Here is a 72,089-nt window from a genome sequence, read left to right as displayed (position 1 = left end):
TGCATGCGCTACTTGTTACTTTTCCGGAGTTCAAACCGGCATATAAGATAGCTAAAAATAAGCATAACAAATTAATATCAGATAAAAAAAAATCATATTTTCAAAATATGATTTCTACGTCTAATAATACTATGAAATGTTCTTGGAATATTGTGTCACGACTTACAAATAGTAATAAAAGCGATTTGGGTAATATTGAGATAATGCAGGGCAATGAAGTGGTTAGTGAGCCGAGTAGAATAGCAAACTTATTTAACAGTTTCTTTATTCAAGCGGCAGAGGATGTAGTTGGTCAGATTTCGGAAAAAAATAATTGTGAACATAATTTTATAAAAGATGCAAGTTTTAATGATTATAGAGAGTTTCATCTTTATCCATATGGAGAAGATGAACTATATGAACTGTTAAATGTTAAATTGAAAAATAAGCATTCTAGTGGATTTGACGATGTTCCAGTATTTCTCATTAAACAAATATTACCATATATCATACCTCAGTTTACATATCTATTAAATTTATCTTTTTGTAATGGCACTTTCCCAACTTACCTAAAAACTGGTAAAGTGATACCCTTACATAAAAAAAAAGAACCTATGATGATTCAAAATTATAGACCAGTAACCATACCTAGTGTATTTTCAAAAATTTTTGAATATGTTTTTTTAAATAGATTAACCTTGTTTTTGGACAATTATAAGGTCATTTCTAATGCTCAGCATGGTTTTATACAGGGAAAGTCAACAACCTCTGCCACTAATTCATTTTATTCTACAATAACTAACATGATTGATGCAGGTGAGTGCCCTGTTGGGATATTTTGTGATCTCAGCAGGGCGTTCGACTGTGTCAATCATAAAAAACTTTTATACAAATTGCAAAGATGTGGAATTCAGGGAAAGGCTCTCAAATGGGTAGAAACATTTTTGACAAATAGGAGAGTTTTTACAACGATTTCAAGCAACATTGGGAATGAAAAAATTATTTCAAATTCTGCCATTGCTCAAGTAAATATGGGTGTACCCCAAGGATCTATTTTGGGTCCTATTCTTTTTTTAGTTTATATAAATGCTGTGGAGCAAATTTCACCCGAAGTACATTTTACATTATACGCCGATGATACATCTTTAATTGTATCTCACAAATCCGACGCCATACTCGAAAATACATGTAACGAAGTACTCAAGAAGTTGACAGCGTGGTTTAATCAAAACTCATTGTTTCTTAATATTGAAAAAACTTTTTATTTGAGATTCCACAGTCCACAAAAAAGTTGTTCTAATTTGAATATACATATAAATAATCATGCTTTATCTCTACCTAAAGGTGTTATCAATTTCTTGGGTTTACGTATAGATGAACATGTTTCTTGGAAATCACATTGCGACTGGGTTGTTTCAAGATTAAATTCACTTAATTATATGATTAGAANACGATTAAATCTGTGTTTCAATTAAATAAAATGTCTCAAATTAAATGGTACCTTCCTCTTTAAACGGGTTTATCTCAAAAAATATCTATTTTATGGATATTAAACAAGTATACCTTTTTTATGTAAAATACCATAAATTTTTATAAAATGATGGAAAATTTGGGGTATAGTGGTACAACAATTTTTTTTCTAGAAATTTTGGTGGGGTGGGCTTTGCCCCCGGGCCCCCTTAATTATTATCGAGGATTTCATATTATCATCCAAAGCAGCTTCAAAAATTATAGATCCAGCCAAAAAATTTTCAAAATTTATGGAAAAATACAAAAGTTACAACAAAAAACCATTTTTAATTCTCAACTTCAAGAGCTAATAACTCTACAGGGTGAGCCCGGAGGAAAAAATTTTATATGAACTGGTGACATTATTTTCTCATTATCTATCCATATCCGAGAGATTGCCCACCATTTCCGGGACACCCTGTACAAATAAAAAGTAAATATTGGCACGCTAGGTACATGCTATTTAAAAATAATATACCGCTAGATTCTTGTATTTACGTTATTGTCATAGCGTTTTACGTCCTTATATTTTTAGCCTTGTACAAATACAAAATGAAATATCAAAGTTTTAGAACATTTTTTTTTTGATTTCACAGAAATATATTAGAAACCAACTGAATTATACGTCGAAGATATAATCCAAAATTGCATTTTTCTTTTGGGTAGAACACCATTATAATTTTTTGAAACCCTTTTCTCGTAGATTTGCTTTAACAATTTGGACAATATTTAGATTTATTTGCTGACCTTCCACAACGGATAAAGTCAAGATTGTCACTGAACCAATGCATATTATGCATATTTATGCAACGTTCTATTTATTTTTTATGTATGTATTTCTTTAAAATCGCAAGAAAGTTTCTTAAATCCTTGCTCTATACATTTTTTACATTTTTTTTAGATAGAAATAAAAAGGTAAGGGAGGTAGAATGTTATGTGAATAACCCTGTAAAAAGCAAATTCTTCTATGATAAACTGCAGCGGCAAACTCAAATGCTAAGAGGTAAAAAACCGGCAAGCGCAGAAAAAACGGTACTTACCACCTTTTAACTTCGTGTAGAAGTTTTTCTCAAGTATGAAATATGAAGCATAAAAGCAATAACTGATATATTTTTTTTGTAAGTAAATAAATTTATATTTAATTTTCCTGAAAAATATTTTGAATAGCAATCTTTTGTATCTATACTAAAATTTAATTGATATAAAATCTATGCAGTCTAAGTCGCTAAAGTTTTGTGCATTTTTCTTAGTAACTGTATTTTGTCACTTACCGCCTTTTTACTAAGGAACGGAATTTTACCAGACTTATTATAGAGTTGCAAATTAATACACCACAACGTACTTCCAAATGAAATAATCTACATAAATAAATAAATTTAAGATCTCCTATTAAAAATTGAAGAATTCAACATATAATACGATTTACAAATAAGTCTAGGTAATTGATAAAGTAGGTTCAAGAAGCAATTTGAAATTGCTCTGGAAAATAAACAAATGGAAAAAAATATTTATTTACAAATGACAATAGTAGTATACAGTCAAAGATATACCCACAAATCAATATATCCGGTGCTAGAAAACATAATTTTTAAATCTGAACGTTTCCCGCAAAGAAAATTTTGTTGCTCCTATCAATTATTATTATTATTACTATTATTGTTATTATCAAATTTCCCAGTTTTTCAGCCAGGCATTGTTTTTAAGTATTTTGTCTTTATAGGAATTATTTTCCATTTTCCATAAGATTTTTGTTATTCATCAAATTCCAACATCTTTTCTCGAGACATTTGTGACAACGAAAAGAACATAATTGTATAACCAACTGCATGTATAAAAAAAACTTCAACTGGTGCTACACTACAAGCGCAAATTGGCGCGATGTCGTCGAGTATTCATTCGGGTACCTCAGCGGTATACCGGAGAGATATGTCTCTGTACTATTGCTGTACATCATTCTATTAAAAACAGCACCATTTAATTTTAATTTTATAATTCGGTAAAGGTAGGATTTTTAAGCGTCCGGCAATACTACGTGCGACCCTGACGCAGCAACTCGGCATTGAAATATTTGAAAAACTTGTTCCAATATTTATTTAGTCATACCTATATACAGATCTAGTCGAACTAAAAGTTGAGGTGGTAGAAATGTATACGCCCAGTTGAAGAATGCGCGCGCTGGCAAACGAAATACAAACACAGCTGCATTGGACGACTAGGCAATAAATCTCAGTTGTTGACAAGTAGTTGACAAATTGCTTAGCAGTGCAGAGCAGCAATGCGGAATTTGGTGTGATTTAGGTAATTTTAATTTATTATAGGCACTTTCTATTAATCATTCATATTACAATTTCGAAAGGGATAAATAAAAGGGATATTTTGTTTACTAATACTCCTACAACATGGAATTTTGGAGACTCTTTGAAACGGAGCAAAACGAAATTTACCAGCAATATAATATAATTGTTTGAGGACTTACATAATTAAAATATGTAGTTGGCCAAATGAACATATAATAGAAATTTTCTACACGTTATATACAAATATAATTTTTTACCTTTAGCAGAAAACTTTTTTAGGGACACCTATAAAACTCATTAAATTTTATTGCTAGGCGTTTTTATACATGTTCAACTGACTTCGGAAAGACTATACAATATAATCCCGGTGTTCATTCGACATGGACGTGACTACACGTAATTCTGTCGGGGTGAGTCTTTTACTTGAGGATAGGCAATAGTTTCGCTCGTGACTGTCAGATTATAAGCTGAAATTTTTTGAATTCAAAATTATAACCGATTTTCAAATTTACCCACTCAGCTGCTTTCATTTCAGATAATAGCCTGAAAAGAAAGAGCTAAAGAACTTAGCTTAGATAATGAGGAAGAGGAAGACTTGGCTGCATTTAGGTAGATGGTTCAAATATATACAACAGACAAGTAGATGAGAGAATTTTTGGTATTTGCATTGAACGCCGTTTAAGAGATTTATAAAGCTAAGGTACACGGTGTTTCAAAAAATTTTATATTTATCGGCCGGCGGCGAATGCCGACTTGCTCCTTTCTAGTCAAAACATTTAAATTGGGAAAACATAACCTTTTCTTTTCTGTCAATAATTGCAATATTGATAAAACTGACTTATATTTACATCTTTAACTTTCATATTCTAGAGAGATATAAAGATTAAAAATATTCAGATTAATAAAATCTAAAAATATTTTTGTGTAACGGTCAATACGTCTCCTTTATTTAAAGGAAAAAAATAATAAATAAATTGCTTGGCTAAGAGAAGCCCTTTTGTTCTAGGTTCTCCAAGTTATTTTGGCCAACTACATTTTTGCAAAGCTCTAGCAAAGGTGCAATTAAGGAGATTCTTCACAGCATTGACTGGATTTAAAAGTTTCGCTACAAAATATGGATTTCGTACTCCTACAGAGGAATTTATTTTTAGCCACAAAACACCCTTTGATAAGCTAATATTTAATTTTGACCATATTCACACCTTGTTTAGACCACTTTTAAGGTATTTTGACAAGTGTTACCTTTGTACGAGCTTGTTCACCGATGCATTCCATCCCTTCCTGTAAGACCAACTGACTAACCATTAGTTGCTCCAGCGTTGCGCTAATAAAATAACATCACGCTGTTGTACTATCTAGCACTTTCCGTGCACCTAACCCCCTATGCTATAGGTCCCATAATGACTCGCACTTGTGATAGAAAATAGTATGTGCAACTCGTTCGGAAAAGTTGCCATAGCGCGTGGCGCTATTGACAACTTTTCCCCACTCGTTACACAATGTACTATAGTTGCTCTTCTAGGCAGCCAGTGACTACCAGACAATCATATATTTAGTATGTACACCTGTCCACCTTTTTCATTGTCGTTTATTTTTAATATTTTTTTCGATGTGCGTTGCTGTTAACTGCTACATTGCATAACATAGCTTCTCATTGTTATCATTTACACTTGTTATTATTATTATTATTATTATTGTTGTAATTATTATGATTATTACGATTATTATCATTGTTATCATTATTATCAATTCCAAGATCTTTTATTGAGACATTTATGTCAACGAAAAATATTAAACTAATTGGATAGCTAACTGTACATATAAAAAAAGACTATTGCTCTGCGTCGTTGTATTTAAAAAAAGCATCATTTAATTTTAATTTTATAAGGGGAGCTTTCTGAAATGAGAAACTGAAATAAGGTCTCAAATTGGTTGTAAATTGTTAGAGTACTTTACATGTATTTAAATTGTTTGTATGCAAATATGTATTGAATTTCTATCAAAAAAATTCTTATTCTCCAAGAATTTTTCTAAAAAAAAGTATGCCTGGTAAATGTCGTTTTGAACAACGGTTTTATGGATGTCCGGATTTGAAGATTTCGTTTCATTTACCCGTCATTGCCTTTCTTCCCATTATATCCAGGCTTAGGACTGGTCCAAACTAGTTCTAAAGTTTTGGAGCGTGTGTAGAGGCCAACAACATAACAACCATACCTATATCTTCATCATCAAGATCCTATACCTAGATTAATAAATTATTATTAGGGCTGTCAGAACTGAGCCGCGGGACATAGGCGTACCCATTATTTATTAAAAAGTAACAAATCAAATTTTCTACAATACATCACCATAAACACCAACGGATAGGAATTAATTACGCAACATCCGCACGATAACAAAGCAACAGTATACTAACTTGAAACGTGAAAAGAATTCTGAGGCAGTCTCACGCAAGTCTCAGTTGACTCGCTTGGCATGATATTGAATTGCTGCTCTCTCTGACAGCCATACTTATTATTCTAGAATAACGTTGCACTAGGTATATAGGTATAAGTTACACATCTTATATTTTAAAATTTAAACTTTAGAAATTAGAAATAGTTCGTAGGTGTCTCAAGTTTCCTGCGATTGGAATATTTGTAAAATATATTGCCTTGACAATTTATCAATTTATAGAATTTCTGAAATTCTTTGTTTACAGTGAAAATAGAGACGATATAAAAAAACTGAATGGCATTTGATGTACATACGATGTCTGTTCAGAAAATGACCGACCTCTATTTTTTTAAACTCTATTATTAATTTTATACATTATTGGTCCTTGTTTCCTATAAAGCACTCTCCTCCCCAGTTCACACACTTTTCCCATTTCGCGAAGTAGTTCTGGATAGCTTCATTTGAAATGGCATTTAAAGTCTGTGACGAACCTGCTTTGTCATCAATAGTCAAAAAACGGCATCCCTTATTTTCGGAAATAAGAAAATAATCGCAAGGAACCAAGTCTGGCGAGTAAGGAAAGTGGGGGAGGATAGTAATCTGATTTTTGGTACAAAACTGACGAATATGCGCATTGTTATGGTACAAGAACTATGAGTTGTCTCGCCACAACTTTTAAAGGCGAAAGAAATAGTGAGTATCACTTTGACATTGATTAGGGACTTCGGGACTAACGTACTTTCTTGGAGCGTGGAGACCCCTTTGCTAATCCATTGTATTGATTGAACTTTTGTCTTAATGTCGTAGCCATAAACCCAGCTTATGTCTTTCGTTATGATCCTTTGAATGAATGTTTCATCGTCATTGGATTGCTTAAGGAGTTGCCGACAAACGTCCTCACGATTTGCTGTCTATTGTTCGGTCATCAAGCGGGAAACAAATTTTACTGCAACTCGATGTATATACAACTTTTCATTCAAAATTTCCAAGCATGACTTGCTCTTCTACAGTTTCTCTTACAGACAATCCGCTATTTGCACACACCAGAACTTCTTCTTTAATTGACTGAAGACTACTTTTTAATCATGAAAACCATTCGTAACATTGCGTACGACCCAGAGTATCATTTCTGTTAGCTTGTTTCATGATTTTCATTAAAATTAACCAATTAGAACAATATTCGCAAATAGCAAATTCACGATTATGTGAATCCCTCTTTATCCTAATTTATTCATGATTATTATTATTAAAAGTTCCATATGATCTGACACTCTCTCTATTTATTTGATTTTGAGTAATTCGATTGTTAACAGAAAATACATATTTCTTTTCTATTTCATACCCAATATTAGGATTAGAGTTGGATTAACTTAATACAATTTAAAGTAAAGTACAAGAGCCAATATTAATAATGTACCTATAACTAGAAAATGTATATATTTTAATTGTATAGAAGCTATCAACAGCACAATTAACGAGAAAATGCCATTCATTAAATTAGTCATTGTTAACAAGTATGTTCGGTATTTTAACATTTTGTTGAGGAACGCATACGATTAAATACTTAATGTGCATATCACGAGGCATATTGCGTAATATTAGCAACCTATAATCAGGAATTGCGCTATTCAAGGTTAGCAGTAGTGACATTAAAAAACAACAGAAATATTATTTCTGAATAGGAATATTACGATACTATTTATCTGCATCTGCAATAACTGTTTATTATTTAGTAAAAATAAAATCCCTTGCGCCAAACTAACAACTCACGTGTTTATGCAGTATTTTTTTACCTACAAAGATTTGTTCGGTTATTTTTAATGCAAAAGTAATGAAGTTAATAATTGAACAATTCAACAATGCCAAAAAAATAAATTATTCAAATCCTATTACATTATATTCTTTACTTGTTTAGATTAATATTTGAAATGTAGTTGTAGCCTTTTATTAGAAATGAATAATAGAAAAAATTACAATAAGTTGTACTGTCAATTTGTTCCTAAATACCTATCTTGTAACAGTATCTGAAGTAAATTATTAAACTTATTTATTTTTTGCATGTCTTTACATCAAAAGAGGTCATATTGATTTATCTTTTAACCTTAATAAGACCATTTAAGCCTGAATTAAATGTTATAGGAGACAAATTTATTAAAATATTCGTTTTCATTAAATGTTTACGGCAGCATGTGACATAACTGATACAATTGTCTATAAAAGAGTAAATAACTTTAATAGTTTTGAATTTTATAGATATATAAATAATATCCAAGCTATACATCTATTGATTAAGTTAATGGAAATTAGAAGGACCAGTTTCAAATTTATTAATATTGTTGTTTTATGTACGAGTAGCAATTTGAGGGAAGTTTTTAATTTTATTTGAAATAACAACTCTTCTAAGATACCTATTTTGATTTATGGTGTAAATATGGAAACAATTGACCTACCTACAGGAAGTTCTTATCAATTATATGAGATATACTCGTTCAAATTAGACAACACATGTAGGTAGTCACACCATCGCTTTGTCCAGCACATTTTAAATCATCACAGCCACCAAAAACTGATTTCATAAGTACTTATATATTATCTCTAGCCAGACTTGTTACGAACAGTGACACTACACTGTTGAAGCTAAGCGCAAAATTTTTTCTTTTTTTTTTGGGGGGGGAGCCTTCCAGAGTGGGATTTATAACCTATCTCATAATTAGGAACGAATTTACTGCACGTAATTCGTCTGTTTGTTTGTTTCTATAATTAGTTTCGTTCAATTAGAGTTGTTTAAAGTTAACAATCAATTTTCGATATATTGTTATCAATAACTTTATAGTTTTATAAAGCCATCTGTACTTATTTTATCAATTAGTTTGCCTGATTTAATAATAATTCTTATGTGGTACTAGTCAACAGTCTCAATAGTGTTTCATTAATTCCTAATTTACGATTAATATTTTCCTATTTATTATTGTCATCTTATCGTTATTAACAATTATCTCCACAGGACTAGATTCACCCAGCTGAATTTTTAATCGCTGTTTATTCCATTAAAGTACGGATAGACCGGCGAGATGCTTGCGATAAATTTAGCGCAAGTCACACTATAGCAATAATTGTCGCAATTATCTTTCGGGCAAGTCCAGTGAGTTATATCTAACGCAAGTTCTCACATTGTTATTTACAATGTCGGCAACACCAGTCGCGCCAGCTTTGTCTGGTGAGTGCCTCATAGAATTTTTTAGCATCCCATATAATATAGGGCCAATAAGACGTATTAACTATTCGTATGGAAGCAGCTCTGTTGGTCTTATGCGATAGTTATACTCCTTTACTGGTAGGACAAAATGATAATGTCTGGGGGTGTAGGGATCTGGATTAAAAAAGAAATCAATTCAAAGCGCATAGATTTGGATAAATTTTGTATAGATAAGGTCTTTGAAATATGTCTGTAGATCTAAATAATTTAACTAAATGTATAATATTGTGTTGTTATCGATCCCCGTCCGGTATTTTGGATATATTTTTAAATAGGTTTGAAGATGTTTTAAATTATATTTATAAGCCGAATATAAAAATCATTATATGTGGTGATTTTAATATTAATTGTAGTAGAGAGGAAAACAATGAATTTTGTAAACTTAATAATTTATTTCTAGCTTATAATTTGTTCAGTTTAGTCAAATGGCCAACTCGTGTAACAAATTCAAATGTATCCACAATTGATTATGTATTGACAAATTTTCGTAATGGCGGAACTATTTGTGTCTTTGATAATATAGTATCGGATCATAGATCAATATTGTGTGAGTTGGATCTAGAAGTACGAAAAACAGGAAAACATTTTTCTTACCACAAAAGAGTATTTGACGACGTCGCAATAATGAACTTTATAAATAGTTTGAGGTGTCAAGACTGGAGTGAACTCTACAGCATTTATGACACTGATATGGCTTATTCTTTTTTTTACAATAATTTTAAATTCCATTTTGATGTACATTTTCCATTAATGAGACGATATCATAAATCTTACATTAAAGATAAAAAATGGATTGACGCGGATGTTCGACAATCAAGCAAAAAATTAAAGGAATTGCATGCGCTACTTGTTACTTTTCCGGAGTTCAAACCGGCATATAAGATAGCTAAAAATAAGCATAACAAATTAATATCAGATAAAAAAAAATCATATTTTCAAAATATGATTTCTACGTCTAATAATACTATGAAATGTTCTTGGAATATTGTGTCACGACTTACAAATAGTAATAAAAGCGATTTGGGTAATATTGAGATAATGCAGGGCAATGAAGTGGTTAGTGAGCCGAGTAGAATAGCAAACTTATTTAACAGTTTCTTTATTCAAGCGGCAGAGGATGTAGTTGGTCAGATTTCGGAAAAAAATAATTGTGAACATAATTTTATAAAAGATGCAAGTTTTAATGATTATAGAGAGTTTCATCTTTATCCATATGGAGAAGATGAACTATATGAACTGTTAAATGTTAAATTGAAAAATAAGCATTCTAGTGGATTTGACGATGTTCCAGTATTTCTCATTAAACAAATATTACCATATATCATACCTCAGTTTACATATCTATTAAATTTATCTTTTTGTAATGGCACTTTCCCAACTTACCTAAAAACTGGTAAAGTGATACCCTTACATAAAAAAAAAGATCCTACGATGATTCAAAATTATAGACCAGTAACCATACCTAGTGTATTTTCAAAAATTTTTGAATATGGTTTTTTAAATAGATTAGCCTTGTTTTTGGACAATTATAAGGTCATTTCTAATGCTCAGCATGGTTTTATACAGGGAAAGTCAACAACCTCTGCCACTAATTCATTTTATTCTACAATAACTAACATGATTGATGCAGGTGAGTGCCCTGTTGGGATATTTTGTGATCTCAGCAGGGCGTTCGACTGTGTCAATCATAAAAAACTTTTATACAAATTGCAAAGATGTGGAATTCAGGGAAAGGCTCTCAAATGGGTAGAAACATTTTTGACAAATAGGAGAGTTTTTACAACGATTTCAAGCATCATTGGGAATGAAAAAATTATTTCAAATTCTGCCATTGCTCAAGTAAATATGGGTGTACCCCAAGGATCTATTTTGGGTCCTATTCTTTTTTTAGTTTATATAAATGCTGTGGAGCAAATTTCACCCGAAGTTCATTTTACATTATATGCCGATGATACATCTTTAATTGTATCTCACAAATCCGACGCCATACTCGAAAATACATGTAACGAAGTACTCAAGAAGTTGACAGCTTGGTTTAATCAAAACTCATTGTTTCTTAATATTGAAAAAACTTTTTATTTGAGATTCCACAGTCCACAAAAAAGTTGTTCTAATTTGAATATACATATAAATAATCATGCTTTATCTCTACCTAAAGGTGTTATCAATTTCTTGGGTTTACGTATAGATGAACATGTTTCTTGGAAATCACATTGCGACTGGGTTGTTTCAAGATTAAATTCACTTAATTATATGATTAGAAATCTCCGAGTGGTTTTGGCGAAGACACAGCTAGTTATGCTATACTATGCTCATGTTGAGAGCTGCCTAAGATATGGCTTAATCTTCTGGGGTCTGTCCAGTAACACCCACAATGTTTTTATTGCGCAAAAGCGCATATTACGAGGAATAAAAGGTATATCAAACACTGTTAGTTGTAAGAATCTATTTAAACAACTTAAAATTTTGACTTTTCCATCTTTGTTTTTATTTGAAGTGAGTGTATACATTTTTAATAATAGGGACAGCTTTTTAAGGCATGATCATATACATAACATAAACACAAGAAATAAGGACAAATTCTATTTACCTCGTTGTAGGGTATTGGCTGCGTATAAGTCCCCTTCAGTTTATGGTTTGAAGGTTTATAATCGTCTTCCGGAACATATTAAAAATGTTTTAACAATTAAATCTTTTAAAAGTAGATTAAAGGAATATTTAGTAAATCAATGTTTTTATAGTGTAAACGAGTTTTTTGTCAATTAATTGTTATTTAGTGAATTTATGTGCATATTTGTATTTTGTATTTTGGTTATATACTAGTTACCTCAGTTTATTGACTGTATTTGACTGAGTACCACTATTTATAGGTGCTTACTATTTATCTACTTGTATATTTTGTTTGGACATTTTCTATATGGTTGTTAACTGTCGTCAGAAATAAATATTATTATTATTATTATTATTATTATTATTATTATTATTAAGAAAGGAGGAGAAACCGAATCTGTTGGAGAGACTGGATACTTAGGAGTGCAACACATGGTGCTCGCAATAATTTGCTTAAATATCTTAAAATTGAGGATGCATAACAGTTCAGTAATTTTATTCGAACAACAGCGGTGGATACTGAAGAACTTTTCTCAAAAGTGGGAAAGGTTATCCCAATCACCATGGCAGGAACACCCAAAAAGGGCGTGACATTGACAAAGAATGTTATGTGTTGGGAACATGTTAACGAGCAGCATACAAATTAAGCATAACCTTGAAATGCCGTGAGTTTTAAGAAAATGATATACCAAAGTTTGCTAGATTCTACGGGGTATCACAACTTATGTTACACAAATAAGTAGAGTTGAATCTTAGAAAAACATTTTTTAAGACAAAGTATTAATGTTATAAATTTAAGGCGTTTTTCAATCATAGTATTTTGTTAGAGAGGAAAAGTAATTTCCATTACGTGCATTACATCAACTTATGAACTTTTATTGCAGTTTAAGAAATTTAACATTTAATTTCACTTAACAACTTTATTTGTATATATCAAGTTCACTCAAATTATACCTAAACATATATAACGCACTTCACTTTATATGGATAAAATTTAATTATCATATGTTGTTGTTGGATGATACTCTCTAAATGTCAAAGGCAGACCCACTGTAGATTGAAGAATAAAACTTTTTGGTTCAAATTTAACAGGCACTGGTGTGTCTGGTGATCTCTCTAGTACAAATTCGGACAAAATATGTGACAATCCTATCTTGACACCTAGCATACCAAATCGTTCTCCTGAAATGAAAATAATACCTTTGATAATTTTGAATAATAAATTGTTATAAATTTAATATTAATAGAATCTCATTAAAGGGCTGTTATAAAATAAAAGTAGTAAACATACAATCAAATTACATACTACCACACTAAATTTGTATTTATAATATACTACATGTATAACACTAAAATATGACGATATCAGATGCCTTTTCAACTTACATATTTAAAACTGATGAATACGGATACCGATTACACAAATATTGTATTGAATACCACTCATGAATACATTGTATGCGAGTAATACTTAGTTCTGGCTACTAAACAGCTGATTGTAAGATATAACACACTTTTTAGGCAATATATCACCCACATTTATTACTACTTCATGTTTGAATATCAGCGGTGCTAGATTCTTGGTTACTTAAAATTTAAGGTAATCCAAGAGACAACCTCTCGAATTTATGATATGAATTTATATTAAATTCTTTATACAAATATTTCTAATCTTGGAATCACAACGCATAGTATTCTATCAAAAAATTTACCTATGCAAGCACGAGGACCTTCTCCGAACGGCATGTAATACAATCCATTGACGTTGTGTGAGTTTTTTTCAACGAACCTCTCGGGATCATATTTTTCCGGTTCTGGGAAATATTTTTCATCATAATGTAGTGCCATCATCGGAATGTATACCGGCATTCCTTCTTGTATGATTAAATCTGTTCCCGGAATTCTATAGTCTTCATTACATCTTCTGTCAAGGAATGGCAACACTGGGTATTTCCTTAGAGTTTCTGAAATATATGGCAGGTAAGCAAAATCACGCAATCAGGAATGGAATTAATTTTTCCGTCGAGTAGGAATCCATATAAAATATTAACGTAATATTTTAAAGTAATATTTAAAAAAAAATATAGAACTCAGCAACCTATTACCCCCCAACCAATTATCAGAAACTACCATGATCTCATAAGACCAATAACGCTAAAACCTCATGAATCTGGGAATGAAGTGAACACACATGATCACGATATTTATGATTGACTAACCATGGAACCAAGCCTCAAGTGACCGTAACCTTTTAACCATAATCTCATAAGTTCAAAACCCCATAGACCCATAAACCTATGAGGCTGAGAATACAATGAATAGATTTGGATCTCTTCGTCTTCTTCATTGCATTCCAAATCTCATAGGGTTATGGGGTTATAGGGTTCTTTGGTTTATGAAAGTATGGTGATTTCTGATAAAGGATTACTTAAGTAGTGGCTTCAAGTTTAGTTCCCAATTCTAAAATCTTGGAACCCACCAGGATCATCATTAGATATGAGGCTCCTCGTATTTTCGGGCTTATAATATTTTGTTGTAGTCGAGTGATTTGGTGTTGAATGGGTATGTAACCTTGGAATTCACAATTGAGGACTTTTCAAGATATACGTAAAGATTAATGATTCACAAAAGATCCTGACAGGTAGGGTCAAAACAGGGGTCATATTCAGATTCGGTAGCGAAAATTATGTAAGAATAACATTGTCTACTTTATGGCGCAGACAAGTTTTTTATGGTCTCGTGCAATATTTTAGTGTAAAATTTTCAAACGATTTCTTTAACGGAGAAAAAATGAATCATAGAAGACTTGGGGCTATTTTGAAAAAGTTGGTATCGGAACATATTCTGCAACTGATTATTTGAACAAAAATACAAAAATATGTAAATGTATAGGTTCGTAAATCTCGTCTTTTATTTACGGGGTGACAAATGTTTTTGGATTATTTTTATTTATTTTACATGTTTTTTCGTAGATGGATTAGTACCCGGTGTCTCGTAAAAATGGAGCAAACTATAACCTCGCCATTTTTAATCCAATTTTGTAAAACAAAAAATTAGTGTTAATGGCTCTGAAAATATTACAGACTGTTCTTTTAGAGCCTGATTTTTTTTTGGAAATGGAAATTTGTATATTTTACTTTATCATAGAGAATTTTCCTTTGAATCTATTGAATTTTTGTTGTGATTTCTATCAAAATTTACGAGGAAAACCTTCAAATTTTCAAAAAAAAAAAAACAATTAAATAAATATCACTAAAGTAAGAAATATTAACACATACTTTATATTTTTGATACCAACGAAATTAACAAAAAGATAGTGTTATCCAGTGAATTGGAAAATTGAAAATGATAAAAGTGAGTGTCATTAGTATTTTTGGACTCATTAACGCCAATCTTTTGTTTGTTTTTGAAAATCGAACCGAAAATGGAGGAGTTATAGCTTGGGGCGGTTTTTACGAGACATCCGAAACCAACGGTCCTATTCGCTGGTTGGTTACACTGTCAAAAAAGATAATTGTACTTTAAGATACATTATAATAAATGCATGTCTTCATATAATTAAAGAAACAAAAAAAATTAAATATTTAAAATATTTGAAAGTTAATAGAAAATTTATCTTTTCTCAAAAGAGGAATTAGGGTCGTCACAATAAAAAGAATGGAAAATACTAAAGTATCTCTGTTCCAAAAAAGGTACCCACGGCAGTCCATACATTTCACCAACCTCAATGAAATGTTCAGTGTTTCACTGTATTTAATTTAAATATATTATTTTAAGAAACGTTTTAAAATAAATTAATACAAAATAAAAATAAAAATAAAACTGGGAACTTTTTTTTATCTTTATTCAGAAAATTACCCTGAATGATAGCGCTCTGTGAATCTCATGGTCACAGATATATAAAAGGCCTTTAATCATTAACATATTTTAACAATATCTTTATAGTCCAGGAAAATAAACTGGGAAATGACCATTTCGCCACTTTTTGTTTCGGCAAGCTGAATTTGTCAATATAGATTATTATTACAATAACATATTAGTTTCCACAGTCATAAAAATGTCATGACTGTTTTCAGGGTGGTTAATAATTGTATAATTTTTAAGTTAATTCAAGTTTTTTGCTTATAATTTTTTCCGTTCATTTCCACGAGAAAACAGTAAGGTACTTTTTTTCGTGTTCAAAAGACCTACAAAACTAGCCCTCGAGCGTCAAAAAATATTGATTAGATCAAAAGTTATAAACCGAAGAGTTTTATTTATGACTTTTGAATTAAACATTTATAATCTGCGCTATTATTACCAGAACGTTTTGGCATCGCATCCTCTCATTCCTTATCACTGTCTAATAACTCACACGAAATCTGGAATCGGTAAGTTGAATAGTTTACAAGTTATGATCTTATAAACAAATTAACTAATTATTAGTCCGAACGATCCCGAGGATCTTCCACAATCGCACTGATTTTTTTCATTTTATTCATTTCATTTTTTTTTTTAATTTTAAATTTGCAACCTGGATTTTTTTTTTATTTTTTAGCCTTAGTTGCAAAATGAAATATACGACGCACGAGCTTGATATAGTTATATATTATTACATATTCGGAAAGCTTATGAAAAGAGCTTTAAGTTAAAAAAAATCGTCAAGATTCGCTGACGGCCGATTGTTAAACAAATTAGGTTGGTAGCGGCAAACAAAAATACTGTCATAACAGGCAACCCGAGTAATTTCCCAGGTAAAAATATTTTATTTGCGGAAGTATATTACGTGCATAAGAAATATTGTCAAAAGTCAGTGGGTCGCCTGATTTTCGGCGAGCCGTGGCGCGGCAGAAGGGTGGGGGAAGCGAACGACAGAACAAATAAGGGAAATTCGCTTGAAAATAATATATTTGACAGTCTGTAACTCCGTTGTTTTTCAACGAATCTTGACGAATGTTTTTTAACTTAAAGCTCTTCTCATAAGCTTTCCAATATATACAGTGTAGGAAAGTAGCGATGGTCTATCAGAAGTTACGTGAGAGCGATAAAGTAAGCCATAGAAACCCATGTGATAGACAAGGATGGCTATAATGAAGGCGTCTAATAGTCAACGCCCATTTCGCCCTTCCACAAATAAGAAGTGGATATGTATTTATATCAAGCTCGTGCGTCGTATATTTCATTTTGCAATTAACGCTAAAAAATTAAAAAAAATCCAGGTTGCAAATTTGAAATTAAAAAAAAAATGATAGATTTCAATGTATTATTATGAAACCTACCATGAAAAAAATCAGTGCGATTGTGGAAGATCCTCGGAATCGTTCAGACTAATAATTAGTTAATTTGTTTATGAGGCCATAACTTGTAAACTATTCGACTTACCGATTCCAGATTTCGTGTGAGTTATTAGACAATGATAAGGAATGAGAGGATGCGATGCCAAAACTTTTTGGTAATAATATCGCTGTTTATAAATGTTTAATTCAAAAGTCATAAATAAACTTCTTCTGTTTATAACTTTTGATCTAATCAATATTTTTTACGCTTGAGGGCTAGTTTTGTAGGTCTTTTAAAGACGAAAAAAAGGACTGTACTGTTTTCTCGTGGAAATGAACGGAAAAAAGTTATAAGCGAAAAACGTGAATTTACCAAAAAATTATACAATTAACCACCCTGTAAACAATCTTCCCCCCCATTTTTATGACTGTGGAAACTAATATGTTATTGTACATAATATTTGACAACTATAGTGATAAATTCAGCTTGCCGAAACAAAAAGTCGCGTCCAACTCTATAGTTCCTGGACTGTTAGACTTTCTTCTAATATTAGTTATCTTACCATAGATACACATATCCATATATTTCATTTGCTTCAGTCCCTCGTAGGTAATTCCATTATATTGTTTGATATTGTTTAATATTTCTTCTCTTAATTTTGTCTGGATTTTGGGTTGGAGACTAAGCTCGTATAACGTAAAAGATAAAGTAGAGCTACTAGTTTCATATCCGGCTACAAAAAACTGCACTGCCTGAGCCACTACTTTATCTCCATCTAAAAAATAGGTTCATATGAGAAACCTATGGATTTAATTAAAATAATTATTAAATTTTTATAAATAAATTAAAAGTTTTTGGGAAGTTTAAATCAAACCACATTTATATTTTGTATATTTTAGTTTACCATTACTGTCTTTGTTTATGTTAAGTAAGAAGAAATTATCAAATTTCAAAAAAGGTTCTTTTATACCAAATAATCTAGATATGTAAGATATCTAACCTCATATTGCGAAACAATTACTCTACGTGCCCCATCTATTGAATTACACCATCAATATCTAGTAAATAACTAATAATTTATAATTATATAAAATATGTCCAAACATTATTAATACAAAAACACATATCCGACATATTGAAATTGTCCCCATCTTTAATTTAATTTGAAAATGGAATCATAAAAACAGTTCAGTAAAGAACAATGTTAAAAAATGTGCATTTTCTGCCCATCCGGGGGAAAGTGTGCAATGCTTCTTTTTTTACTAATTTTGGGGTGCTGAACACCAATTCGTCATTCTTATCGACCAAAAATGTCGAGAACACAGTGAAAACTCCCCTTTTTTTTTGAGGGGTGTATTGGAGTTGACATTGTAACTTGCAACTACAAGTGGTTCTAGGAGAGGTTAATTTTTGTGCGACTTTATACTTTAAAAACACTGTACTTTGATAGCTAAGCAGAAAAATTACCTGAATGAAAATCACCCCCAAAAAGGGGAGTTTTTACTGTGTTCCCGGCAGTTTTACGCAATAAGGGCGACGGATTCGTACTCAGCACACAAAAACTAATCAATAACCCAAAAAATAACTGCATAGCAATTATATTGAAATAATTCCTTCTTAGGGGTTATGCAAATATATCCCTTCTTAGGAAGAGGTGAGAGGGTGGATTGGCGTTTTTGTGTCATTTTTCTGCTTAGCTATCAAAGTACGGTGTTCTTAAAGTATAAAGTCGTACAAAAATTTACCGTTCCTAGAACCACTTGTAGTTGCAAGTTACAATGTCAACTCCAATACACCCCCAAAAAAGGGAAGTTTTCACTGTGTTCCCGACATTTTTGTCCTATAAGAATGAAGGATTCGTATGCAACACCCCAAAATTAGAAAAAAGAAGCATTTCCCCTGGATGGACAGAAAATGCCCATTTTTTAACATTATTCTTTGGCGGTATTATCAAACTCGTCGTGACGTCCAAATGAGGTCTGCAAACTATTTTGATCAGATAAATTTAACTATAAAGACTGTAGTGCTTTCTAGTCATACACTAATTAAACAAAATTTATTAGGTTTATAACTTACAATAACTATAGCTTTTTAGAAAGTATCAAAATAAACTTACCAAAATTTAACTCATCACACAAGTCCTTGTTGTTTCGCATTTCCACTATTATGTCAATAAGGTCGTTCCTTTTAACATTAGTCTGCTGTCTGTTTTCTATTGCTTTCCAAAATATGCCTCTCAGAAAAGTAAAAGCCGATTTCTCGAAAAATTCCAAGCGTAATGTGGTCGCCCAATTCTGTTTAAAAAAGTAGAGGCTCTGTACAAAACTGTTCCTCCATGTGAACTCAAAAAAAACTTTACCAACTTTTCGAAATTCATTCATATCATTCCTAAATGAATGCGGATCTATTGCAAACGCGCATTTAGATATCACATCTGTAGAATATTTTGCCGTAACCTCTTTCGTCTCTAATTTACCTAAATTTTGACGTATATATTGATTTAACTCCACCGCAACATCGTTTATAATAGGAAGCATGCCTTTAAGTTTCCCAGAGGAGAACACTGGAGTCATCTTGGCCCTAACCTTTTTCCAGTCTGGACTTTTTTGCCAGAACATCATATTGGATAACATTTCATTATGTTTAGGAGCCAATACAGTTCGATCTGCAAATTTGTTGGAATCTTTTACTAAAATAAGTTTGATTATCTCAGGAGACTTTATAATTATATAGGGTTCATCGAATACAAATATCCCAAAATATGGTGCTTCAAACGAATCATACAGCTGACGTAACCATTCCCCTATGGTGGCTCTCATACTTAAAATAGGTAATATGCTTCCAAATAAAGGAACGGGCTTCTCATATTGCATGTTCCTTTTCTTAAAGTAGTCATATTTTCTGGTAGAATATATGAGCGCAAATAATATGCTGACTCCAAATAAAATCAAGAGGTCCAACACCCATATTGAAGTTAATAACATCTGCAAAATCATAAGAAATATTATAACTAACTTCTTGATTGTAAATTTACCGTTTTATAATTCATCTACTTTGACGTTTATAGAAAATATCAGAATACTCGAAATACGTTATTGAAAGCCAAAAAAATTCGAAGTAAAACTGTTTAAAGAGTATTTTATCAAAATATGATCTGTATTCTCGTGTACTGTACAAGTTTCTAATTCAAAATTTAGAATCGGATCCTGAGAAACTTTTATTTTCATAAAAAAATTATAGAATATGTGTACATTGTTTCTTTCCGTTTCAGCTTTTTGAGATTGTTCTGTCCAGATAAACGCGTGACTATTTTCCTTTAGTCGATGTGGACATTTGGTAAAATATATCAAGGCTAAATTCTTCACAAACATCCGATAGTAAGTACAAAGTTCCAGAATACTCCTCAATTCAGGTTTTTTATTTCTGTCCATTTTGAGGTAGTTTCTGTTTTCTCTACTTCATCAGACGAAATAATGCGAACTAAGTATTATTTAAAGACGTCTTTAACATTCTTTAAATAATCTTCAAAGTTCTACCAGGTACTATGATATCGTCGAGATAGTACAAGACAAGTCATACATGGAGGACTGTTTCCATAAGTCTTTTGAAAGTGGCCAGCGTGTTACAAAGATCAAATTGTACAACGTTGAACTGCCACAATGTCGTCTTTTTGTTGTTGTCTGAATGGTGTGGGATTTGCCAATAGCCACTATTCAGACCTAGCGTGCAAACCCATTGAAGTTAGACAATGTATCTAGTGCGCCATCTATTCTTGGCAACGGATAGTTTTCCTTTTCGACACCCATTCTTCCTTTTCCAAGAGATTTATTGAAGGAGTCCATTTAATGAGAACGGCTTCGCAGGTATTTACGCGTTGTTGTACAAGATCAGTTCTTTCTCTAAGTAAGAATGCATCTTGAACTTATACATATTCTATGTTACAGGTTTCTTCAGATTGCAGCGGTGAGTTGAATCGATTAACAAGAATCTAAAGGACGTTGGTGGTCCTATAATACTAAAAACTATCTATCATTTGACAAATTCCCAAGGGTTCACCTCTCTTGACATGTGGGTCGTCCTTCAGATTTAACATTTTGTTTACCACTGATTTATTCCTTCTTTGTCAATATCATTCCGCTTAATACACCTTTTCTACAGTGATTGGTTAGACAATAATTATGGTTGGATGACTGCTATAATAGCCTCCATCATTACCTCTGAGCACGCTAAACTATGTCTCATGACGGTTAAGTAGCTCTAATTTCCAATTAGGTTTCTCAGTTCAGCAAATTTCTTCACTGAATAATAAAGATGAAGGAACGCTGTGAGGAACGTTCTACACAAAGACGTCCTTAAAGTTACGTTTTACCTCATTAAAGAATAATTGCCTAATTTTGAACGGAAAAGTAACGTACATATCCGAAAATTTATTTGGATTAATTGGCTACATTCTCGGTAGCTACGAAAGTATCGATTTTCCGATGATTGTATATAAAGTCTAGCCATTCAGAAGGTTCCTGCTGTTGAAATTTTAGTCCTTCCTAATAAATAGACGGGTCCCAGATTTCACGGTGCATAACGCTACGTAAAAGTAATATCACTTTAATAGCAAGTGTCGCTATGAATCTTAATAAGCTTTTGTATTCCAGCTACACTGTTGCTGGAAATTTTGTAAACCCCTAAACCTTCATTAATTTTCACTAGTTTCAGTTCTTGGAAGTCAGTCTTTACATTTGATTTGATTTCATTGAACTGTGAATAAATTTTGTAAACCCCTATTCATTCATTCATTCATTTCATTTCATTCATTTTCACTAATTTTATTTCTTGGAAGTCTATTTTTCTCTCATAAATGCTTTTCTTGCTGCTACATTTTATACAAATATTTTTATAATTTTTTTTACTACAAATTTTGCTTGCATATTATTTTGAATTTATAGTTGTCAAAAAACCAAATAAGTAATTTTGCTATTCTAATCGAATTAAGGTCTAATCTGTGTATTCTAAAATAATGTAGAGTGATACAATTCACCCCTGGACAAGTGTCTCAAAACAATATAATTTTTTTACATATCAAAAAAATTTTTATTTTAATGTTTTTAGAAAAGAAACTTAGTTTTATATTTATTTTATATTTGCATGAAATATTTTATATATATTTTCTGTAAATATTTTCACTTACCACGCCAACTTTTTTCCAGCACACTATTAAATAGTTAAAATACGTCTCTACAGAATAATTGTAAACTATTATATCAATTACTTGTGAGTTTGTTACTGAATAGGTAACATTCTAATTAACTTCTAAAACTATTTTAGATTCATAATATTTATTGATACAACAATTAATATCAAACACTCCGGATAACATGAACTTCTGAACTTTTATTTTAGATAAATAACAGGGTGGCGTTCCGATTTTTTTTTAAATAAACTGTTTATACCTATAGCTGTTGTTTCTGTTCATATTTATAGTCAGATTATAAATTATCATAGCTACAAAGCAGGAACTCTAGGTCATACTATTAGGTTCATATCAGAATTACCTATAATGAAAGAGTAGCAACAACTTCAAAATGCAAACCACTAATTTTGTTTATAGTATCATGTCAACTTTTAAATAAATTACAACAGATATATTTTATGTCTATCAAATGTCGAAATTTATGCTTTGACAACAAATATCACATATCATTTTGACCTTAAAGTTATAAGCATAATATCTGATCGCTGAGTGTCGTTACCATCCTGCCTAGAATCAAGGTAAGTATCATTAAAGTCCAGATGCATCGAACACGGCAGCCAGAACACTTAGAAGAGGAACTACATCACCTACGCAGTTCTTTTAAGAAATGGATATATGATTAATGGAAATATTAAACAAGTCATCAGTAGGAAATCAAGTAAAAGGAGGAATATCTTGCAACCACATATTTATCTTACATACAACGATGCACTAATAGAATAGGCTACCTTTTAAGAAAACACAGTATTAGTACCATCTGCAATGGTATGGTTTGCTTGTGCAATAGATACGTGTGCCTGATCAGCCTATAGTACAAAGCTTACATCTCTGGTGCTCTTTTTTAGTTTGATGATGTGACTACTCGTGGTATTCCCAATTGTAAATAAAAGGGTATGTCTTTGTCGCATAATTAGTAAAAATGTGTCTAAAGTTAGTGTTTCTGTTTCTTTGAAGTTGAAACTGCAATTTTGTACACGTAGATTTTGCTTTCGATGCCTCTCCATCTCCCTACGACGATGTTATTAATTATTCTACTAAAATTTTATTTAAAATATCAGAGCAGAGCATAGACCTAAACTATGAACCGGCCCTAGAAAGAGAGGTCAATCGCGCTGATGTGTGCAAGGCAGATGAAGCAAATACCGGTAAAACAAATAATGGCACACGGGTATACCGCTACAAAATACTGTAAACAAACTTTAGAGTAAGTCATGTAAAAGATTTCTTAAATTTTTGGTGAAATATTTATGAAAACTAAATATGTTGCAATCGTGTTCAGCGATCAATTTCGTAAACGGACGTTTAAGTGGAGAAAAAATAAAATTTCATAGGTAGAAAAAAGGTTATGATGGTACTAACCTGTTTATACTTTTTGCATCTTTCTGAAGGTAATGGCCAAGTAGAGTTGTCTCTGATGATAACAATCATATTTGACTATATTATTTCCCCCACCCACAAAATATAATGTCATTTTAACGTCAAAATTTTGCCCCTTTAAATATGTCACTGTTCAAATTATTTTTTAACATCAAACTAAATACATATAAATAAATAGTTTCAACTGAATTGTACTTATAATATGCTTCAGCAAAACTTCTCTTTAAATAATATGTTGAAAAGGAAGACATCCATATAGTTTTGCAAAGTAAGATAATATGAACTAGGTATTTAAAACAACTACTTCAGTAGTTTTAACGGATCGAATTTACGATATGAGGAAAATAAATGAGATACACATAAAGAAAACATTATAAAAACTATTTGGAAAATTGTAACTATGAATATTTTTTAAATATGTATAATATTCATTTTAAATTTGTAATTATTACATTTTGTACAGAAATTCCAGATAAACAAATAGTGCTTATGCTCTTATTCATTAATAATAATTAAAAGTTACTGGTATATGTATTGTTAAAAGAAGATAAATCTTAACTTAACCATACTTTTAGTGTAGCCACCACACATAAATGTAGTTAAAATCATTTTAATTTCAAACGGGAATACGACCCAGCAAAAAAAAATGGTAAGGAATCGAGTATAGCTAGCTCATTGATTGAATTAAATGTAGCGCGCTACAGTCGAAGTTCTGTGAACGAAGCTTAAGCCCGCACTAGCTCTCTCTCTCGCACACGCCTGTGCGATTGCCGTTTATATAGGCAAAATACCACCTCAACAGAGATAAGGGCAGCTTTCCAAAGGCAAGTTACAGGAGTTTTGTACTCCAAAGCCACGGTATATACAGCATCTTAGAACTGGTGGCTGGTCACCATTACAGGAAAATGGAAAGAGCGAATAGGACACCAAGTGGGGATTATTTTGGGAACATGATAAAATTTTGTTTCCCAATTCTACACATATTTTCTAGATCATATTAAAATTTTTCTCTTTTGTTAAAATATAAGTGTTTCGATATGCCTCAAAAAATATAAAACGATATGTGTAGAGAAAGACAACGATTCCATCAAGTCTGTCTTTGATTTTGCCAGCGTTGTAATGTAAAGCAAGATACTTTCTATGTTATTATTGATATACACGTGTTTCTAGAGCCGTGGGTACTGCTAACTTCGAATTAGTTGCCTCCCGCAATATCATCAGTTAAAAATCGGTCGTCTAGTCCATTGACGATGGGAACAAAATTAATGATCGCTCTCTGACAAATTGCCTAAATAAAACTAGTAATTTCTATTAAATTTTATTTGTCTTTTAAAATACCTACCCATATGTGTACATATCTCGCAGTCTACACCTTATTCTAACAAAAGTTAATTATTATTTTATGCTGCTGTTGGTTGGAACTCTCTATATCTCAAAGGCAGTCCTACAGTAGACTGAAGAAGAAAACTTTTTGGTTCAAATTTAACAGGTACTGGTGTTTCCGGTGACCTTTCCAATACAAATTCGGACAAAATATGTGATAGTCCTACCTTGACCCCTAGCATGCCAAACCGTTCTCCTAAAACGAAAATTTTCATTACGAAATGATATATAAAAGAAAATAATAGCAAAATACAGAAATCAAATATTACGAAATAGAAATAACAATTATTCACACTCTGATATAGCTTATAATGCTACGGATCTGTTATTATAAAAATCAGTCAAATTGAATGAACTATACGTTGAATATACAGGGTGTCCGGAAAAGTCATGTCAAAAATGAAGATACAGGGTAGGTCAAAATAGTTGTAGTACCTCATCAAAATTTTTTTCTATCGGGTTAGTTGTGGAGTTATTCGCCTTCAAAGAAAGAAGTATGAAAAACAAATTCAAGCAAAGTGAGAGAGGAATCGAACTATGAAAGAAAAATGCCAAATTTGGCAACGCTGTCAAAGATGTATAAATTTAAATGGATGGTCTGCTGCTGTATAATCCAAGCATATTGAATATCAATTTAAACTTGGAAATGAACATTACCATGAGTTACTTTAATTGTCCAAATTTCATTGTTGTCATGGTAACGACTTCGAGGTTATAATAGGATTTTTTTTTTCAAACTTCATTCTTTGAAGGCGAATAACTCCACAACGAAGCCCGATATGAAACATTTTTATATGAAGTACCTACCAACTGTTTTGACCTCCCCTATATATCCCTCCATTTTTGACATGACATTTCCGGACGCCCTGTGTACAAAAAAATATGATTTGGTGATATACGTTGATAGTACTTTCAGTACCTGAATTAAATTAGTATTTGAATTATAGAAATGAATAAATGAACAATGGACTAGGTTTATTTTAGGGACCGAAAAGGGGTATCTAAATTTCAATGCAATTATTGTGAAGAAAATGTAGTACGGTGTAAATGAAAGTGTAGTAAAATGTTTGTATGAGTATACGGAAAAAATTTAAAAATAAAGATTATGCTCAATGATAGGAACAACATACAATAAACTTACCACAAAAAATATATGGTTTTAATATTATGACAGTTTTCAAAACCAGTAACGGACGGTAATAAATGGGTTTCAAACCATTCTATAAATCTAAGTAATTGTTGATTGAATATTTTCAACCTGCAAGGTAAGTCGTCCTGTCAGATTTAACTTGATTCTAGTCATTTTGATCAGTTTTGAAAACGAAAACAGGGAAGATTTTCGAAACGTTGACTGTGTCATGTTTAGAGTGTTTATAAGGTAACTACTTTCTCAGTGTTACGTATTTCTGGTTAGACAAAACTACATTTATAAAATCATCCACTTGACTGATTTTTTTATGCAAGGAGTATAAATAATAAATGTTTTCTCTTCAGTGCGAAAATTGATTTAAATAAAAAAGTCATAAAAGATGCCACAAATAAATAACTACAGAATGAATCATATTGATTGTTACAATTGCAGTAATATTTTATGTTTTAAAATAAATGTATACTATAGTTAGTAAATTTTGTTTATCAAAATGAGATGTACAAAAGTCGAAATTTTCGAAAATATACGAAAAATAAAAGATGAATTATCTCAGATACTTATGTACTTATTTTATATTTACGTAATTAACATATTTAATAAAAAACAAAAATCAGTATAAGACTTGATTTGATGTTCTCATGAGCAATTTGTCTATTTTGAATTTATTTAACTGTGTTCCTGATTTGGAGTGAGTTGTAAACTATATTTTTTTATAATATTATACGTGGTACTTGAATTTGTGAATTTTTAAGGGAAATTTTAATACATTTCTGTAGACTATTGATTCATTAAGACCTGATACTGAGCCTTTATAAATGTGTACAAGCCACGTGACCGCCGAATTTAGGCAACCCAACAATGCACTATTGGTACTGGTAACGAAAATTCTCTAAATTTTGGAGTCACCAATATAACTGATTCGTTTACAGTGAACAATGACAAACCGGTACCTCTACACTCGAGATAATGCGGTCGCTGACTGGCTGAATAGAATCTCGTGAAAAGTTACACCAATCACAGCCGGTGAAACAAAACGTAGTGTTTTAATGTAATCTTGATCTTATTATTTTAATTTTACCGAAAGGTAAATACCTTTACTAGGTATTCCAAACACGTGGTTTGCAATCACTTTTGAAGTCTATGTATTATTCAAGAATAAACCATGTGAGTTATGGTATGCTCTTGGAAAAACCTCGTATGTTCAAGGATTGCATAACATAGTACCTACAGTATTAAAATATTTACCTATACAAATTCGTGGACCTTCTCCAAATGGCATATAATATAGTCCGTTCACGTTATGCTTGTTACTTTCAGAGAATCGTTCCGGATCGTATTTTTCTGGCTCTGGGAAATAATGTTCATCATAATGAAGTGCCATCAACGGAATGTACACGGGCATTCCCTTTTCAATAGTTAGATCTGTTCCAGGAACTTTATAGTCTTCATTACATCTTCTGTCCAGAAATGGCAATACTGGATATTTCCTTAGAGCTTCTAAAATATTTCAAACACCAGTAAAGTAATGTGTAAATTCGAGAAAAGTTAAGTAAGTTCTTCCTTTTGTGGGAAGACGCTGCACCCATAATGGTTTTATATTCATATACAGGGTGTCCCTGAAAAGTACGNCCCGAGAAAAAAAGTAGGCCGAGAAATCAGCAACCCTACTACTGAGGTATAGCCCTCTCAATGTGGTACCGTGACGGTACTACTGTCAAATAACGTTTATATATGCCTATAACGACTTGAGCTACAGACTTCTTACTTGATACTACACTTCTTTATTTATTCAAGTGTAATCTCTCAGAATAGTTTAGGTACAGGAAAAAACATTTATGTATAATATATGGTGATGCACTATATACAGGGTATTTATTAAGACTTACAAACTTTAAAGGGTGAATTTTAAGATAAAAAATTCACATGAACATGGGTCCGCAACGGGTTGGTTCTTGAGATACAGGGCGTCCAAAAAAATTCTTGTTTGGTGTTTTGATTATTTTGCCTTTTACAAAATTTTGATATCGTTTATGGATTTAGAGTAAAACTGACATTTTTTATAAATTAAATATAAAATCAGTTTATGGATAGTAATCAGATTAATCTAGTACGTAGGTGTCACATAACAAAGAAAAAAATTCATAATAATAATTAAAAGGTTCAGTGTCAAGCTAGGTGTCATTCAATTTTTATTTACTTTGTCTTTTAAAATCCTCTTTACTATGGCTGTGATTTACACTTTTTCCGACGGATATGACAGTTTTGGGTTATTGTGAAAGAAATTGCCGTGTTCGAACGTATGCTGAAAGATTTCCTAATCGAAGAATTCCAGATCACAAAACCTTTGCTAATGTGGAGAGACGCCTTCAGGAAACAGGATGTTTTTTTACCAGGAACTTTAGAAGAACTATTCAGCTGGAGGAATAAATTTTGGAAATGGTCGAGGAAACTCCGCAAGTACAAGGCGTTTAGCGGCAGAGGTTGGCGTTTCAAAAAATCTCCGTTAATAGAGTATTAAAAGACCAATTACTACATCCATTCCACCTTCAATCAGTTCAAGAACTTTTACCAATAGATCCTCCGTCACGTCTTGCTTTCTGTCAAAGTATTCAGGAACTCAGAAATAGAAACGATAATATCCACAAGAAAATCCTATTTACAGACGAAACCGCTTTTACTAGAAAGGGTATTTTTAATTCGCATAATGAACATATTTATTATGATGAAAATCCACATAGAATCAGTAAACGACGGTTCCAACATGAATTTAAGATTAATATTTGGGCAAGTATTATTGGTAGTTTTGTAATTGGTCCTGCTATATTACCTGCTACCTTGAACGCAGAAAATTATTTAGAATTTTTCCAAACGAGATTACCCTATCTGCTTGAAGAGTTACCGATAGCAGTACGGATGAATATGATTTTCATGCATGATGGGGCTCCTGCCCATTTTGCCTTATCGCTAAGGCAGTACTTGGATGAGCACTATCTAACAGGTGGATAGGTAGAGGAAATAATGCCCCATTAAAATGGCCACCTCGATCCCCGGACCTAAACCAATGTGATTATTTCCTTTGGGGAGCGTTGAAGGCCAAAGTTTATAGCTCTCCAGTAAATACAGAAAACGATTTATGGGGAAGAATACAAAATGAAATTAATGTTATGAGAGGTAATGCACAATTATTGGATAAAATTCATTTTAATTTGGGCCACTTTGAGCATTTACTATAATATTATTTTTTAGTAATCGGAGTTTTTGCCTGTATTTAATGTATAAGAAATGCTAATTTTACTCCAAATTCATAAACTATATCAAAATATTGTAAGAAGTAAAAAATCTTCTAAAATAGTGCTTATTTTTAAAAATATAAATTCTGGCGTCACTGGCGTACACACAAAAAAGTTACCGGATAGCAAGTGTCGCACAGGCACTAGAAAGAGAAGATCCTGTAAATGTATTATCACCAAATTGTTTATCTACATTGTCCTTACATAAAAAAATATGGGTACCAAATTTGAAGTTTCTAAAAAAACTAGTTTTCAAATTATTTGAAAAAAAAACCTAGGTTATGTATTCCATATTCAGAAGGCTGTATCTCAGTAGGCGTGTACTTTTGTATATAGCTAAGTTAGGCTAAATGGTCTTATTTTCATGCAAGGAACGTGGTAAAGCGTCCGTCCTTTTCAGGGACACCCGTATAAAGTACATATTAAAATCAATAAAAATACTGAATTTGTTAATTTTTAAGCATAAAAACTTCAAACGTTCTGAAGGAAAGCACAGTTTAGTGAGAAGCCGTTTAAGGAAGCCAAAAATTTTTAATAGGACAAGCAAAAAATTTGCTTTTAAGAAATAATGTCTACTAATATCTACACAAGATAAAAAATGAGAACCGAAACGATTTCTTTTATCATGCAGGAATATAACGAGCGTTCAAATAAAAACGTGGTCAAATGAACTTAAACGTCATCTGTCAAAGCGCTATATCGCCGCTATCAATTTGAATATTTTCGTTTTAAAAAGCGTTTAAAATGGTGTTTTCTCAAGAACAAAAAGTGTTTAAAGCGTTTTCCTACTTTAGAAATGGACGCAAGATTGATGGAATATGGAAGTATTCTATTGAGGAATGTTTCATAGAATTTCAAAATCAATTTCCCGGCGTTGTTGAGTACAAAATTTTTCAAAGTGCAGTTCAGCGTTGTGTTAATGTTTTTCGTGAAACGGGCAGTGTAACAAGAAAAGAAGGAAGCGGCCGACCTAAAAAGCGGACTGAAGAATTAAAAGAAAATGTCCAACAAATAATGGAAAATGCGCCAAGAACTTCTGTACGTGTTTTATCACAAATGGTGGGAGTATCAGTCGGTACCTGCCACACAGTGTTAAAAAAAGATTTGCGTTTGTTCTCCTATCGTTTAACTTGTCAGCAAGAACTTCATGAAGTTGATTTTCCGCGACGGGCTGTATTTTGTGAATGGTTTTTAAACAACTACGGTGAACTTCATAATATCACCTTTTTTTCTGATGAAGCCTGGTTTCATTTAAGTGGTTACGTAAACTCACAGAATATGAGAATGTGGTCTTCTGAAAAACCAGATAACTTTTTTGTCGAGGGCCCTCTACACGCTCAAAAAATTGGAGTTTGGTGTGCTCTCAATCGAAGGAGGATTTATGGACCTATTTTTTTTAATGGTACTCTTACTGCGCAAAGGTATAGAGAAGAAATTATCGCTCCTTTTGTTAACCAGCTGGAAGAAAACGAAATTACAAACTTTTACTTTCAACAAGATGGCGCAAGGGCACATACGGCAGGCGAGACGATGAATATGTTGAGGGAAGTTTTCCAAAATCGACTAATAAGTCTCAATGCTGAACATGAATTTCCACCGAGGTCATGTGATATTACGCCGTGTGATTTCTTTTTGTGGCCTTACCTTAAAAACACTATTTTTGAACTGCCTATTCCTGATTTAAACCATCTGCAGGCTCGACTTATAGACAAGATTCGTGAAATTAACAATACCCCGAGCATCTTAGAAAATGTCTTTAATTCTTTGAGGAACAGGTGTGAAAAGTGCTTGGAACAAGGAGGGGGACACTTTCAGCAGCTGCTTTAATTTATTGTTATAACAAGGAGGGGGACACTTTCCGCAGCTCCTTTAATTGTTTGTTATTGTTATCACGATTATTCTTTAAAATAAAGTTATATAGTCATTAACGTTATTGAAACTGACAGCTGCTATACAGCTCGTTGAGAAATGAGGTTAAGTTGGTCGCTATAAGCTACTCCCTACGTCCAATGTGTCAGAGCCAACTTCGACCACGTTTTTATTTGAACGCTCGTTATATTTAATTTCTTCTAATTGTTATTGTTTATTAAATAATTATTAAATGCTACTTACCAAATATACACATATCCATATATTTCATTTGTTTCAGTCCCTCGTAGGTAATTCCATCATGTTTTTTGATATTACTTATTATCTCATTTCTTAGTTTTGTCTGAAGCGTGGGTTGGAGAGAAAGCTCGTATAACGTATAAGATAAGGTAGAACTTGTAGTTTCAAATCCGGCTGCGAAAAACTGCACTGCTTGGGCCACTACTTTATCTCCATCTAAAACCGGTGTTATTATTTATTTTTATTTGTTTTATTAATTTTATTAGTTCCTGTTTTTTAACCGCAATATTAAAAGTAAGTTTCAGAAATAAAACAACGTTTATTTTGATAAATATGTTTGTTATTCACTCTTTCTTTTAATTGTATACGATGAATTATTAATTGGCCAATCAATAGAGGATTTATTTGCGACAAAAATACTAGAGTAAATGGACTGTGCCATCATGTAAAAGACAGTCTGTAGATATAGGCTCCGTGAAGTTAGCCGCGCCTAACGTTCAATTTGTATATTTTATTTCGCCAGTAATTAGTAAGTAATTTGTAAGTAATTGTAAGCCATAAACCAGAATTTGTAAGTAGCTCATTAAGATGATATATATATGTTCAGAAGTAGAGGCTAACTTCCCGGGAGCCTCACTTCTGTTGAATTTGCGAATTTTCTTATCATCAATAATTAGTAAGTAATTTGTAAGTATTTGTAAGCCATAAACCAGAATTTGTAAGTAGCTCGTTGATGTTATATATATGTTAAGAAATCGAGGCTAACTTCTCGGGAGATATATGCTTATATGTTTCCTACTCCAATTTACCATTAATCAATTTTTTAAGCAAAAAAACGCTTTTTTTCGTTTTTTTGCTTATAAAACCAAAACTAACGAAGCAATCTGAATGCAATAAACAGACAATTTGTAGAAAATCGAAATACGAATAAAATGAGAGGTCGATCGATAGGATCAGATAATTAGAAATCCCGGAAAAAATCAGAAAATTTAGCGTTTCTTTAAAAATTCATTACTCCTCCATTTTTTAAGTTGTAGAGCACAAAAGTAGTGTGCACAAACATAGTGTGCACAAAAATAGTGTGCATAAAAATAGTGTGCACAAAGCAGGCGCTGTCGGATCATTAGTTTTGGCACAATTGCAATTTGAATTTTTTTGTGCACTAAGTTTCTGGATGCATTGGAGGTGGTCCGATTTTAATTTTTCAGACGGATTTTAAAAGTAGAAGTATAATACTACAAAACGTATATTCTAATTTTCCTATAAAATGATCCAAATGATCCATGGTCCAAACCTATACAGGGTGTTTCAGTTTGAGTGAATCAAACTTTAACCACAAATAGAACTCAATAAATANTATAAGCTACTCCCTACGTCCAATGTGTCAGAGCCAACTTCGACCACGTTTTTATTTGAACGCTCGTTATATTTAATTTCTTCTAATTGTTATTGTTTATTAAATAATTATTAAATGCTACTTACCAAATATACACATATCCATATATTTCATTTGTTTCAGTCCCTCGTAGGTAATTCCATCATGTTTTTTGATATTACTTATTATCTCATTTCTTAGTTTTGTCTGAAGCGTGGGTTGGAGAGAAAGCTCGTATAACGTATAAGATAAGGTAGAACTTGTAGTTTCAAATCCGGCTGCAAAAAACTGCACTGCTTGGGCCACTACTTTATCTCCATCTAAAACAGATGTTATTATTTATTTTTATTTGTTTTATTAATTTTATTAGTTCCTGTTTTTTAAACGCAATATTAAAAGTAAGTTTAAGAAATAAAACAAAGTTTATTTTGATAAATATGTTTGTTATTCACTCTTTCTTTTAATTGTATACGATGAATTTTTAATTGGCCAATCAATAGAGGATTTATTTGCGACAAAAATACTAGAGCAAACGGACTGTGCCATCATGTAAAAGACAGTCTGTAGATATATGCTTATATGTTTCCTACTCCAATTCACCATTAATTAATTTTTTATGCAAAAAAACGCTTTTTTTAGTTTTTTGCTTATAAAACCTAAACTAACGAAGCAATCTGAATGCAATAAAGAGACAATTTGTAGAAAATCGAAATACGAATAAAATGAGAGGTCGATCGATCGGATCAGATAACTAGAAATCCCGGAAAAATCAGAAAATTTAGCGTTTCTTTAAAAATTCATTACTCCTCCATTTTTTAAGTTGTAGAGCACAAAAGTAGTGTGCACAAACATAGTGTGCACAAAAATAGTGTGCATAAAAATAGTGTGCACAAAGCAGGCGCTGTCGGATCATTAGTTTTGGCACAATTGCAATTTGAATTTTTTTGTGCACTAAGTTTCTGGATGCATTGGAGGTGGTCCGATTTTAATTTTTCAGACGGATTTTAAAAGTAGAAGTATAATACTACAAAACGTATATTCTAATTTTCCTATAAAATGATCCAAATGATCCATGGTCCAAACCTATACAGGGTGTTTCAGTTTGAGTGAATCAAACTTTAACCACAAATAGAACTCAATAAATAATTCAGAATTGCCTTATAAAGCAAGGGTCTAAGTCTCACCGTTTTCACTGTAATAATAAATTGATTCAAATTTGGTGTGGTGTTAACATTTACACATAATTTACAGTAAAATTTACAAATTTTTGGTGGCGTAGAAATGGGTAGTAAAGCGGAATTTTTTACCCCAACTTCTACGCCAATGACCTACTAATAATTTGGGATTCATTTTTAGATTCCGTGGATAATTTTACATAAAATAGGTTTACTTGTTGAAAATCGGTATAGGGTATCGTTTTACTGAAAATCTCAGTAATCCAGAAAATCCAGAAATTTTACAAAATAGTGCACCAAAAATTTCAAAATTTGCTTAATTCGAATTTAAACACTTCAACCAGTGGCAGAGATTTCACTGTCACTATGAATCCCAATAATTTGACGGCATTGATTATTCCGGAAATTCTATCATTGCTTTTAATTCCAAGCGGTTTAAAAATAAAATAATTTTAATAGAAAAATTGTACATTTGTGACTAATTTTTTTAAAGTCACATTACCGTTATCAGGTCCCTCAAAGATTATTATAACTGATTGCACAAAAAAAATGTTTTGAAACAGTAGATGTGACTATAGTTTTTGGGGAACCTAGGAAGGGTTCGAAATTCGTAGTACGGCTTTATAGAAATGTCCCTGGCTATGGAAACAGGCAAACAAACAAACTTAAACTGTCAAAACTAATTTTAAAACAAAGTGGCGTTATAGGTTTTGATAACGAAAACACATTGATTTCCGAAAAGTCAATGATATGTATATTGTATTTTTTATGTCTATTTTTTAGTGTTATGTAAAACTATTTTCTTAGTAAATAAAACTAATAACTGTTACTTCTGGCGCAATCATTAATTTTAATTTCTTTTTATAGGCGGCTAAATACCCAAATAAATAAAAACACTAAACACTCACAAATAAGTAACTTCAGAAAATATACAAAGTGACATGTCAATAATTATTTAGTATAAACATATAAAGTATTTGTATTTCAGGTAAACTCAGACAAAATAAGTACCCAACTTGATCGAGACAGTATTTTTCTTTGTGCATATTAGACCAGGTACTAAAGAACGAATTACCCCAAAATATCTAGATTTTCGCGGCCCGGTCCGATTTTAATGCGGTTTTTTTGTATTTTGTTCAGAAAGACCGTCGGAAAAAAGTCCCGCCTTTTTTATTATCCGGAAGTGGCGGAAATGCATCGCGGGTGCATAAAGTGCATCTAGAAGTTCATCGCATCCAAGAAACTTGCCAAAGTGCACGAAATACCGCAAAAATTAGTACTCGGGGGTTTTGGGGGGCGCAGAATTCGAATATGCATATATCCAGTCCACCCGACCCCACGGGGGGCGACTTCCGGCCGGCTGGGGGCGCGGGGGGCACGTGGATTGCTAGGTTCTCTGAATGACTGGAAAAATGAATCTCGGGGGTTTTCGCAGGTATGAAATCTAAACCTCTCGAAATACTCATGAACTGGTAACATGGAATAATGAGTATTTTGGGGATAGAAAATTATAACGTGTATAAATATACTTTTATACTTTAGAACAATAAATATACTTTTATACTTTAGAACAATAAATATATTTAAAACAATTATCAGGCGTATCTTTTTTTCCAACCGAACTTTTTAGATTGAGTTTCGTCCCATGATGATTTTCCATTAATTTATATTCATTCTTCTTAGAAGATTAACACCCTTCCCCAAAATAATCAGAAATAGTCATCGGACGCATTTGGCAGGGTCAGATTCGGAATCGGCACCGACAAAAACCCCCGAGATCCATTATTCCAGTCATTTCGGGAACTTGGGATTTCATACACCCCCTGCCCCCCACCGCCCCCTCCACGAGCACAGGGGATATTTTTCACCCTCGAATTCGGAATCAGCACCCGCGAAAACCCCCGAGATCCATTTTCCCAGTCATTCGGAGAACCTTGCAATCCACGTGCCCCCGGGGGATCGGGTGGACTGGATATGTGCATATTCGAATTCTGCGCCCCCCAAAACCCCCGAGTACCAATTTTTGCGGTATTTCGTGCACTTTGGTAAGTTTCTCGGATGCGATGCACTTCTAGATGCACTTTATGCACCCGCGATGCATTTCCGCCACTTCCGGATAATAAAAAAGGCGGGACTTTTTTCCGACTGTCTTTCTAAACAAAATGCAAAAAACCGAATTAAAATCGGACCGGGCCGCGAAAGTCTAGCTATTTTTCTCTTTATTGCCTGGTCTATATCGCCTTATTTCTTCAGGGCAGAAAGACATATCAAAAAACTTTTTAATAAAAGTTAAACGAAAGGAGGGCTTTTGTATAAATAAAAAAATACGTTTGAGAATAGGAAAAATAAACTGGATATCAAGAAAGTATTTTGTTATATTTTAAAAAATACCTGTAACATTATATTTAGTTATTTGCTTTTCGTTTTTTTTTGTAATCGGAGACAATCATCGTGGCGGAAACATTCCAAAATTCTGGTATTGGAAAGAAATTCTATTTTTTATGGCCACACCGTATTTTTACTTTCATAGTTCATGAAAGCACAGGAACATTTGAAAATAAACTTGCAAATTAAACACTATAATCAATATCTGTTTTAGAGTACGGACATACAAAAACAATACTATGTACATACATTATTTTGATTTGACGACACGTACAGACAATTGACAATGGACGGAATTTATTAAATTTATGTATAAAGTTGTTCCCTTATGGTGCAAACTTTTTCGATAACGCTGTAGATATCTAGTCAGCATATCCAATATTTTCCGAGAAACCACTCAAAATAAAATAACCATAATTTACTTTGTCGTGCAAATAATTGCTTCTTAATTAGTAATTTAAGAGCTACAGTTAAGTATAAGTTTACATTATACCATGTATCAAATTGAACTTACCAAAATTTAATTCTTCACATAAGTCTTTGTTATTTCGCATTTCCACTATTATGTCGATGAGATCGTTTCCTTTCACTCCAATCTGCTGTCTCTTTTCGATTGCTTTCCAGAATATATCTCTGAGAAAAGCAAGGGACCATTTCTCAAAAAATTCCAAGCGTAATGTGCTTGCCCAATTTTGTTTAAAAAAATAGGCGATCTGAACAAAACCATTTCTCCACGTAAAGTCAAAAAAGGCCCTACCAACTTTTCTAAAATCGCTGTTTTCGTCTTTAAAGGAATGAGAATTTATTGCAAATGCGCATTTTGATATCGCATCTGTAGAGTATTTTGCCGTAACCTCTTTCGTTTCCAACTGACCTAAATTCTCTCGTATATATCGATTTAGATCTACCCCGACTTCATTTATAATGGAAAGCATTCCTTTTAGTTTCCCAGAGGAGAATACTGGACTCATCTTGGATCTAACTTTCCTCCAGTCTGGATTCTTCTGGACGAAAAGCATATTGGACATGATTTTATTATGTTTAGGAGCCAATACAGTCCGATCTGAAAAGTTGCTGAAATCTTTTACCAAAATGTGTTTGATTATCTCGGGAGATTTTATAATGATATAGGGCTCATCGAATACAAATATTCCGAAATATGGGGCACTGGTCGAATTGCAAAGCTGACGTAACCATTCTCCTATTGTTGTCTTCATACTCAATACAGGAAATATGCTTCCAAATAAAGGGATAGGCTTCTCGTAATGTATATTCCTTTTCTTAAAGTAGTCATATTTTCTGGTGGAATATATGTACATAAATATTATACCAATTCCAAAGAAAATTATGAGATCTAATATCCATGTCGAAGTTAATAGCATCTGAAATATAATATCCTTATATACAGAGTGTTTCATTAACATTGCCAAAAACATTAAGGAAGGATCCTTTGCCAAAAAGTAAGAGTCTTCTACATAATCTATTTCCAAAAATCATCTGCTGTCGGAGTTATTCCCCATTACCTTACTTTTCACTGTTGGCGAAACATAAAATAATACAATTTGGTATGTCACTTTATCTCGTCAAAAGCTTTCCTACACTGATATTTTTAATCATCTGTGACCCTCGAATGGGATTGAAAATAATAATACTTAATGTTTTTTTTTACTATATTCCTTTTAATGAAAATTTGGTCCCTATGTCGTAATAATTTACAATAATGTTTTTTTAATAAAAAATAAAGTGTTTCATTGTCTACAACTTATTCGAATGGCACTTCAGCTGCGTTTCAAGCTTCTATCCTCCCTCGCATTGATTGGTGAGAAATAAATTGTGAGAAGTATAGAAGACTTTTATTTACTTTTTGGCAAATTTTTCGAAATATTGAAGAAACTCCCTGTTTATTCTTAATTTTATTCAACTTATAATTAGTACAGCAAATTGGCATACTTTCAATTCCATTTTTGATACATAGGGCATATTGTAGAATGTACAGAAAGATTTATTTTAAGGATTGTTTTTATTGTGTAATGGGAAGTTAGAAACAATTATCTTCCTAGATTGTCAATCTCATGGAAGAATGTGTACTAGAAAATAATCTGCTAAAATAGTACAGGTATAAACAAATGTGATACATCGAAAGAAATATAGAAAATTCAGTGTCATGGAAAGTTTTTTTTTTTTTCAATTTATTTTGCAATTTTAACACATAATATTGTACAAATACTGCTTTCTAGAACTATACTTTACTACAATTTTATTGTTTTCTGATACAGTGTACACGAATCTAGTTATTTTCTTTAAAATAAATATTATATGTACAATTCTTCTATAATTATTAATTATTTAAAATTAAAATCAGTAATATAGATCTGATTAAGAAATACAGGGTGATTCACAAACGGTAACCAAAAATGAAACATCTTATTCTTCGGTCAATTTTAAGAGGAGTCTTTCGTATAAAGTTTTCATCTAGAACGCTTTGTTAAAAAGATACAGGATGTTAAATTAAAACAAAAATGTTTTAATTTTTTTAAAATAATTTAAAAACTGATAAGTGAACTAATTTGAAATTAGGCACATGTATGTATGTAAACATTGTTCAAAATGTGAGGCTTTTTCCTAAAATTTAGATGCTTCAGTGACAGAGATACCAGATAAATGTGGCATATTTTTCTAAATAAAATAGTACGCCACTACTATACGGTAACAATCATTATATTTTCGGACTCCTCATTCAATTTTCTGCAAATTACTACTTGTGTTTTTCGAAAAACTTAAAAAAACGAACTGCAAACACTTTTATGACATGACGAACACTAATCCTTCGGTTATTTTTTTGAATAAAGAAATTAATAACATTAGTCATCATTTTAATTATTTTATTTGAGTAAATGCTCAAAATACCTCCATTTCCACGAACGTAGGCGCGACATCTTTTTAGTAACGAAAATGTAGCTTGTTCGAAATTTATTGTTGCTTGCATCTGATGAAAGGCATTATTTATTCTTTCTTCTAACTGCTCAGAATGTCAAAGTTGCTATCGCAGCCTACTAAGTAATAAACCGCATTTTACTCGAATATTCTAGTGTGTTTATATCATGATTCTGGAGCATCTAAATTTTAGGAAAAGGCCTCAGATTTTAGACAATGTTTACATAAATAGATACCAAATTATTTCCCTTAATAGCTTTTTAATTATTTAAAAAAATTAAAAATATTTTTTTAAGTTTAACATCCTAGATAAAATTTTTATACGAAAGACTATCCTCAAAATTCATCAAAGAATACGAGGTTTCATTTTTGGTCACGTTTGTGAATCGCCCTGTACAAAAGGCGATTTTCGGAAATTCCTTTACCACGATAACCTCATGGGACAAAATGTTAAATTACAACAACCATTTGTATGGATAATCAAAATAAAAATATGTATAACCACAAAAAATATCAACAGTAAAGTTTATCGCAATACAACGCAATAAGAGAAACAAGGGGTTATTTCAACATGTATAAAATCGTAATAAGGTACGATAAGGCTAATATATTCATATCGGAATTATTTAAAAATTTTTCATCTGAGTAGCGACAGAACTGAGTATGTTAGCAATGATAAGGACATTGAGAGTTTTTATACTGGTTGGCAATATACATATAATTATAAACTGAATTTAATATTTTTCTTTGATTTAGTATTGTCTATGGTGTGAAATTTAAAAACGGTCGACATATAACTATGTATAGGAAAGTATAACGTATAAATGTTTTTGAGAATGAATCGCAGAGTGGATGTATAGACAGTAGAGCGATAGAATGTCATGTTTCTTTTAAAGCCGTCGACAGTGTGCAGTATAACAAAACCTAGTTAATAGCTTTCATTTGCAATTAAAATGTTTTATTGGAAATTGTACTGTTACAAATTACATATTACACAATTACTTACATCGAACCGAAAACGCGAAAATAACACATTTTCAAACGATTATTAATAAAAAAAATGCATCCATCTACGAATTAAAAAAGTGTATAGAATGCAAGGTTTGCGTTTTACTTTAATTTATTTTAATATTGTTTACTGAAAATCGTACTCTTTCAATTATTTCATCGGAAAGCAAAGAGGGAGTATGAGCAGACGCGTAGACGATAGTTTTACCAACAAATAACGTACAATAAAAAGGTATTAGAAACAATCAGTAACATATACATAGAAAAACAAGGGTCCCAACAGGAAACCCTGTGTAAAGCACATATAATATATTCCGTACTATACTTATTTTTTTGATATATGATCGATTCCAGTAATTTATGTAAACTTATGTACACTGATAAATCAAGTGTACTCAAAATATAGTAGGTACATTAGATGATTAGATGACACCTCTTTATAGAAAATTAAATACAAATCAGTCGGACTGCCAGAAGTACAATTGCCAAGTAGTGTTTCATAACACATGTACACAAAAAAAAGTCCAAACACAAGTGACCAACACGATCCTGTAGTCAAAATTATTGACTTCCGGAGAAAAGTGAAATTTTAGGTTAAAACGCCCAAATATGGGTAAAAACAGATTTTTTCCTAAATTTTGTCCACGAAAAAGAAAATTTTCGTAGTATTTTGGGGCGCTGCAGACGATACCATTAGTAAAATTTATCCATGACCTTGATATTGATGACCTTGATATTTCTCAGAAAATTCTCTTATGTGAAAACTGGTCCAAATTTTTCATTTTCATTCATATCCAAATTTGGCGTTATACACACTGTTCTTTTTTTTCGGATAAGTTCTGAATCATACACTCCTTTTTTGAAAATATTTTGTGGTACATCGAATTAAATTTATTATAGTTTTTTTATTGGTTAAATTCAGTTGTAACGTACAAAAATTTATCAAACCTTTAATTATTTATCAAATATTTTTCGATATGCGAAGCTGTACAAATATTATTTTATAAGATTATAAGAAAATTATAAATGTACCCGTAATTTATTCTTATATTAAAAATATTATTGGCATTAGCAGCTTTATTAAAATTTATTACGAAATTAAGTGGTACCTACTAACCTGATAAAAAATATAGAAACTGTGTGTACCTATTATTTATTAAATTAAATATTGCATACCCAGTTCATATACGTTATGTGAATATTTTTGTCTAAGCAAGTTCTTAATTTTATTGAATTTAAAAAATTAAGTGTCCAACTATTCATAAATTTTAAATATAACGGGCACTTATAATTTTTTGAATTATTGACATTATTATTATTGATTATTATCATATAATTATTGATGACAATAAAATTATTATTATTGATTGGATTATGGATTATTGATAAAAAATATTTATTGTACGTAACTAAATAGTACTCACAGTTAGTTAAGTAGCGTTCTTCAACTTCTGTCGAATAGCAGAACTTTTAGTTTACTATCTTGGATATTTTACTGTCGCAGCTTTGTTTTATGAGATAAGACATTCTGGAAAGAATATTAGTAGTTAATACTCGCAGTGATTATGATTAGAGGATAATTAGGTTTTCGTTGTTGAACCATGGTTCCTCATGAAAATAAGGGGTACTTACATAATTATTTATTAATGTACAGGCATTCTTACGTAAATTAAAAGAAATAACTAAATACTCTACAGAACCTTAAAAGACAGAGAAATGAAATTGCTTATTGTACTTACAATTAACCTGAGTGTTTAACACACAATCATTTAAAATTACTAACAAGGAGACAAAATAAATTGAGCGATGTTCGTTCAACCACGCGAAGGATGTGGAGTGAGTTACTTAAGAAATATAAATGTTCCCATGTTTATTTTGACCGATAAATTATCTCCAAATCAGGTAGTGTTCTTATAAACAAATTTTCTCTTCGTTATTGAAAAACTATCAGCATACAAAACTAAGTTTCAATCTTATAACTATTTATTGTTAGATAACGGAGACATATATTTGGCAGGTTGTAAATTTAAAGAGAGACTTCAATGTTTCGGTTTCATTTGTAGGTGAAATTTAATTTTATTGTCTTAATTGTACCGAAAAAAACACTGGATTTTGTTCAATACTATATATGGATTTTTTTTTAAATTAGATGTTCGTTATTTGAACAATCGCTCGGACCCGTCGAATTATATTTTTAGTTGCGCATTTTCTGAAGCAACTTTCATTTATAGAGGGTGGCCCAAAAAAAGTTATGAAATCAAGGCCTACTATTTCAAATAGAAACCCCACTTTTTTGTATTTTTATTCAGTCCTCAATGGAATTCTGATCATTCTTTATGTAACATAACCTAACCGTTTTCGAGATAATGGCGTCTAAATATAGAATATGGAAAATTTTCAAAAATTACTCTCGATACGTAAGGACTGTAACGTCAAAGTCAGTGGGAACTGGTGTACTTTCTGCTAAATATATTTTGTGTTTTTCAAATATTTAAGCACAGCTAATGAATTTAATTCTTAATTTTAATTTGTTTGGTACAAACTGACAAAGCCAGAACACAGCAAGAATAATGTGAAATATTCTGTAACAAATATCCAAATCATACAATCATTCAAGCAAAAAATTCGAGATTATAAACTAATTCAAACAAGCAGAGTTAAATTAAATGTTCAAATTGCCATCCATTGGTTTCTTGACAATACCCAAGCCTATGTACAAACTCATCTTCAACATTATTTAGTACGTTTCTGTCAATATTCCTAATTTCCTGCCTCATTCGGGTTTTTAAGTCCTCGATGTTTTGCGGTGGATTTACATAAACTTTGGATTTTAAATAACCCCATAAGAAGTAATCCAAAGGAGACCTTATTGGTCCCCGTCTTCCAATCCAACGCCCACGAAAACATTTGTTTAAATAACTTCGAACTTGCCGAGCAAAATGAGGTGGCGCGCCATCCTGTTGAAAATACAAGGTATCGCTTGGCATGTCAGAATTTCTATCCGCTGCTGTCCTAAATAATAAAAAATAGTAGTAGTGAACAAGGTACATCCGTTTCAACTGACTTTGACGTTACCTATTAATATTTAGTTGCTTAACGACGGCTACAATGCGTGTTTTTCTGGAGAGTTTTTTAAGTTTTTTGTTCTTTACAAAGAAACATGAAACGGTGCTAAAAGTTTGCAAAATAACCTGACTCGTAATTAAAATAGTAACATTTAACAAAATCATATTTTATACAATAAAATTATGCGTTTTTAATTAAATTATATCTAAATATATAGTTATATTTTTACATTCAAGTCATTGCGTCCTAATGATAAAAATAAATCACCGAACCACTTATTTCTTATAATTTTTCTGATTTGAAGCAACTTTCTGTGAACCACACAAATCTAAGATGGAAAAGTAAACGTGGTTTTATTTTAAAACCAGCACAGTAAATCTCCGGGTAATTTTTGAAAATTTTCCATATTCTATATTCAGACGCCATTATCTCGAAAACGATTAAAGATAAGTATAGGTTATGTTACATAAAAAACGATCAGAATTTCATGGAGAATTGAATAAAAATACAAAAAAGTGGGGTTTCCATTTAAAAAAGTTGGCCATGATTTCATAACTTGTTTTGGGCCACCCTGTATAAATGAAAATTGCTTCAGAAAATGCGCAATTAAAAATATAATTCGACGGGTCCTAGCGATTTATCAAATAACGAACATCTGATTTTTAAATAAATATATTCCAAACTTTTGCCGCTCACGGTATGTAATATAAAACATTCTGTATGTACAGTTTTTAAAATATTCCGAAATTAAAAATAAAATTATTCAAAGTGATATCAAAATACAGGGATGGCCAGAAGTACGGAATAAAATTCATATCTTTTGAATGAGTTATTTTTTTTTAAAACGCCGAAACACGTTAACTGATTTTGATTTTTTCCCATCTTTCGGTAATTAATTTTTCTTCAACCCCCTAAAGCACCTTGCTCGACACTGATTGGGTCAGGTTAGGCTATTCTTATGAAACACCACACGCTTGAGATTTTTCAATAGAATTGAGTTGTTGCTCTTTTTGCCATTGGAAATGCAGTGCCCTTTTTTGTCATCGGATTTATGTTGAGGCTCCAAAAATACATACCTTACGCTTCTCTTTACAATAAAATTGTGTTTTTGTCCTTCGTCCTTTTTTGCCCTAAAAAGGACCGTCCGCCAAGTTAGGATATCAGATTCGTGTTCAGCGCCCAAAGATACATAGGAAATCAGTCATCTAGGTTAAAATTAGGATAGAGTCGATATTCTTCATATTTACCCAAAGATAACTGCATAATCAATATAGAAGAGACTTGTCTTTGCGACTACAAAAAATCTAAACTATGAGAATATTTTTACTCCTCAAATTTGATTTCAGCACATCAAAATCTATAAAATAGTTTGATTTAAAAACAAAAAAAAAAAATTTATATTTGTCAGTCTGTGTAATCATCATCTTTATCTAATCTAAAAATCATTTGAAAACATTTGTTGGTGTATTATACAAAAATATTTCCAATGCCAATGGTAGAAACAAATATATGCAAATGTCATTAAATAATAGAAATTGTTTAATAACAATATAAAAGCGCTTGTTATTTGTTATGTTATTTCTTAGATCAAGATCTTCAAATTCGTTCTTTTAGGCTGTCATCAACCCAATATTGCTATTGATACTTATAAAGTTAAAACAATATAATGATATGCTAGTGGTTCAAGGTTGATTAAAAGCTGCATCAAAGTGTTTTTGTGTAAAGAACATCCGCATGTTTATAGACAGGTAGTCCAAATGTGTTATGAAACAAATATGACAAACAATTTCTTTAAACACACCTGTTACGCTGTTATTAAACAATCCATATTAGTTAACAAGTTCCTGTGCTTATTTTGTTTACCGTTTATTGGCTTTTAATAATAAGGGATGTAGGGCAAAATAACAACTGTAAAATATATTATCCTTCTAACAAACCTGCTCAATGAAGAAAAAATTAATTCCATTCAAAACCCCTAACATGCAAAAATATATTTGATAAGAGTAAATTTAATAAACGATTACTTATAACTCAATTTTTGTGATATTCTACAGTACAGCGTAATATCTTAGTACAATAAATAAGTAGTAGGTACTTACTGTGATTCACAGATAATTTTCGTATGTGGATATGTAGGTACTAAAGTAACATTTATATTGAAATGGAGATATACAGATCCGGATCATTGAATACAGAAAAAAATACTAAATACAAAAATTGTATGAATTTTCTTGAACTATTAGAATTTTATGTCATATCAAGTGGATGAATATTGGAAAACTATAAACATTAACTTTTTTTATATTTTTACATACTTATATCCTTTTAATTTTATTTACATATTTTATTATAATTTTTCTTGGAATTACTGTGATATAAAAGAAGGTACCATAAGTGTAATATGTAGCAAACATTAAATAATATTTATTAATTATCAATAATTTATTATGTAAAGCATTCATTATTAATAAATAATACACCTTATCACTTGAGATTGTATAATTACTTCTAATTATTTCTACTTTTCTAGTCGACAGTACTCGTATTCTAATTATGTTATACTATAAGCGTAAATAATTATAAGCATTCATATAAAAGTTACTAGAAGCTAAGAAAAATAGTAAAGGTACGGTTCTGTCTTTTGCGTGCTAAGCCATAGTTGATGAAAAACACATAGGAATTATTTTTAATTAGATAACTAAGACAAACATCATTTTAATAGGGCCTCTTAGGTTATTTCTACTTATTTTTTCAACTAAACAAAGAAAATTAAAAAGAGAAGTAATTATTATGTGTTACCAATTATTCTATCCAACAAAAAAAAGTATTGCTTTACGCTGCCAGTTAGCTATACCCAGTATTTTATTAAACGCAAAGTTCTAGAAAACTTTATCACACAACAACAATTTTTGTTTAGTTATAGCGTTGAGTGAGAATAAGTATTTTTCACTCAAAGGTTATAGGTAAATACAAAAATATTTGTAGTACCTTTTCGTATTTCAAGTAATGTGAAGGACATAAGAATATACAGGGTGTTTCAGAAAGACCTACCGTAAATTCAGGGGGTGATAGAACGACAAAAAATAAGAATTTTTTGTCTTATGAACTATATGTCTATCTCCTCTTGTTATCGAGATACAGAGCGACATAATAAAATTTTTGAATAGAATTTTTACGAAAATTTCCAAACGGTGAGAAATATTTTTATGAAATTTGGTATTCCGGGGTTTTTAAAGACGCCAAATACGCTGGTCTAATTATTTCTTGTATATTTTATAGAGGGCGTTATATGTATAAGGGCTAATTCGTATTACATTTTAAGTTGGTTCTAATTTTTTGAGGTTAGGTTTTTCCAATTCAATTCGGGTTCCAATTTCTAATGTACAATTTTATTTTCTAAAAATAATGTACTCTTGTTAGAACTTCCTAATACGGTTGTCGAGAAAAAAGGCTTTTAATTGAACTCTTACAATATTACGGTGTAGAAAATAAGTGACTTTTCTCAAAGTAGGCTTATGTCAAAACTTATTGATGGATGTCTCATAAACAACGCATACATTCTCAGTAATATTTTAAACTCTAATTAACTGTATATCAAAATGTTAGTGATTGTTAGTGACTATAGTTAGTAATGACTAATTATAGTCACTAAAATTTTGATATAAAGTTAATTAGAGTTTAAAATATTACTGAGAATGTATGCGTTGTATATGAGACATTCGGACGTTGCAATCGCAACAGTGGTATTTTTATGTACTTTTAAATTTTGGAACTCAGACCATGCTAGAAAAGTTTATGGCCAACTGGAATTCCCCGTTTGGGACCGAGAAAATGACCCCTTAGGGGCCGGAAAATCGTCTTTCGGACGTCGCAATCGCAACAGTGGGATTTTTATGCACTTTTAAATTCTGGAACTCAGACTGTGCTAGAAAAGTTTATGGCCAACTGGAATTCCCCGTTTGGGACCGGGAAAATGACCCCTTAGGGGCCGGAAAATCATGTTTCGGACGTTGCAATCGCAACATTGCGACGTCCGAAATACCACTGCTGCGATTGCGACATCCGAAACACGATTTTCCGGTCCCTAAGGGGTCATTTTCCCGGTCCCAAACGTGGAATTTCAGTTGGCCATAAACTTTTCGACCANTTTTTTGAGCTCTGGGAAGAAGTTTTCATCGAGATGTAACTCTGGCGCTGAAAAGCAGGTTGGTAAACCTCTCAATCACAATATCCGTTTCAGGAATGGTTCAATCAATATTATTCATTCTAGGAATTATCTCACAGAATATTTTCGAACAGTTTCTAGACGATTTACATAACAATTAATGTATATTGAAATCAAAACTGTTGCATCTAGAGTGTTAAAGTTTAAAAAAATAAAATTTGGTCAAATTTTGAGAATATTTGAAAAACCAAATTAATAATTTTATTATAGTGTGCATATCACTAGAAGGCACTAGCATCTTACAATTTTATTCTTCGAATATCGATAACATATTTCATTTTAGTTAAAAGTGATATACTATGGGAAGTTAAAACTAAAGAAATCTAAATGTTTTAGAAATAAAAAGAACCAACTAGTAATAATAATAATCTTAATTGTGCAACAAATTGTGCCAGCTCTGATCATCCTAGAAGACAAGGATGAAAATTTAGTAAACTTGACACAGTATGCATCAGATGAACCTTGTTCTCCTTTAACGATTATTTTTATTAACAAATTGAAGAAACAACTACGGGTTCACTCTTACTCCAAGATCTGAAAGATATCTACATATATGGATGCCTTCTACAGGAAAACTCTGTAGTCAGCATTCTGAGATAGAAGTGTTGGTTCAGATACGTTGACGATACATTTATCGTCACCTCATTGTTATAACAACGCAGGATTTCTGCACCATATTAATGGAATACATCCGTACATAAATGCTGAATCTTACCCTCATCTGGTCTATGAATACTTTCGTATAAGAAACACACATAGAGGTATATTTGGTATCTTTCTATAGAAGAATATGTATGGGGAAGACTAATATTCTTGAACGTACAAGAGTACCCTGTGCACACGAGGCAAAGTATATTTAGTAGGAACTGGACAAAGATACATGGTAACATAAGTTTAGGGGAATACAGGTATCACCTAAATAATAACAATAGACAGAAATCATAAAGTTCCTATCACAGGGCAAACCAATTTCAACATTCTATTGAGGTTCTATAGGGAGGCAATATAAATCCATAAGAACCGAAATAGCTTCAACCGAGTTAAGAACTCAAAACTACCTATAAGAAAAGGACTTAATCTCCAGATTCAGAGTTTATTCTGGAGAAGAAAGTGATGTGCCTTTATAAACGTCAATAAGTTTATAAACGACATGACAATGAGCCCATACATGGTTCCATTTCTTGTTTTACACTTTTATCATTTATGTATATTGAGATGAATCAGAAGTTTAAGTTTCAGTATTAGGATGAAAATAGATTAATGTCAAAGAATAACAATGTAAAAGTTAAGTAATAGATTTGAAATTAAGATGACAATTAGATGCAAAATGACAATTTAAAGTAAAATATAAATTTTGATGAAATATCAATCTAAATTAATAAAAGTGGTCATAAAATAACGGTATATAGCAAAATAAGGATTAAGTAATATTGCAAAGGTTAAATTGGAAATGTAAAATTAAAAAGTAATCTGATTGGTTAAATTAAAAAGGATAAGTTAAGAAAAAATTGTATTTAAAAAAAAATAAGAGTGCAGTGCAGTGGTAATCAAGGAGATAGAGAAAAGAAAAAATATATAAATAAGACAGGAGAGAGGAGATATAATTGTTAAAACAGAAAAAGAAGATTGTATAAGAAAAAGTTAAATAAATTAAAGAAAACGAAAGGAAAAGAACACGAAGCTGATAGTGAAAATCAGTTGCTGAGAAAAAGAAAGAACATTTTCTTAAGGAGTAAGGAGAATACAAAATTGTTGTTTATCGTGCAGGTAACTATAACAGCAGAGAAAATTAAAATTAGAGACAAATTGTGTTTGAAGAAAGAATAAGGGTGTGCACGAAGTTTGACAGATAAAGGGTAATAATCAAATAGTCCTATTACTAAAATTATTTGAATTGTCGTAGCTAGGAATAAAGGAGATAAGGAGTAGGAGCTATTAAGGTGAGTCAGGAAATTGCTGCCAGCAGAGCGATACAAGAGACAGAGAAAGGAACAAATTGACAAAAAGGAGAGAGTGAGTGGACGAAAAGAAGGAAGAAGACAGGAGAGAAATAGCAGCAAGAAAATTACTACTTAAGAAATCGTGGACATTAAAAGAAAGAAAGGACAATAGATATGTATGTATAGGCAATAAGTTAAGGTTAGTTTGTAGAGTAGAAGAAGTTAATGTTAGGTTGTAGAGTAGTAGACATTTTTAAAAAAAGATTATAAATTTATAATTTATTATGTCAATATAAAAATTTAAACGCAGATTACAACAATATTATTGAATTTTTTTTTACAAAGTTAATTACAAGTAAAACCTATTTTGTGAACCGACTACTGAGATAAGACCTCATGTTCTATTAAATTTGATGTCTATTATTTATACAAAATTGACATAGGTAATCTAATTGTCATTAAAATTATCAAACGTGAAATAGAATCCCATTTTAAATCAAGAATGCTTGATAAAAGAAATATAATTTTTAATTTACAATTTATATTTCAAAATCAAATTGAGTGATAACAAATAAAAAGCTAGCCTGGTAAGTATTAAAAATATATTTTCGCATACATTACAAATTACATAGAACTACTTTAAAAACTAATTATCTTAATTGGAGCATCTCAATATATTATACATTTCAGGGTTAGACATGAATAAACAGCTTTATCACTATAAAATTGTATTTTCCATTCAAAATAATGCAATTAGTTTTAAACATAATGTAAACAAAACAATTTAAAAATAACTGAGATTTATTTCTTAGTAGGTAAATATAGGAATGTCAGATTGTACCATGAACAGGTATTAGAACTAAATAGACACCAATCTAATTAAGAAAGCACAAAACCTTCCTCTTCATCGATTTTGGAGAACCTTATTCTCTAAATTATAAGACACAGTTCTAACTGGGAATGTGTCTTTTCTGTTCTCGTTACACAAGCCACTTATCCACTCTTTGCTTGTGCTCTCCGTCCAGTCATTATTATACTTTTTCCGCAGACATTTGCAAATTTCACATGAAACATCTGAATTTTAAAAAAAACTTCGTGAACTTCATCGTACTTATTTCTCTTGTAAATTGCATTGGGGAATCTCTTCAAGACTGCTTGTCTCTCTGAACCCTCCTAAATCACCGCCCTATTTACGCAACACCGCATCAAACGTTACTGATATATTTACCTACCCTTCATTGTGAGGTTTCAATATAAACCAAAATTATTTGCTTTAAGTGAACTCCGGATTGATCCTTGTAGGATGCAAGTTTACTTACTAACTTCTTTTTCTTAATTTACAATGTGGGAAAGATTCGAACCAGTAAAACAATTTGAGAAATGCTGTACGTAAATACTATCAGATGTGTTATGAATTTGGTATTCTGCTCACCCTAAGACCTACTTTAAATGGCTAAAAAGTGCAGTTCAATTTGGTAGTACAATTTTTGCTAGTAATCCACTCTGGGATAAATTTTTTGAGCTCTGGGAAGAAGTTTTCATCGAGATGTAACTCTGGCGCTGAAAAGCAGGTTGGTAAACCTCTCAATCACAATATCCGTTTCAGGAATGGTTCAATCAATATTATTCATTCTAGGAATTATCTCACAGAATATTTTCGAACAGTTTCTAGACGATTTACATAACAATTAATGTATATTGAAATCAAAACTGTTGCATCTAGAGTGTTAAAGTTTAAAAAAATAAAATTTGGTCAAATTTTGAGAATATTTGAAAAACCAAATTAATAATTTTATTATAGTGTGCATATCACTAGAANTTACAATGTGGGAAAGATTCGAACCAGTAAAACAATTTGAGAAATGCTGTACGTAAATACTATCAGATGTGTTATGAATTTGGTATTCTGCTCACCCTAAGACCTACTTTAAATGGCTAAAAAGTGCAGTTCAATTTGGTAGTACAATTTTTGCTAGTAATCCACTCTGGGATAAATTTTTTGAGCTCTGGGAAGAAGTTTTCATCGAGATGTAACTCTGGCGCTGAAAAGCAGGTTGGTAAACCTCTCAATCACAATATCCGTTTCAGGAATGGCTCAATCAATATTATTCATTCTAGGAATCATCTCACAGAATATTTTCGAACAGTTTCTAGACGATTTACATTTACAACAATTAATGTATATTGAAATCAAAACTGTTGCGTCTAGTGTTAAAGTTTAAAAAAATAAAATTTAGTCAAATTTTGAGAATATTTGAAAAACCAAATTAATAATTTTATTATAGTGTGCATATCACTAGAAGGCACTAGCATCTTACAATTTTATTCTTCGAATATCGATAACATATTTCATTTTAGTTAAAAGTGATATACTATGGGAAGTTAAAACTAAAGAAATCTAAATGTTTTAGAAATAAAAAGAACCAACTAGAAGTTTATAGTTTATTTAAACAAACTGCAAAGAATCTCTGGCCATTTTTGTCTGTATTAATTTGCATCTAATTTGAAATCATATTGCGTTAAAAATTAATTTACAAATGTTTGAGGTTCTTTCTTTTTATTTAGTATAATATTCTTAGTAAACATTAAGCATGTTTTCACTATTTTTTATCCTAATTCTAGATTTCCGGTATATAGTCCAAGCATTATAGAGAAATGCTTATAGAAATTATTACCTGGACAAAAAAATATGACCGTATAGAAAATTAAATTTTAAATTGAGTTTCTTGTTCTTTAAACTCGATCCAATATGGCGAACATGGTTAAAAAAAATCGCAAAGTTGAAAAAAACCGGTTTTTCTAAAATAACTAAAAAAATATAGCACGGATTGAAAAATTTTAAATGAGAAAGTTGTAGGTTTTAAAAAGATCTATCGACTGATTTTTTGAAAGTATCGATTGCTTTGTTACTTTTCGAGATATATCGAAAAAACCGTTAAAAATCTTCTCTTTTCTCTTCTTCTATAACTCGTTTACATTTACGTGCCCATATTTGCTATTTACTGCAAGCATAGCCCGCGGCAAGCCAAAAAAGTACATTTTTGAAAAATTTAAAAATATTAATTATTTTTCGAGATATATCGATTTTTTGAAAAAAAGGCGCTCTCGAAAATTGGCTAGATCTTCTCAGCGGATAGCCCTACAGTAACGATTTTCGGTTTATTTTCTTCGTAAAGAGTTATATTATCATGCTGTTAAAAAATGTTGACGATTTTATTAATTTTAAGGATCAAAAAATGACTTTGAATAAGTTGCACTTTTTTGGGTATGTTTTTTTCAAATTACTATTTCAATTTTTATTTTATGAAAATGACTTTTAAAGAAAGAAAACTAAACATTTACGGGTCTATTTTGCTTCTAAGGCGAAAATGCTATAATATTCGTGTTTAGCTACCCCAGATTAAGTACAAAAAAATAATAAAAATTGAAATAGTTATTTGAAAAAAACATACCCAAAAAAAGTGCAACTTTTTCAGTCATTTTTTGATCCTTAAAATTAATAAAATCGTCAACATTTTTTAACAGCATGATAATATAACTCTTTACGAAGAAAATAAACCGAAAATCGTTACTGTAGGGCTATCCGCTGAGAAGATCTAGCCAATTTTCGAGAGCGCCTTTTTTTCAAAAAATCGATATATCTCGAAAAATAATTAATATTTTTAAATTTTTCAAAAATGTACTTTTTTGGCTTGCCGCGGGCTATGCTTGCAGTAAATAGCAAATATGGGCACGTAAATGTAAACGAGTTATAGAAGAAGAGAAAAGAGAAGATTTTTAACGGTTTTTTCGATATATCTCGAAAAGTAACAAAGCAATCGATACTTTCAAAAAATCAGTCGATAGATCTTTTTAAAACCTACAACTTTCTCATTTAAAATTTTTCAATCCGTGCTATATTTTTTTAGTTATTTTAGAAAAACCGTTTTTTTCAACTTTGCGATTTTTTTTAACCATGTTCGCCATATTGGATCGAGTTTAAAGAACAAGAAACTCAATTTAAAATTCAATTTTCTATACGGTCATATTTTTTTTGTCCAGGTAATAATTTCTGCAAATTTAACATTAATCCGTGACAGAATGCTTGGACTAATAAGCAAAAGATATATTTGTGTTTAAGAATGTTTTTCTGAATAATAATAATTATTATTGATACTTTATGTATCCTATTATTAATGTACTGTATACTTTGCCAATGTGAAAACTTCTTACACTGAAAATTTCAATAGTATTTGTGGATTTGAGCTGATAATTTTTTTTTAGAAACGTGACACGTTTTGATGTAAACATTATTGCAATCTTTTGGAATTATTTTCGATTTATTCAATTATGGCTCATTTTAAATTAAAAACAATACAGTACATATACATATATAAATATAATTTTATATATGTCCAAAAAATCATGGTAATAATTTTTAAATTTCTTGTATATTAACCTCCTAAAAAATTTACAATTATGATTTTTAACTTCAACTATACCCAAAAAATGGCCCGCTATTCGAATAAATTGGAATAAATGCGGTTATTTAACTTCCAAATAGTGGCGTCGATGAGTTTTTAGTAACAGTGCCCAGTAGTTAAATTTATTAGTTCAAGTTTCATCAGTCACCACTAAATATCTTAGGAAACTTAAATAAATGTAAAATTATTGTGCAAATTTCAACATTTAATATATTGAAAACGAAACCTTCTCCAATTTATGTTTATATGAACTATTTTTATTGGAAGGAGATTTTCTATCGACTGATAAAGTATATTACAGAGACCTGATTTACTTTGTGTAGTATTAAAGACTTCAAATCCTGCTTTATATTTTATTGTTAAATTTTGTGAATAATTTTAAAAAGTTTTATAAAACTTATATTTTATTAAGATTTTGAAATACGGGTCGCGTATTTTGTACATACTAACACTTTTTGTCACATGCAAGTAGTTTTGACATTACCTAATATTCACTACTGAGTTGTTGCCGAACTAACCAATTTAAACCATCTTAATTTGTTATTTGGAGTACTCTAAAATCGTCAGTTTATTGAACTATTGAAATATTCCGCATGCAGATAACAAATGTCACATATGTAGTTAGGTTTTTCTGGTAAACGTGCCACAGAATTGGTGATAAGTTCAATAATGTCTGTAATTTCTTTTTATAATTTTAATTTAATGTTATTAAAATGTTATCACTAAGCAATTGAAATTTTAAAATATTGGTTTTAGGTATTGCAAAAATTGTTACATAGTCAAAGTTCAGGATGATTACAGTAAAATGTCACGATAGGTCAAGATATGTAAAATTATTTCAAAAATATTGTTTGTGATAAATTAATTTAAGGTGTCATTCTTAGTAAAAATGTATATAATTGTCAGCGTGTACCCACTTGTTAGCGTTCATCAAGAACTGTTGAAAGGATATTTTTTAGTCTTTCTGACAGACGGAAACTTTATTCCTTAATATTCCTACAGGTCAACAGATATGGTAAAAGCTCTCATTTTGCCACGTCTACGGATGCGCAGTGGACATGCTCGTGAACAAATCAGAGGCATATCAACTGCACTGAAGGAATAAAGTATGCAAAAGTAAATTTATTTATGGCAATTTGACGCTTATTTAAGTCTCATTAACCATATCATATAATAAAGAGGAAAAAAATCGTAAGTCAACATTTTTAATAGTATTAAAATAAACTTGTAAGATTCCAAAACTAGGGAAATTAGTCTCGTGTTGGGAATTTAATTCTGTTAAAATCCAAATAGAAAAGTCTCTTTTTAATTAAGTCCAAGTATCGCTTTCTGATATATTTGATTACCATTCAATCATGAAACTCATTGATTTACCTACTCCATGGACAAATGCTTTTAAATTTTGGGTGTCCCGTTCATGTTTCAAAAAAAACTTGTGTGCAAGTTCCACATGGAAAAATAGTAGGGGTAGTAACTAGTCATGGTTTTTGATGTTTTCAACAGCTCAGTATCCTGTAGTCCATTTAGAACTAAAAATAAAATAAATAGACCTGTTTCAGTTAATGCTAATTCATGTAAAAACTAGATGAGGATACTGCTTTTTTTTTTGCAATAGATAGATAGATAGATAGATTCTTTATTACCTGTTTAGCCATTACATCATGAAGGTTCGTCATTATAGATCTGCTATAGTACATAACAATTTTAAATAAAATCAGCAACACATATAACAATTACAATTGACATGTATTACTAACAGTAAGTCTAGTCAGTAAATTAGTTATCNTGATAATTGTGAAATACAAACCGTTTTTTGTCTCACCCTGTAGTTCACCTTTTCCCTTGCCAGCTGATGTTAGATGCTTGTTTTACTATTTTCGATCTCAGGAGTCGGTTCTATTGATTTTTATACACAAACAGATACAATGCAACACAAAAAAAAGATATTAAACTTTAATACAATTTTATTAAACAAATTTTGTTGTGGGTTGACACATAACATTCAATTTGTAGGTAGCTCAAATTATAAATACTTTTTATAACACTAATAAAGAATATTTTTATCAATTTTATAGTCTTATCTAATTTAGTACAATCAAATACAATACAAAAAAATTGTTTTATATAAAAATTTGTAACTCTATTAGCAATTCCTTTTAATTAGTCAATTCTTAACACATCTTGTTGTATTGTATTTTGCCTATCTTATAGGGCATAATCTCTTTTTCACATATAATTCTACAATTCTAGTCCAATTAAGTTTGTTAACAAGTGTCGATGTATTGTATTTGTGAATAAAATTAAAATTATTAATTTTATACTATGTGATATTCTTTAATTGACACTTATTTTTATATTCAGAGTCTTTATATTAACAATTTTATACTATTTTATTGTTTGGATTAAAGTTCGGTCAAGTAATTTTTCATTCGTGATTCTCTGTTTACATTTCCAATTAGTTACAATATTTTATTCAAAACTTCTGCACATATTTAATGCAAAAAATACGTATTTTTCTGTTATCTCAACCCAGAGGCGGCCTTAACCATTGCGAGGCTCCGGGCAGCAGATCTTTGCGAGGCCCCGGGCGGCAGAGCTTTGCGATGATCTTGTTCTTTGGGAAATGTACGTAAATCGAATGTAGATATTTCCGATGATTTAAGACGAATCCAAAAGTTATAAATTTTAGAGATTCAAACATATTTTTCAATTATGTTTTACAGTCAAATTACAAAAAAAATATTATTATCCAGTGATTAATTAATCAATTTTGATATCGATCATTAAATAAATATAAATGAGAAATTTTATTTAGGCACCTATTACTACCTACTTATTAAGTATTGATATATTCACTATGAATTAGCCAACTTTATTTTATTGTCATATATCTCTATAACTAATAGCTAAGTTTTAAATTTAAACTTTTTTTTACTCGAGTTGTTGTGCGAGGCCTCTGCAAGAGCGAGACCCCGGGCGATTGCTCTACTCGCCACCCCCTAAGGCCGCCTCTGTCTCAACCCCCCACGATCGTTAAGCAGAGTTAAATAAGACATAGACTAGACATCCTGGCGATTTCACGACGTGTAAAGCATTATTTTTGTGTTCAGTTCTAGTTTTACTCGACAATATATTTCATGCAAAATTTCTGTACCTACATTGTAAGAAATTCTTTAATATCTCAACATTAGAATCGTAAAATTTACTATCAGCTTTGGCATAAATATATTTAGAAAATATTCTAATTTTTTTCAAATTAATTATTAAATTTGCGCAAAAATTGACGCAGTGAAATTTCAGGTTATATTTATTTCAACAGCTAAACTTCATTTCTGTTATATTATTAATTTTATGTGTTAGAACATGCGAAAGACCCTTGTACTCATCTAACTAGAAAATTTAATCCAACATTTTAATTTGTTTTAGTTTAAAAATTGCTACTAAGGTTTTTTTCTGAGTACCTACATTAGATATGTTAGAAATGCTAATAACTTTCACTTTCATAGATTTATTTCCATATTAAAATTATGTCATGTGATACGGCTTTAAGGACAGTCTAGTCAACCTAAATCTGAGTTACACTAACACTAAATCTCTATGTAATTTCAAAGTCAGAAATTTTATTAAAAGATTTTTAATCTTAAACATTAAACCTAGAAATTGCCAGTGATGACAACGTTGCACTTAAAAGGACTATTGAAAAATAAATAATTAAAGTAAGGGAACATAATATATAATCGTCATTTATTTCTTTACGAGATGTTAACTGTTTTATAGGGAAAACAGATAGGGATATGTGGAAAAATAGCGGAATGTGACAACATAAAATTGTGTTTATTCACCAGGCCAAAGATAATTAAACTATGCTTAAATATTATCTTTTCTAGAAAATACTTTCATGGAACGACGCTCTTGTGATTAACTTCAAGCAGATGATTCCTGTCGTTCATTTCGTTTTCATTTCTGTAGTGGCTGTAACTAAATCTTTTTGTAATTTCTATAAGAAATGGAAAAAAAACACATATCAGTTCTTATACATTTATTCAATATCCTTTACCTTACACTGGCATATGGACATCATACTATTTGTAAAATTTAATGGTCTAATTATCACTTATTCAGCTAACAATAGGAAGAATAGATTTTTTTACTTGTAGAAGAGGGTTAGAGATTTAAATGGTCCTCAATTTTTATACAAACGAATGATAATATGTTTGTTTTGTTTGCTCAAAGATTTACTGATTACTAAGGAGTCATGAATAAATAGAAGAAACTTATACTACTTCAGATTTGAGAATTATTATTTAATGAGTCAAATTCTGCAATGTCATTATTTTTGTTATTTATTTCCTATTAACAATAATCCACTCATTGGTATCCTTAAATCGAATAGACTTTTTTGCTTTTGATATCTAGTACGCATTGAGTAATAAAAAATCTCGTAAATACTTGAGCAAAACCCTGTACGTTTTTAGATTTTCTAGCACCATAGGGCATGACTATTTTGTTTAAACTTTTGATAAATTCTTACCGCACTGAATATAAATAGTTGTCAACAAAATTATGTGTAGACATAGGTATAAGAGTTATTTGGTACGAAAATATTAATCTATTTCTTAAAGTCTATTAAATGCACACATAGAAAACAATATACTAAATATCAATAATAATAATAATAATATTAATAATAATAATAATAATAATAGACTAGAATCACATATATTTAAATTTGTAAATATCTTTTGAAAGTCAATATCCACTAATAACCAATAAGTTATGTAATTTGAAATCCTCTAAAATACTCAAATTTTCTCTAATTGATATCAATTAATAGGGTATAATCCTATGACACTCTTTTATATGATTAAATTTAATGTACTTATAATATGAAGCGTATTTTTGATATTACAGATGTAGATATGAGAGCTAAGATTTTTTATCCGTATTAAACATGTTATATATTTATTTTCATATAAATTACAATTGTCTATAGGTCCTCTTCAATATAAACAGTTGAAAACATGAAAGAAGTTTAAAAAAGAAGTAGTGGCAGATCACATAAAGGCAAATACAAGTATAGCTTGACCAAACTCAACTTTACCGCGACATGTATAGTGGATTTTAACAGAGTCCACTATAGCGGTGATGAAGACAGAAAGCCTTAAATATAGCTTATGGATATGTGAGTATCCGCTTTCTCGTAGCACCGCACACCTTACGGTTATTGCTAAGATGAATTTGATCAAGTTGCATTAAAATAACAATCAGACCCTCAAAATGTATACACTTTAATGCATGATCTCTATTATATTGCCTTAGCGCTACCAATAAAAGACAGCTGCAGTTATTTGTAGCCAACGCACAATACCACTAATGAAAGTGTCATCATTTCATTAAAAAAATAGGTGAGTGCCAGTTTTTTTTTTTACAATGAGACTATTTGTTGTATTATCATTAGGGTGTCATTGAGAAGAAGCAATAAAAAAATTAATTCTTTTTCACCATGGCAAATACTATTAGTACAAAAAAATTACAAAAGTGAGAGTATTTTGGTATACAGGGTGTACCACTTAAGATTTCCAGTGGCATTTTATTAGGAAGTAAAGACCTATTTTAAATAGAAACTGGCCATATCTAGAGTAAATGGATCAGTAAATGGATTAACTTGACATAAAAGTTTTTTTTCTTTAGACTTATAGATCGTGTTGTCCTTCAAAGAAATTTTCATATACAGAATTAAATACTAGGCAAATCATTTACTTTTGCCATAAAATCCAGTTTATTAGATAGCAGCAATTTTGTGTGTTATTTATTGACAAGAATGACGTTTTCTAACTTATTTATTATTAGTTAGATAAACGATTTTAATAAAACTGTCTTCATATTATTGTCTTAACAGTGAAATTTTAAACAATTTTTCAATTCGAAACGAAAAGAAAATGTCATGTTCCATGGCTAGATTTTTAAAGCTCCTAATCACTAAAATGCAAGAAATTGGAAATAAATTATTTTTGTTGTAAATATTTGCAGTGATGTTTAGAATGACTCATACCTTCATCAAAGAAATTTAACAGGGAAAAACTATGTTTCGAATGTTTATGAATTAAGTCCATATGATATTTTTTGAGATAGAATTCCAAGAAAAGAATAAGTCAGTCAAGTTATGTTATTGGAACTACTGTAACAATTTACCGCGGTAGGGGCGTGCCTTGAAATGTTCGGCCAATGTCTTTCTACTTCTGGTGTCAAACGCTGTTAAATCCAAGATAGTGGCGCATTGGTCTTCTCTCGGAATTCTATCTCAACAAATATCGTACGGATTATATGTATTGTTTTAAAATCTATTTCCCCTTATAGTAAATTTTATTTTTACTTTCATTAAACATCTGTATATAAATTTAAATAGTTGAATTGAACGGTATTATTTTAAAAAGATAATCATAATTTGTTATAGGGACTTAAACTTTAATAAAATTATATAATAATGCAAAATGTTAAAACAAGCTTTAAATGATGATTTTACCTAGGGAGTAAGCGAATAGAAAAAGAGAATGTCTAAATTTTGTTTACAATTTAAGCTCTCCATTATTTTACTCCCGGGATTAAAAAATTTTATTGTGGGAATTATAAATTGTTTGAAGGATTATTTCAAATGATTATAGAAAATAGTTCATGTAATTTAATCTTATTACAATACAATGTATGTCGTTCATTAATACAACTAGTTTTTTATAAGACAAATGTTGGAAATTATCTATAATTTTGTAGTAAACATTAATTTGATTAATACACGTGAAACTTCAAGGATGTCCAGTCCACATAAACTGCATTGAAAATTGTTTCGTGGTCAGGAAGTATAATTACAGCAAATGGTGTCTTGAATCAAATGGGAAAACTTAATAAGGTCGACATTTATACAAGGTGTTTTGGTGATAGATATCATAAATTCGGGAGCTGACAGAATATTAAAAATAAGATTTTTTCCTATAAATTCTGGATCCATCGCCTTTAATTTTTGTGATAGAGGGCGTCAAAAAGAACATTTTGTACAATCTTATTATTTTAGTCATATCTTTTTCAGAAAACAGATACTTCGTCGAAATCTGGTGCAGGTACGTTTTCATAGGTGTTAAATGATTTAATGTTGGTAGTTTTTGACATTTTATGTAAAACATCATTTTATTATTTTATGTAAAATGATATTTAATATTTTATATTTTTAAAATAGGCAAAAACGCAGCTTTTGAAAAAAATGCAGTTGAATGTTTTTATTTCATTTTAATTAATACTAAAATAGCTTTTTAGAGGAAACAAAATTGTATTAGAGTAACCTATTTCAAATTAGTTTATTTTCATCCAATTCCGGACGCTTTGTTCATTACATAATAGAAGCTGGTTCATTTTGGGAAAGTCGCTTGCGTTTTTCACAAAAAAATAAGGGCGCAATTTCGGTGACTTCACGATGTTGATGTAAAATGGAATTTGGCGTTATGATATATGTATAACATACCTACATCGTAAAAACCTAAACCAAAAAAAAAAATATTTTGTTTGAAAATTTTTTAGCAGATGGACAAAACTAATAATACTGACGTATTAAGGCCTGCACATACATACGCGGCAAGGTAAGCGGTGGCGGTGGCGTTTGAATGTAACGCATAGAAACTAATGGGTCAAAACATACATGTCGCGGTACGAGCGGTATATTTAAATTCGAATAACGCCACCGCCACCGCCATCGCTACCGCGTATGTATGCGCAGGCCTTTAAAAAACTGTTTATGACGCTTTATATCTCAAAAACAGAAGAAGAGAGTATAATTCATAGCAAAAAATCGCCTTATTTTTTTGTCATCATCAGCACCTGAACTTAAGGCAACTTATTCCAAAACACCCTGTGTATCATCAAAGTTGACATTAAATCTTCCCATATGCACAAAAATATACAACAAAATTAAAATTATTAGATGGTGTTTAGATTAAGGAAAAAACAAGCAATATAGTATCAGTTTCTATAAGTTTATATCTCTAAGTGATTTTAGAGGCAACACAATATAAAGGGTGTTTCAGTTCGAGTGAATCAAACTTTAACCACAAACAGAACTCGATAAATAATGCAGAGTTGCCTCATAAAGCAAGGGTTTAAATCTCACCGTTTTCACTGTACAGGGCCGTATTGGTCGGTTGTTAAAATCATATTATTTACGAAATCTTCGGTATGCTTATAACAAATTGATTCAAATTTGATGTGGTGTTAACATTTACATATGTGCATAATTTACTGTAAAATTTACAAATTTTTGAATTTCAGTGGCGTCGGAATGGGTAGTAAAGTGGAATTTTACCCCAACTTCTGCGCCAATGCCCTAATAATCATTTGAGATTCAGTTTTAGATTCCGTGGACAATTCTACATAAAAAAGATATACTTGAAAATCAGTATAGTGTATCGTTTTACCGGAAATCTTAGTTGAATGATAAGAAAAGTTTCTTAAGGATAGGAAATTTTAAATTAATATTATAATATAATGTAACGTATTAACTTAGAATTCAAAACAATATTAAATAATATCTACATCGGCGAAAAGACTGGAAAATTCTAAATATAATCCCTTGTGTATTATTTATTGTATTCGTAATGTGGTTAATTCCTCCTCTCAATGACACCTCCTCTAAAATTTCATTTGCGCCATTCTGAAGCAATTATAGGTATCCTTGTTCATTCAACGATCCATTTGTTTCAAACAGATATAATTTCTTTAAAAAATTACACCAAATAATCCGTACACAACGATTGCCATGAAAAAACAACTAAGCAATAATAGACTTATCTGTTATCAGGAAATTTTATTTTAAAGATTTGAAATATTAGTTAGTTGGTCTTTCTTATCAGAAGAACGGTTTCCCATTCAACTGAGAGTTTCGGTAAAACGATACATTATACCGATTTTCAATGTAGAATTTTATATAGAATTGTCCACGGAATCTAAAAATGAATTTCAAATGATTATTAGTGTATTCGCGTAGAAGTTGGGGTAAAAAAATCGTACTCTACTATTCATTCCTACGCCACTGACTTACAAAAATTTTTAAATTTTATAGTAAATTATGCACATGTGTAAAGGTTAACATCACATCAAATTTTAATCAATTTGTTACAAGCATACCAGAGATTTAATAAAGAATATGATTTCAACAACCGACCAATACGGCCCTGTACAGTGAAAATGGTGAGACTTAGACCCTTGCTTTATAAGGCAATACTGAATTATTTAATGCGTTCTATTTGTTGTTAGTTTGATTCACTCGAACTGAAACACCCTGCATATTTATTGGACTTATTAAGGTCCATTGACTATTAAACTAATATAAGATGTTGAATTAAATATCTTTTTGGAAACTTTTCTATCTGTTTTCGGACAAGTTTTGGGGCTTGTCTTCAACAAAATAAATGATTTGTCTATTAATTCAATTATATTTTCTTTTATCGTTCATTTTCATATTCTAATAATTTGATTATTGGAATCTACATTTACGGGAAACAGTAATTTTAATTAGTTCTATTCATTATTGGGATGTTAAACCGCTTTTGTCACATACAAACCAAAGGGAGAACTTTATGTAAATGCATATAATAGGATTAACAAAGCGAATAACATTTTTATATTTGAGTTTAGAATGAACAGTACTGCAAAGGATTTATTTACTGCATTTATGTGAGTCCATTCTAACAGTTTGATGTATAGAAAAGCTGAGTTAATAATTTTAAATCTAGACAGTGTTCCTGACTCCAAGATTTGAACGGTGTCTCTTAATATCTTGTAGAAACAACGTGGAAGAATGAGAAAAAATATTCTTTAAATTAAAAATTGTAACTGTCAAGGCTTGTAAAGCAACAAGCAACTTTTAAATTTATAATGATGACACTTCCATTGATAACAGACAAAAAATGAATTTGGCAATATTCGAATATTCTCGATTGAAATTCATCAAATTACCTAGTCTTTGATGTATAATAAAACGACCCTATATTCTACGTTATGCGTGAATTTCTTTGTATCATAAAGGGACATAAGGAACAAAAAAGGAAAATAAATAACGATAAAATAAATAAAAAATGCTTAAACATTTTCTCTACCATTTGGTTTATATTTACAGCAACGACAGAAAATGTATCTAGCAAAGCATTCCCTCTCAGGAGGATTTACCTCTTGTCAAATTAGGTTGGGATCTTTTTCGTTTATAATTAAGGATTCATCATTTTTAATTTCTTGTAATTTCACAATGCACTTATCCACGACATTATTTGTTAACAAATTTTTATCGACTATGGCAATATTTATTTGGTCATTAAATTCGTTTTTCCTAGAACTTTGTGAGGAACCATCCTTGATGTTATTAAAATTTGGGCTTGCGCAGTTGCTTTGCAGCTTGGAAGTAGAAGGAAGTGACTGATTGTCAAATTCGGGATGTCTTTCCGATAACTTGTCTACTGCTGCATCGGAGGCCCAGCCTTCTAGTCTGCGTTTTTCTTTCCCTACAGCAAAAAATTTCCAACTTTTCTTACTATCGCCGACATTTTTTAATTTTGGAAGAGTACTAGCTTTCCTAATGTCTACTTCCTCCAAACTTTTACAACAAGTTGATTCTACTTTTTTCTTACCTTTGTGAGGAGTACTTCTCATGCAATTATTGTTTTTTATTGATGGTAATTTTGGAGATTTCGATTTTGAGTCTTTGTCAGCCGAAAATCCAAATCGGTCTGTAAACTGGCGGAAGCGTGATAAAATAGAACGACTATTTTTTGGCTCACCAACTAGTTCATTCTGCACTTTACTTGTGTCCTCGTTTTGCACCAAAATACTGTTTCTACTATCACTTATTTTGTTAATATTTAGCCCCTCTATGCAATTATTTTTTAAACTATTTTCCCTGGTGTTATTAGGACACACCAAGTCGATTTCTTCCTTAACTACTGAGTCACTGTCTTCTTCTGGTTGCGAGTTATTGTTCAATTTCTCAACGTTCGTTAAATTTCTGTTTTCACTACACTTTAATATGCTTCTTTTTTCGTCGAAGTTTCCAGGTACTTTTACAGAGTGTTCCGAGTTCCTTTTATTTAAATTAAGAGTTTCTTTCGACAAAATACATTCTTCCTTTTTGAGTTTGTCTTCCTCAGAGTCAGAATTGTTGGCTAGTCCCTCTTCAAACTTCTTTTTTAAAGATGACGCGTATTCGTCCAAAAACTCCGGAGTATCGAACGACAACTTTTTGTTACCGACTAAACAGTGCTGGTCAAAACTAAACGCCCCACAGCGTAGCTTGCCCTTCTGAACCATCTTGGCTATTTCCGAGTGGTTCAAATGTTGCACTCGTTCTCGGCTTCCCTTCCTGGACCCTGGATAGCTTTTCCTTCCAGTGGTGGTTATGCTGCTCTCAGTGGATATCTTGAACTTCAGTGTCTTTTCCGAAATCTCTACCTCAGTGGCGGTTTCAGAATCATCGCTTTCTGGATCTTCTTGAACATCTTCTAAACTTCCTTCTCCTATTACCGTAATGGCTTCGTTTTCGGTTTCATCATCGGTAGATCGGGATCTGCACACACAAATATTATTGTTAGTTAATGTTATTAATATTAATGTAATAATTGTATTAATTGCTTCAATAATATGAATACTTATTTTTAATCTATCAACTCAAACTAATGAACTACCATAATTTCCTTTGTTTGAAAATTATAAAATCCAAGTTCCCAATATTAATTATAGTGGGTTAGGTTTATTTCAGGCATGGAGGCAAAGTAATCTCTTAAAACCATATATTTGCGGCAATTTATCTTGGAGACTTCTTGCTCAATTATCAATACAAAGAGTGGTTGATATTCCCCCCCCCCAATCCCTTGATTGGAAAATTATTCCACTTTACCCACAAATTAAATAAATTTCAAAATATTGGTTGACAAATCAGTATTTAACTACTTGAAATAAAAAAGCGGCAGATTTAATTCTTATATAAAGCTGAATACCTGGACCGGGTTTGTTGGAAGCTCAAACTTTTCTTCATTTTGACACTACTGTTCGAGTTAGACTTTGGCACTGCGTTTCCAACCTCTGGACTTTGGGACGTGGGAGTATTATTGTGATCAACTATTTCCACTATACTTTTACGGTGCAGTCTTTCCTCCCTCGTTGCTTCATTAAGTCTTCTATAGTAGTCTAAGGCATCCCTAACCGGTTGTATTATTAAATCCTAGAAATTAGCATTATTATACGATTGATACAGTACCAGTGTAATGTGTATTTTTCATACACGGAACAGATAAGCTCAAATAAATTAATAAACAGAAATACTTTTCAGACGGACGATTCTTGGGAACCATAAATATTCGGGCTATTGCAGAAAAAAATGGTGCAACAGATGTTCTAGTCGACTTCTATAATTGCCTTCGAAGTTTTGTTAATTACAGCATCGCTTCATACTATGATTTAGAAAGAAGCAGTTTACAGTTTGGGAATAATAATAGTTAGCACATCAAGTTTCTGAAGGCGTTTCAGTACCTACTTTAGAAACGAAATCTCATAGAATGGTTATGAAATTCACTCCTTCTGCTATTGGAGACGTTGATAGGAAAGCGATGTGACTTAGAGTGGACAACATAATGGAAAATAGATAGTAGAACAGGATCTGAAGTAATAGGATACCCAAATGGTAAAGAAGATATAGCCTAGAAGCATTATCTGCAGTATTTCATGCAGAAATCTTCACTTTGAGCACGTGCTTGATTTTGGGAAATGACTACATAAGTTTATCTACATATTCTCTAATAGCCCTCCTGCAATAAATGTCTCAAACTCAAAGTGTGGTCAAAACTTGTTTGGGACACAGATATGTTGCGTTAGGGTATTGGGAAATAAAGTAGACGAACTTCGAGTTTTCTTAGGACAAAAGCCTACTTTGTGGTGTAAGAACTTCGAAACTTCTGGAACTGAAGACTTGGACACACTTAAGTCAAGTCATGTTCCCTTGCTGATTCTGAACAAGATCATGCTCAGAGAAATCACAAGATATTTAACAGAACACTCTGACGAAATATCTCGATATTATGGAATTAGTACAGAATTAATTCTACTTGACTGGGTCGATGAGTTTGTAAAAAAAGTATATAAAAGAAAGCAGTCTTTGGGAAGATGTGTGCGAGAAGAACACCATTACTAACTACTACGACCGAAAACTCAAACCAAGGAAATGTTGAAATGTTTGCAGAAGAGAACACATGAAATGCTGATTATAAACAAAACCACGCTGCTTAAAGATATCGTGAGACTTTTAAGAGGTTGTTGTCCATTGATGGAGCGTCTCTACATTATAAAATTAGTAGAGGATACCATCTACCGGAGTATCAACAGAAAAGAAGAGTTTGTATTTTCAAAGACAGATCATGATCCTGCACATTTTCATTGTTTCAGTGATCTTTCTTTGTTTGGTGTAAGATACAAAGGCAGTTAATAGAACTCGACCAGTTGCATTTTCATTACCTGCAGTTCTATGAAAAGTTCACCAAGTGCTTCAAATAGAGGCAAAAGCACGAAGCCGATGAAGGAACACTGAGAGGAAGGTTTGGTAATTTTCTCTCTGTCCATAAAAGGTGTCACTGGTAGGCCTTCGAGTTTTTCAGCATCGCTCTGTTTGAAGAATTCCTGCAGGAGTTTATCCAACCACGGCTCTGCTACGTCCATTGGTCGAGCCTCATTGGAGATGTCGGATACTTTTATTAAAACCATACACAACTGCAAAATTGAGTTCATTACAGTTAATTTATTATCCACAGTTAAATCAGATTAATAAATTTTTCATATGATCATCAAATATATATATATATTTGATGATATATTTCTCCGCTGTTTGTTACAAAATTATAACAATCTTAAAATGGACTGGATATAACCATTTTATTCTGAGGATCATTTCGCATTGACATTTTGAATTTTTTATTCAAGATAAAAGAATTGAAAACAATTACAGCTGATAAAGTACTACAATCAATTCATGAGACACAGCGAATTTTCTTTTAATTATTAATGTGGGTTTATGAAATTAATGGCTAACATCGATATCGGTTCCCTTTAAATTATTTCCCTTACTAAAATTGCTAAGATTATCGGACAATCAACGAATTCGATTAAAATTGGATAATCTAAAGGTCGTTCGTTTAATATGTTCTTTGGATACCTTGTTTTCCAAGATAGTAGACATTAAGACTAGTTGAGCAGGTATTTAATTATTATTGCCTTTTACAGAGTTACTTTTATGAGTTTAAACGGATTTAAATATGTATACGTGGTCTGTTCAGAAAATAACCGATTTTTTTTTAAATACGTGCTAATGGAGATTTTTATTGATATGTGGTTGGCAGCATTGCGTTGCGCACAACCTCCTCTGTAATCACATGTTCTTGGATTATCGATATCTCATTTAGTTTCCTCGAGATATTGTTATTTGAGTTCAACGTGTTTAAGTGTTAGTGACGATTTTTGAAATGTGTTATTTTCTGGAACAACAGTGCAACGAAAACGTTTCAACTTTTGAAACAAACTTCCGGAGATAATGCTCTGGGTAGTACGTAATGTTACGAATGGTTTTTACGATTTAAAAGTGATCGTCAGAATTGAAGATGAATCTCGATCAGGAAGGCCTTTGACTTCATCTGATGACTCCCACGTACAGAAATTCAAAGATCTGGTGCGTGTAAATCGTCGATTGACTATCAGAGAAATTCAGAAGGGGTCAGCATCTCAATCGATTGAAAAATTGGACACGCATTCAGTTGCAGCAAAAGTTCATCGTTTGACGACCGAATAACAGAAAGAAAATCGTGTGGACATTTGTCGGCAACTCCTTGAACAATTCAATGACGACGAAACATTAATTCAAAGGATCATAATGGGAGACGAAAGCTGGGTTTGCGGCTACGTCATTGAGTGAACCATGTGTCAAGATGTTTTACAGCGGTTACGTGAAAAAATCTGCCAGAGTTGTGGTGAGATAACACATGGTTCTTGCACCATGACCTGGCTCCTTGCGATTTTGTCTTATTTCCTAAATTAAAATCAGTGGTTAAAGGAGGCCGTTTTCAGATTATTGATGATTCACAAGCTAATTCGTCACAGACTTTAAAGTCCATTTCAAATACAGCTATCCAGGACTGCTTCGCGAAATGAAACCACCGCTGGGACAAGTGCGTGAATAGGGAGGGGGGCGTACTTTGAAGAAGACAGAGACCATAATATTTAAAACAATAATAAAGATCTGTTATTTTCTGAACAGACCTTGTATTCTAAATATCTCTAACTTTTGTAGAGAAAATATTAGCTCTAACAATTAATACTGTAAGGAACAACTACTTTGTGGACTACAGTCCCGTTCAGAATTGGATTATACTCGCAATATTTATCAAACATCTAAGATCATTCATCAGCAGAATCACCAGACATAGCCGTATTCCGAACAGATTACTTTTCATCAGTATGGCCCAGGTGAGGCAACCAACGAATGATCTAACTATCTGGAAATCTTATATACCAACGTGTTTCAAGTGTAGGTGAGACAACCTATAAAATACGTCATATCTTAATTGTCACTACATCCTAAATATAAACTTTAATTATCAAAAAAATTTAAAGTATTAATCATAAGTTTTGATCTAGGTATATTCCGTTGATGCTGAATTCTAAGGAAGATTGTTAGATATAATTATTATTGCATCTTCTAAGGGTAACCTGAAATCCAGAACAATGACAGTTATATTTAGTTTTATCTTTCTTATGTCCTTTTTTTTATCTAAAATAACTCACATATATTATAACAAAATGCTATAGAAATGAATATGGCTTTTCAGTCTCTTAAATAATTTTTCTTTGGCTGAAATATTCAAGTATTCATAAAATATAAAAAAGTTCTAGAGACATTTTAGGAAACATTGATATTGAAATAGTTACCCACACAAAATTTTTATACCTAAATATCATGTCTAGAAACCCGCCGTTTATTATTAACATCAAATCTGCGATAAGCGTTGTAATTAATTTTTTATGTTCTACTAACTATAAAGCCTTGCTGACGTGGTGGCATAACTTGCATTAAGATGAAGTGACTCGATACCAACATCATTAAATTAAAATGACTATATTGTGCAGTATAATCTCAGCGGCTGGATTTGATTTTAAGCATCGCTGCTCTTGGCAATCCTTGTGAATACCAAGGGACGCTAGCTGTAACCGCAGGTCGGTATCAGGTGCTTTGCGCAACTGCTAGATCAGTTTAGATTATAAAGCTGTTCTTTGGTCAGATTATCGAGTCCTAGCTCATGGTAATTTTCAGCGCATGGCTTGAAATAACAGTTTATTATCCGTAACTAAAATTACAATCCAGGTTGTTCTCCTGTTAAAAGCTTATGAGCAAAACTTGTAGAACATACAAGGTGAATCGTAGATTTGTACATATCTACGAGTACATTTAACAACAGGAATAATGAGCGATGTAAATGAATCCAATGAGTCAGTTTTCATAATTACAAATATTTACGGAGATACGATCTTCATATAAAACCTGAAAAAATTGTTAGTAGACATTTTATTGCACTGTATGACGGGGAGGAGTATGTAGAATGATAATATCAAAAAAGTTACTCGAAAGAAGTGACGCTAATTTGCAAATTGCAAACAAGTGGCAAATTTACGTCTTTTTTTACTTTTTTTACTGCCCACGAAAATCTAGACGACCTATCGGAATATTAGTTATTTTATGTTGTAGGCAATTAAATTACCAACAATTTAAGGCACCTAGATGCATTTTTTACTAATTTGTTAACTGTAAAATAAAGGTAATAAAGGTAAATAAAAAAAGCGATGGATGTTGATGAAATTTAGGGAAAAGGCGGTCAATCCAAAGACCAAAATGTGTGCCAAAGGCCGAATCGATTGACCGTGAAATTGTGGCTCCAGGTATTTGTCAATTAATTTCCTTCGTTTTTTGGCAAATAATTGTTTAATTACTAAACGTTAATTGTAGAAGATTATATCGTAGATATAGGTTCCGATTGATCCAAAGAAATATACAGAAAAAAACGAATTTTAAAAAGTTGAAATTAAGTTGCCATTTAGGTACAACTAACAAAGTAGGACGTGCAAAACAGAGTTATAGACAAATTGTCTCAAGGTCAAGCAAAAGTAGCCCAGGAAGTCACTTTTTTGCATTAAATAGAGGTTATTTTTACGGAAATTTAACAAAAAGGGGTGTAGGTGATACACCTCTTTTTCCCCAAATAACTTTTTTTATAATGTTAATTGTTAATTAACTATTGAACGTATCGATCCGAGATTTTAGAGACAATTAAAGCAAGGGTTATACTTTTATTTACAAAAAGTTTTGCATTGATAGTTCATGAAATAAGCGCACTAGCAGCAGTAAAAGTTAACCTTAGTGAACACATGCCTGTGAACACCGCGTATTTTTTAACCGAATTTGAAACGTTAAAGTCAAAAACCTCTCGCGCGACAAGAGCGACGTTTACGCGCATGCGCGAGCCCGACGCTCCTTCTCCCGCATACAGGCGTTTAATAACGTT

The 72,089-nt window shown here is 31.4% G+C and overlaps 4 protein-coding genes across 8 annotated transcripts in view; all 4 read right to left on the bottom strand.

Annotated features, from left to right (window-relative positions):
• LOC108903376 (multidrug resistance-associated protein 4) overlaps window positions 1-8,825 on the bottom strand; it is a 34,396-nt gene extending 25,571 nt beyond the window's left edge. Inside the window, exon 1 of one of the 2 annotated variants that reach the window (XM_018705529.1) lies at window positions 8,672-8,825. The gene's annotated coding sequence lies outside the window, so the exon portion shown is untranslated. Of the gene's footprint in view, window positions 1-5,897; window positions 5,969-8,671 lie in introns of those variants that run through there. The other variant, XM_018705530.2, reaches the window with a different exon arrangement.
• A 4,123-nt stretch (window positions 8,826-12,948) lies between these two features.
• Window positions 12,949-22,633, bottom strand: LOC108903374 (cytochrome P450 6k1-like). Its single transcript, XM_018705527.1, has 5 exons — window positions 22,526-22,633; window positions 19,460-20,327; window positions 17,906-18,118; window positions 13,800-14,051; window positions 12,949-13,269 (listed from the first exon to the last, which is right to left on the bottom strand). The coding sequence occupies exons 2-5, from the start codon at window positions 20,325-20,327 to the stop codon at window positions 13,082-13,084; spliced, it is 1,521 nt and encodes a 506-aa protein (XP_018561043.1). The 5' UTR covers window positions 22,526-22,633; the 3' UTR covers window positions 12,949-13,081.
• A 2,637-nt stretch (window positions 22,634-25,270) lies between these two features.
• On the bottom strand, window positions 25,271-42,302 carry LOC108903375 (cytochrome P450 6k1-like). 2 transcript variants are annotated; one of them, XM_018705528.1, is made up of 5 exons: window positions 42,199-42,302; window positions 37,347-38,214; window positions 33,380-33,592; window positions 27,744-27,995; window positions 25,271-25,544 (listed from the first exon to the last, which is right to left on the bottom strand). In XM_018705528.1, exons 2-5 carry the CDS (start codon window positions 38,212-38,214, stop codon window positions 25,366-25,368), a joined length of 1,512 nt encoding a protein of 503 aa, XP_018561044.1. In that variant the 5' UTR covers window positions 42,199-42,302; the 3' UTR covers window positions 25,271-25,365. The 2 variants fall into 2 exon arrangements, with proteins under 2 accessions (XP_018561044.1, XP_023312986.1); XM_023457218.1 differs by lacking the exon at window positions 33,380-33,592 and adding an exon at window positions 31,901-32,113.
• A 22,271-nt stretch (window positions 42,303-64,573) lies between these two features.
• LOC108903378 (high affinity cGMP-specific 3',5'-cyclic phosphodiesterase 9A) overlaps window positions 64,574-72,089 on the bottom strand; it is a 350,789-nt gene continuing 343,273 nt past the window's right edge. For 2 of the 3 annotated variants that reach the window (XM_018705534.1, XM_018705536.1), the window contains 3 exons: window positions 68,002-68,253; window positions 66,492-66,715; window positions 64,574-66,061 (listed from right to left, as the gene is read on the bottom strand). In XM_018705534.1, the coding sequence (XP_018561050.1) occupies window positions 64,681-66,061; window positions 66,492-66,715; window positions 68,002-68,253 (1,857 nt within the window). In that variant the 3' untranslated portion in view covers window positions 64,574-64,680. The remainder of the gene's footprint in view (window positions 66,062-66,491; window positions 66,716-68,001; window positions 68,254-72,089) is intronic. The other variant, XM_018705535.1, reaches the window with a different exon arrangement.

The sequence above is a fragment of the Anoplophora glabripennis genome, unplaced genomic scaffold (genome assembly GCF_000390285.2).
Source record: "Anoplophora glabripennis isolate ALB-LARVAE unplaced genomic scaffold, Agla_2.0 scaffold75, whole genome shotgun sequence".
Lineage (NCBI taxonomy): Eukaryota > Metazoa > Arthropoda > Insecta > Coleoptera > Cerambycidae > Anoplophora > Anoplophora glabripennis.
The sequence above is the reverse complement of the archived record's forward strand: the minus strand, read 5'-3'. Positions and strand labels throughout refer to the sequence as shown.

Coding starts and splice junctions, on each gene's coding strand:
- LOC108903374 (XM_018705527.1), bottom strand. CDS start 20,327: ATGTTATTAACTTCAATATGGGTGTTGGACCTCTTGATTTTATTTGGA. Junction 14,052..17,905: donor TATGGATATGTGTATCTATG/GTAAGATAACTA, acceptor CATATATTTCAG/AAACTCTAAGGAAATACCCA. Junction 13,270..13,799: donor AGGTCCTCGTGCTTGCATAG/GTAAATTTTTTG, acceptor TTTTCATTTCAG/GAGAACGATTTGGTATGCTA.
- LOC108903375 (XM_018705528.1), bottom strand. CDS start 38,214: ATGCTATTAACTTCGACATGGATATTAGATCTCATAATTTTCTTTGGA. Junction 33,593..37,346: donor ATGTGAAGAATTAAATTTTG/GTAAGTTCAATT, acceptor CATCTGTTTTAG/ATGGAGATAAAGTAGTGGCC. Junction 27,996..33,379: donor TATGGATATGTGTATATTTG/GTAAGTAGCATT, acceptor GAAATATTTTAG/AAGCTCTAAGGAAATATCCA.